The sequence below is a fragment of the Salvelinus sp. IW2-2015 genome, linkage group LG4q.1:29 (assembly GCF_002910315.2).
Source record: "Salvelinus sp. IW2-2015 linkage group LG4q.1:29, ASM291031v2, whole genome shotgun sequence".
In the NCBI taxonomy this organism is placed as follows: domain Eukaryota; kingdom Metazoa; phylum Chordata; class Actinopteri; order Salmoniformes; family Salmonidae; genus Salvelinus; species Salvelinus sp. IW2-2015.
Window position 1 is genome coordinate 20,776,940 of NC_036842.1, and position 71,823 is coordinate 20,848,762.

A 71,823-nucleotide genomic window follows, 5' to 3' on the forward strand; every position below is an offset into this window, starting at 1 on the left:
GATGGAGTGCTGCATCAGATGACCTGGCCTCCACAATCACCCGACCTCAACCAAATTGAGATGGTTTGGGATGAGTTGGACCACAGAGTGAAAGAAAAGCAGCCAACAAGTGCTCAGCATATGTGGGAACTCCTTAAAGACTGTTGGAAAAGCATTCCTCATGAAACTAGTTGAGAGAATGCCAAGAGTTTGCAAAGCTGTCATCAAGTCAAAGAGTGGCTACTTTGAAATATCTCAAATATAAAATATATTTTGATTTGTTTAACACCTTTTTGGTTACTATATGATTCCATATGTGTTATTTCATAGTTTTGATGTCTTCACTATTATTTTACAATGTAGAAAATAGTGAAAATAAAGAAAAACCCTTGAATGAGTATGTGTGTCCAAACGTTTGACTGGTACTGTATATATATTCTGCGCAGCTATGAAAGGAAAGCCCATCTAAACAGGTGCAGTACATCCAAGAGAAAATACCAGTCTGCTGCCTGCTGTCTAAAATCTACTCACCAATACTGTCTACCTGACTAATATATTAAGACTCTTACAGTAAGACATTTACATTTTCTAAAACTGGACTAAGGTGTGAGATTAACATTCTTTAAATTGACAGAAAGACAAAATCCCTAAATGTAGACCTGTAGCAGTTCATGTCACTCTCACACACAAACAGCCATGGCTCAGTGACAAACAAACCAAGAGCCTCTAAAACATATTAAAACGTAAGCCAACACTCACCATTCACTTCTGTATACCAAACACTGTTCATTTATTTTATAAACCCTGTTTACTTCTCTCTCTTTTGGCGTGGCATGGCAGACGCGCCTTGCAATGACTTTTGCTGAAACATTAAAGAGGCGCATTTATTTCCTGACCACAGAAGAGTATTCTCTCCGAATGAGAGAGAGAGAGAAAAGGTGGAGAGCAAAGATAGAGAGATTGAGAGCCAGAGGGTTGGGGTGTGAACAGATGCCATGAATATTCATGTCTACTGCTAACCATGAACCTGAGCTATCGCAATGTACATTCATGTCATGTACGTAAATGTATGTACATGCATGTCACTGTCCATGGACAGACCCTGAAAATATCAGTGAAGATATACAGTAGTATGTTGTTGATCCATACCAAGGACACTATCTGATTTAAACACAGCATTTTGGTAACGATTCATGTGAAGGCTCATTTTAAGCCTCAAGTCTTCAGAATTGCGCTGTCATAAAAAGTAGGTTCATGTGGAAATGGTACAAATACTGGACACCTATTCCCTCCATTTTAAACTTTCACTCCATTTCTCTCTGTCACTCTCTCAATCTTTTCTTCAATAGTCTACTCACGTCACATAACCGACATCCGGGACAATGCTTGGCCACACTTCCTGTTTGGGTGCTCATTTCTCATTTCCTGTCAGGCTGCTGGGCTGGCGCTCCATCTACCAATACCAAAGAGTGGAAGAAAGTTAGAATGATCAATAGACACTATCTTTCTGCACCTCATAGTTCCTCATTGAATTTTTGCGATTGAGATTTTCAGATCATTGAGATTGTACACACGTATTGTACCAACTCTTTTACTCTTACATTGGAGTCTGGACAAAACATTTTACAGTAATCAACTTTCCTTAGGTATAAGATTTGAAGCTATTCAGGAGGTCATGGGTTCCACTTGAAATCTAATTAGAGGAACATTGTTCCCTTGCATGCACAATATAGGCCTATCTATTATTTGGTGTAATAACAACACTAATCTGTGTACTTAGATTTGAATGATGCTGGGGATTAAGTTTTCAGATTTTTAAAGTTGAGGAATAAACGTACATTGATAAAACAGAGATTTCAGTTGTGTCCTTTAAAATTACCAAAATAATTTAGCCAAATTAGGGAATGAAAGTATAAGGAACAGTGACAACAAGACAATGGCAAAGGTTTAGCGCAGCTGATGAACCATTACATGAACTTGTGGATGTCCCAGTAATTATGTGGATCTGTTGGTATCCCCTACCAGTGGACCGTTGTATTAGCATACACTTTGCATGAAACGCTAGTCTAGAGGTGTTGAAGCAGCCCACAGGCTATCAGAGTGAGATGCCAAACTGATTGTAACCACATTGACTCTTAAACAACACAACCAAAGTCGCTACATGACACGTACAAATATGCAGAAATCAAACCACAAACTTGAATGAAACCATATATACCAACAGACTAACATGGTTAAAATACAGTATATTATTCATGTGTGGAAAAACTCTAGATAATAAGCACTACTGTTGTCTGGAAACTAGACATAGCAGAACATGGCTAAGATCATTAAAAACTCAAATACACAGTTAGATCTACAAAGTTAATAATGTCCCTAAAAACTACCAAGGTTTCACAGAGTAACACTTGCCAATTTCATAGTAAACTTGGATATCGACTTACCCTTTCAAGCTTTCTCAAGGGGTATCATATGATCAGTTAGCTAGTAGGGCTTTAAGTCAGTCTGGGTGAAAAAAAACTCATTATTGCCATGTAGATAGACGGCTTACAGCACACGGCGTAATCCCTCCAGTGACTTGTCAATCTGGGTGCTGCAACTCAGACCCACAACAAACAAGTCTTACAGCCTCTCTCAGACAGCACTAGCCTGGGGTGTCACAGAGAGAGGACGCATGCAATTCACAAGTCCTGATCCACTCTTCTGTGACAGATACCTCTCATCTCCAGGCAACAGATCCCAGACTTCCGCCACTCTCTGCTCATCTGCAACACGGATATGCCTGGGAAAGACAGGGGAAGGGGAAGGAGGAGTGGAATGAGAGAGCTAAAAGAGGCAACAAAAAGGAAGAAAAGGCACATTGTGATTGGCAGTCAGAGAAAGCGCACAAAGACACCTGAGAGCATTGGGCCTCTGCCCACAGCCTAAAGGCACCCACACAGGTTAGGGGAGTGTCTGAACTTCATTCCTGAAACTCAGACTGACACAAGGGAGTGAACTGGTAGAGCCTCAGAACACAGCAGGCATTCTTTTAAGCAAATAATTATGTAAGCCATGAGTCCCATTGGACCCTATTCCCCGGGTCTACTTACAGAGGAAGAAGACGCTGTTACAAGACAACATTCCCTCTGTTTTTTCATAAGGATTGTTCCATGTAAACCTCAAAATAACAATAAAGGTAAACAAACACTTTACATGTGTTGACTTCCTAAATGATGTTGTTTTGTAGCACTACATACAGTAGGACACCACATGAAGAGCTAGTTGTTGTGACAAGTAGTATAACTTGGATCTATGCTTCTTGAACATTAGCTACTTGAACAGTAAACACGTGTCAAATCACCAAACAACCCCCTACAAGCTCCCCTCGACAGAATCCACTAAATGTATGTCATATTAATGAATATTAAACGTACATTTACCTGCCAGGAGGCTACTACGCTTGAATAGACGGCAAACACACATGCAATGCGTACTCCTAAACTGCGGAGGCGGTAAAAGGGCACTACGGAAAGAGAACAACAAAACGAAGGAATGGTACGTCACTTTCACGCGACGATTACTGATTTGCTTTGTTCCGTACACGGCAGCAACATCATACACACCCATCTTGTAAGATAGTTTAGAAGGTATTAAAATATGTTTCTCGTTTATTTGTATCCTATTTATTAGTAAACTATGGCCAAGTCAAAAGATTTAAAAGTATTCTTGGAGTCGTCTCTGAATGCGATTTTTAAAGCCACAGTGAGTGACATATTGGAGTCAGTGGACCAGACATTGTCTGAGTACAAGGGTAAATTACAAAGAATTGAAACTGAGAATGAAGATCTAAGACAAAGGTTGCACGATCAAGACAACAAGGATTCGGTAGTTAAGGGTACGTACATAATGCACAGTTGTTTAAAAAAATTATGTACACCTGGTTGCATAATTGCGAGGTAGGCCTAGCTGTCCAAACTTGAGGTACAAGCCGCCCTCAATATGGCCACCGAGCCAAGCTGACCCTCACTCTGTTGCATGTTTTCATGTCATTTTCCAGGCAACCATGGATAACAGTTTACATTTTTTTTACTTAAACTTGTGTTTTGTTTTGCACAGACCCTGGAAGTAACCAGTATGCTGTTCACCTCCCTGACTTGTCAAGGAAGACCTGTTCCAGCCATTCAGCTGTCGGCCAATCCCAGAAGCCAATCAAAACACAGGGTGATGAGCGAAGAAGCTCCAGGAGACAGCAGAAGGACAAAATGCTTCAGAGCAGAGGGTCTGTCTCTTTTACAGATACAGCAGCTCAGCAGGAACCAGAATGCCTCAAAAACATCCCAGACACTGCGGTTTCCACCCTAATTTTCAAAAACATAAAGACAGAACCTGATATGGAGGATGACTACGCCATAGACCTCTCAAAGCCCCCGTCTCCTCTCAACCTGGCTTCTAAGCAAATGAAGACAGAGAGTGCTGAGGTGAATTACATCATTCCTGAAGAGCATGATGAACACCTTCAGTCACCACTGGACACAGATGTGGACTCTAGAGACAGCGACAGTGACGTAAAAGTCACCATAGTGTCTGACAGTCACATGGCCATGGAGATGGGAGACGAGTGCGACCATTTTGTTGAGTCAGAGGGAAGGCTGTGTCACAATGTAACTGGAGAGGCTGAACCAGAAGAAGACCCCTTCCTGACGTACTACCCTGACATGGGATCTGACCCTGCTGGGATGAGTGGGGAGGACATTTTACCCACTTTGAACTCTGCAGAGCCCTCTAAAAACGCACAAGGCTTCTACAACTGCACCCAGTGCGAGAAGACATTTCGTCGAGTGAACTCCCTCAACATCCACCTGAGGACTCATAGTGGCGAGAAGGCCCACTGCTGCAACTACTGCGGCAAACGCTTTGGCCGAGCAGACCTGCTCAAGTCCCACAAACGCACTCACACGGGAGAGAGACCGTTCAGCTGCGACCTCTGTGGTAAGAACTACGGTCACCCGGGCCAGCTCAGGATACACAAGCGTGTTCATACGGGAGAGAGACCGTACTGCTGCCCACACTGTGGGAAACGCTTCAGTGAACACAACCAGCTTAAAGTCCATTTACGAACTCACACAGGAGAGAGGCCATACAGTTGCACTGTGTGCGCCAAAACMTTYAGCAACGCAGGTAACCTGMGRATACAYCARAGAATWCACACTGGKGARAAGCCTTACTGCTGTGTACAGTGTGGCAAGAGGTTCAATGGTATGGGGGACCTGAAAACACATTACAGGATTCATACAGGGGAGAGGCCGTACCATTGTGACCTGTGTGAGAAGACCTTCAGCCAGGCAGGCCACCTCACCATACACAAGCGGATGCACACAGGAGAGAAACCRTACACRTGCTCAGAGTGYGGKAARAGSTTCAGYGTGGCRAGCAGCCTCAAGYTGCACCTGAGGACTCATACMGGGGAGAAAYTSTWCAGYTGCTCTTWCTGTGGGAAGAGCTTCAGTAGGTCTGGCCATCTGAAGAGACACGAGCAGGTCCACACCAAGGAGAAGGTCTACCCCTGTGACCAGTGTGGGAAGACCTACACCGACCAGTCATCCCTCAAAAAGCACCAGAAGACTCATGGAGCTGAGGAGCTGAGGACTGAGGAGCTGAGGACTGAGGAGCTGAGGACTGAGGAGCTGAGGACTCAGGAGAATGAGAGCAGTACCAGTGGGACTGATGTTCCCCATAACCTGGAAATAAAGACTGAAGACTAAGACTGTTATGTCATGTTACTGTATGTGTTACAGTGCACTCTATATGGCTATTTAATGTTGATGTATCAGTACATTGTAGAAACACTATGCTGAATTTCACAAGAGCTCAAGCTTAGATTTCCCCAAGTAGTAGGACAGGAAACTGCTTTGAGTGTATGTAGCCTAAGAGCCATTCTTGCCAGTAATGAAGTATGGTAATGATTGTCATTCGTGTTAGACTTTCTATGTATAAAGCGGTAATGTTATTTTCTAACACTGTACATAGCTTTTAAGGCATATTCTCGATCAACAAAATGTTGATTTTCTTTAAAAGAGTGTCATGCATTTTAGGTTGTGCAAGGTGTAAATAATGATTGGTTGCAATGGCTTTTACCTAGAGACAAACCATTTAATTTAATCTATGAACATGTCACTAATTTTCACAGTTAATGGTTTTAGAAGCCATACTTTTAAGACATGAATGTTATGGTAGAAAATTGGATTATTTTGGTAAGAATGATGCCAAACCTTCGAAATGATTTATTATTCAAAGTGTAATTAATAGGACGATGTATTGTGGTAAATGATACATAAAAAATTGACTTGTTACTGAGGATCTATCCTTAATATGGAATATATTCTGCTGTTAGTCCAAATTAAAATAATTTATCAAAACCAACACAGTTTCTACAGTGTTGTATTTATTAATACAATTTTATTTTTTACCTTTTATCATTCTGACACCAGCATTCAAATCAGTTGGTATACAGACCAAATGCATAATCCTCTAAGACATAATACAGTATGTGTTAATATTTTTTATTACTAATTCATTACACACCTTTGATACAACAGAAATAACATATGAAATGACATCGGCATACAAACACATGTCAACAGAACTGAGTATGCTCAAAATTTTATTGCATTTACTTTCTAGACAGGCTTATTTTCTCAAAGGCATTTCCATCCCCATATATGCAGTATGAAGTAAGTAAAAACAAAGATATAAATGAAGTAAAAAACCATTTTGCCCATATGCTAATTTTGTTTCACCTTAAATCTGAGAATAGTTGTCTACTGGTAGTCTACCTACATCTTGTGTCCTCAACAATACCTTACATTGTCAGTTTTGGACCAAAACTACTTCCCACCATAATAACCAGACTTCTACCAGTACAGTATGTGTGTTGAGGGATCATCCTGAGTTGGCTGTATTTCTGGTACAGCAGCAGCCAGGTTTCTGTGGTAGTATTTTCTCTTTTGAAAGGTAAAGCACAGGTTGGATACTGCTGCTAATGTCCATGAAGCCAAAGGCAATGTAGTGGATGTAGCACTGGAATACATCCGGGGAGAAGTACTGCTGGAAGGGGAACAGAGCCACGGGAGGGAAGTAGTTCAAAACAATGATTGCCAATATGATGAGGACCATTTTAAAGGCTCTCTTCTTGACAGGGTGCATCTCGTCACGGCCTGGCCCAGACTGCCTCAGGGCCCATAGGATGGCGACATTACAGAATACCATGAAGGCGAATGCTGCCAGGATCATGACTGTGAAGACCTTGTCAAAGTTCACGATGTTGCCCACGCACTTGGCGGTGGAGTAAGCCAGCGTGACAATCCACATGACGGCGGCAAGCACGGGCCGGTGGCTGCGGTCCTTGAGCTCTGTGAAGGTGATTGGGTGGAGCACGGCCATGTAGCGGTCCAGGCAGATGCAGGACAGGAAGAGTGGAGAGGAGTCCTTGACGCCGTAGAAGAAGCGCAGCACGTACCAGGTGCTGCTGGTGGTCAGGTAGACGATGTTGGCCAGCTCCAGAGGGGGGATGAGGCAGAAGAAGGTGTCCAGGATGGCCAGTTGCAGAATGAAGATGTCCGAGGTGGTGGAGTCACTCTTGTTCTTGTGCAGGAGCCACAGCACCATGACGTTGGCTGGGATCCCCAAGAACATGTTGATGAACTGCAGCACCAGGTAGAAGAGAAGCACGGCTGGCATGCCGTCACACTGCTCATATACAGTCTTGTCCCCTATGCTGGAGTTTAATGGTCTGTGTGAGATGAAGAGCAAAGACGAGTTGAAGAACACCTCCATGATGACTGGACTAGTGGGAGACTCAGTGGACACAGGACAAGAACTCTATATCTGGACAAACAAATAATACAAACTTGTCAGATTTAGCATAACTTCTTTAACAGCTAGTTGAACACTTTGACATTTCATTGATCATGCTTTGTAATAAAATAACCTTTCCTGTAGCATCTTCATTTCTCTCTTTACCCACTGAAGAACATCAACATGACTTAATATCTGTCTTAAAAAAGAAATAATTTTACCTAATTCCAGGATCTAGTTGTCTGATATTGAATAATTCCCCTTGCCACATGTTTGTAATATGTACCACTGTTTAAACGTAAACTGTGAGTAAATCCCGTTTTAGTTTCTAGGCACGTAATAAAGACTGAGACTTGCCATGACTCCATGCAGTATGTACTCTGTTTCCTAGAAGATATTCCTATGTACGGTAGCTAAAGCCCAGACTCATATACTATTCTAATAATAGTCTACATTCTGGACACCTGAGCTGGAGCTCGACTGATAAGGAGCCTATTGATGGTTTATGAAAATATTTGAATGGACAGAAACTCCCAGTATATACAAAACAAAGAGACAGACTTACTGGTATGTTACATGGCTTTTGGTAATAAAACATTTGAATGGAGAGAACCTCCCAGTCTATGCAAAATAAAGAGACAGACTTACCGGTAGGTTACAGGGCTTTTGGTTTGAAGGAACAGTATGTCTTCAGCTGGTTCAGCTCTGTGTTGCAGTGAATAGTGTCTGCGCTGTGGTGTCTCCACTGTTGCTCATCCTCCTTAGTTCTTCATCTGTGTTCATCTGTGAGTGTGAGTATGGACTGAGCCCTCACCTCAAAATAAGGTGTAGAGAACACCCCCTCACCGATGACCCAACACTACGGGGATCCTGACGATCCAATCACCACATGAAGATAAGGGTGTGGAAACCTGGAAAATGTTTCCCCTGGCATCCATAGCACGCTTGGCCGTTAACTCACTGTACACACATCACTAAGCCATTTGCATGGCTAAAACACTATGTAACAGTACTGTTTTGTCACTTATTAAACAATTATAGTATAATAAATATGGTAATAATAATACATTTAAAGAGAGGTGTGGGTATAATGGTTCCATTGGTTTGTTTGGAGAATGTGTCGTGAGAAGCCATTGCCATTCACACTGATTGGCAATGATGCAACACGCCATTGGAGCCTGACGGAAATTTGGTGGTAAACAACTGATGTAACAATCCAGAAGATCACTTCTGAAATTCAGTGTAACAAAGGGTAATCTGTTACATGGGCATGACATGCATTATTTTGTGATCCGTGAGCCGTGATGACTGTCAGTGGTGTACACAGTACATTGGCAGTGAGGATTTTGTGTGGCTTCATTGGCGAAAAAGGCTCCTTGATGCATAGCCTGCATGTGCTGTTTGGCCTGTTATCTGTACAGATGTATAGAATAGCTCCTAATAGCCTACTCTTAATGTCAGAAACTGATCTCATAAAGAGTTTGTTTGACCTTTCAGATGACCTCTCAAATTACAGACCACAGATTGTTCTTTCTTCATTTTCATACGATTATGGAAGAACCGTAACTTAGAGGAATAAAGACATCTACACAAATGAAGGATGCTTTTTTCAATTATAAATTGGAATTAAATTACACTTCACTATGATGCCACATATTGGTGGTTATCTTTAAAGTATTTGAATAAACTTTTCATACAATGACAGTCAATCAACTCAACTGGATCCAGTCCAGAAGGATTCACCTGATTCCTTTACTAATTTGTATGTCTGATTTGTTTCTGTCTGATTTGTTTGGGTGAATATGGTTATATATGGTATAACTTTGTGTGTTTATCTTGGTTAATGGTTACAACTCGCCACAGCATCTGTCGAAAGACAACCCAGGTTTGTTCATCGTGACTGAATCCAAGGTTGTGTCTACATTAGTTCTATGTTCATACAGGACATATTTTGCTCATATAAGGGAAGACTCTCAGACACGTGCCACTTTCAGCCCGGGGCTCTGAGCTCCACCTGCAGCCACAAGACCGGGTTCTGTTTTTATCAGCAGACAAAAGATCTAACCAAAGTTCATTTAAATGTCCCCACATTCAAATGTCATATACATTTTAATTATTCCATTCTGTTTTTGTTTAATGTAATTTCCTTGTAATTTCAGTTATCAGTTTCAGGAAATGTCTCATTAGATTGACAATTTTGATGAAAATGACAGCAATGAAACTGATAGGTTTAAAGGAGATGCCATTTGGTTGAGTTAAATCCCCTTCTCTTGCAAGTATCTCAGAGAAAAGTGACAACCTGAAATCACATAATTGAAGAACACATAATGCCAGACATTGTTTTCATGCTTCTCCTATCCCACAGACAGTACGTTGTGTAAAAGTCACGACCCCACCATGCAGCAGTCAGTCATGCAGACGACATGATGCCCCTGGGATGCCATTGCCATTCTGTTTAGTTAGTCTCTGAGAGAGAGATGAACAGCAGAGGAAAAGTGCCCTTGGAGTCTCTGACTCAACATGCTTAGTTGTTGCTGCTTTGGGTGCCCTTTTAATTAGTGGGAATTCATGCTTCAAGTGGAATCAGTGGACTCTAAGATAATTGTAATTAATTAGGAATGTTCATGGTTGTTGTTGTGTTTCAAGCTGGTGAAATGTAGTGTAATAAAAAATGTGAATGTCATAAGTTCATTGTTAATTTGCTTATAGTTATTACATATATAATAGATTTTAAACTCATGTCTCTAATGAATAAACCCCGCTGTCTCATCATTTCTAAAACTTTGGAAAGACATTACACCAATTCCAATCAAGTTTTTCCTGAGAATTGTATGCCCAGGACAAACAGAATTATATTCCTTATTAAAATCTCCTCCACTGGATCTGACCTAATAAAATCCAAGGGTACAAAATTAATATTGGATGAATTATGTCATACAGTGAGAACGTAGTAGGGCATTTCCTAATCTGATGGTTATCTGTGAGGCAAGATCCCCCTACTCAACTACAATGGGTGTCATTGATCTGTCAGAGAAGCCACATGTATTTTCTCTCAACAGAGAAGATACAAAGATCTCTATCTGAAAGTTGACTATATAGCTTCTAGCAGTCTGGAAGTGGTGCCTAATATTCTCAATGATGTTCTTATTGATAGACAGATCATTAAGCATGGTAGATCTTCTGGTTAGTTACACTGTGTGTCTGTCCATCCCTCCTGTTACAATAACACACAATCAAAGGTTATTCATCTCAACCTGTCCATCAACTTGGCACTAGTGACTTATATATTTGATGAGAATGAACAAATTGGAAACAAAATCAGTCATCATCTTTCAGTGCTAGTGTATACGTGTGTGGTTATTTAATGGTGCTATTAACAAGCAACAACAGACACAAGGAGTTATACAATAGAAGGGGAACAAAGGGTATCAGATGAGGATGTATCAGTCAGTCTCTCTCTAGACAAACGTTACACAACCAGGCCTCATTCTCTCCACCACGCAGGAGAAACACATGAGCCCTATTACATCTCATCGAATACCTGTTCTCTTCCTCACTAACATACTTTCTCATCCAGACATTTGTGTACCAGCAGTTGTAAGATCCTAGATTTTCCATAGACACCCCGCACTGGCAAACATTGTTTGAGACTACGTTGTTCCCATAATGTAAACATTGCATCGACATGGCTCTTTGATAGATGTTTCCGATTTCTAAATTTAACCCAGGTTCCAACCACAAATCAACAACATGGTTTGGTTGATTTCAAATTGAATTCATGTTTTCTGACAACTCAATCAAATATTAATACAAATGTGTTATCTTTTCCCAGTGTGCTGTCCATATATACATTTGTTTAACCAAAGTAAGTATTCTTTCTATTTTACTTCATTTTCGAAATGTTTGCCGTGCTAGAAAAGAGGTTGGAATATTAATTGAGGAGTAATATGAAAGGTCTAAGCTCCCAACTGTGCCATGTAAAACATGACTTGGAGACACCTGCACCCAACTGCTTTTCAGTCGACATCCTATAAAATCCCCCTGAATAGAGGTGACCGCTTTCTAAATCAAGTAAACTTTGTGCAACAAGAGGCAATATATCAAATCTTCAAAACCCTCTACCACTGATGACCGCCATCTGGATTGACCCTGTAATACAAAGGAATAGAAGAGCGAAGCCAAAGTGATCAGAAGCTGAAACACTACAAGATAAATGATTATAGGACCTTACTGGCACCTTATGGGCAAGTTTATTTTACTGTTAAGTGGAAATAGTTAAATAGAAAGAGGAAAGGATAGCGTGGCATTCACTAACATACAATGTGAAGCAAGATAATCACAAGACCAAAGACATACAATCAAACAGGAGACAGCTAGGCAGTCTGTCACAGCAGAGAGTATTTATATGCAGACATCACAACAGTACCTAATAAGAGTTGCATTGCAAAATCATTACATAGTTGCGCTAAATAGCAATTACTGCCACTAAAAAACATATTCTCAATTAGAAATGTAAGAGGATTTAAGATTGAATGGGCCCAGTTGACTACGTGGTTTATGAGGCCACTGGTTTAGATTCTGGTTTGGTGGGACCATTATGAGCACAGCATTGAAAGAGCAGCAGTACTTATGCTTGTTTTTAACCTCTCAGCGAACCAGGTCTCACAAAGCACATTCTGTTCATCCTGTACTAACATGGCATTACTCATTTTTGACACAAAGGCTCTGAGACACCTCTGTAGGAAGGCAGAGAGGAAGTGGCACTTAAAGCCAGTCTCGCATGAATCATTACAGCACATTACATTACATTTGAAGTCTATCAACCAAGGAGGAGTCGTTTTTTCCCACTAGCCAATCCAACATTACTCTTCTCTGAACCCTGTCCCGTTCCAGTGGTCCCTCTGCCACCAGGGACCAGGGCTCAAACACATTCAATAAATACCCATCCTTCTCATCTTCAAGTCTCTTCTACGTGCAAACTTCTCTCCTACCCTCTCCTCTACTAGGTCTCCTTGGCTTGTAGGACGTGTCACTTTCCTAGTGCTCTCAATACATTCCCTTTAAGGGAAACAAAACGACAGTTACAAGCTGCTATTCTGTTCTACTCCTAAGATGATGGGTAATTAAGCAATAAGGCCCGAGGGGGTGTGGTATATGGCCAATATACCATGGCTAAGGGCTGTTCTTATGCACGACGCAAAGCGGAGTGCCTGGACACAGCCCTTAGCCGTGGTATATTGGCCATATACCACCAACCCCCGAGGTGTCTTATTGCTATTATAAACTGGTTACCAACGTAATTAGCAGTACAAATAAATGTTTTGTCATACCTTTGGTATACGGTCTGATATACCACAGCTGTCAGCCAATCAGCATTCAGGGTTCAAACCACACAGTTTATAATAGACTATATATACTAGTGCTTCACATCATGTGTATTTGGCTCACTTAAGGGTACAAAGAGTGACAAACAGTAAATGAGATACTATACAGTCATGTTGTCCTCCTTAGGGAAAGGGGAATACCTAGTCAGTTGTCCAACAATGTATTCAACTGAAATGTGTCTTCCACATTTAACACAACCCCTCTGAATCAGAAAGGTGCGGGGGGCTGCCTTAATCGACATCCATGTCTTCGGCGCCCAGGGATGGGAAAAGCTCTCTAGAAACCAGTAAGCTCCGCCAGGTCAAGAGAGCCCAGCTTCTCATCATACCAACCATTTCAATTAGGTTTGAGATACACAAGTGGATATATTGGAATACAAGGGGAGAAATATCTACCAAAGTGTGACTGAGATCAAAGTATCTGGAATAAATGTTTCATAAAATAAATACTTTTTGTGGTGTGTGTCCAATGGAATCCCTCCAACTAATGCATTTGTACAGGAGCTGTTGTCATGGTGATTGTCAGGGATCCAGTAGCTCCATGTAGGGGTTTGGGATTTAGTTCATGATGCCCAATCACATAGCTTATACTGTGATGGGAGGGAGGGTGAACGTAAAGTCTGGTCCAATAAGGTAGGATCCTAGTGGATCACAATAGATCCTTGGAGTATTTCGAGGGGGAGTAGAATCCTGGGCAGGTCCCAGTTAGGAATGGTTAGACTATGGTGTTCCAGGCTTTCTGCCCAGTGGGTGAGGTATCAGAGGACGGTGGACTCGGGAGTCCCTCTCCTCTAGGAGGGGTCGGCCCAGATTAGTGTGCAGGCCATTTTAAGTGGAGTTGTCGGTTGGGGAGATCCAGAGGGTGTGGTCAAGTGGGGGGTCAAAGTTCAAGGTGCTTTCATCATGCCAGGAGTGGTGAGTTGAGTCTGATACAGTTGTCTTGTTGTGAGTGGGGGGGGGGCAGATAGAGCTGGAGACCACTACAGTTGTATTATGGTGTCTGTATTCAGATGAAGGTGGAGTCCATGGTGCTGCTGTCATGCGTGCTCCGGGCGCGAGCCTCAAACAGTTGTTTGATCAGAGCAGACTTCTCCTGCTCCAGCTGAGTGATGCGCTCACTCTTATCAGTCACCTCCTGCACCAGGGCGTAGAGAGGGATGGAGGGATGGAGACAGGAGGAGTGGTGGAGGAGGAAATGAGGAGGGGAGACATGGACCAGGGAGAAGAGAGTTTAAACAAGCTTTTATTGTGCATTTAAGGAGTGTACATACAGAGCTTCGATGCAGCAGGTTGAAGAGAAGAGACAGGTAGAGGTTAGACGATCATAGAGGGACAGTGGTGACGGATACATATACAGTATACTGTATATACAGTACATTTAATTGACATCTAACAGTATCTTCAGTTTACCTGGGTGAGAAGGCGGTTCTGGTCCTTAAGTCTCTGAATGGCTTGTGGTGGGGCAGGGGCAGGAGGCTGGGAGCTGGAGGAGGTTGCTGTGGGCTGGGTGCCAGAGAATGGGAAAGACTGCTAAGAGGGAGAGAGAGAAATAAATAAATTATTCACCATTATTTACCATGTTTCAGTAAAGACTCCAGTGTTTAGGGTTGACTATACTCTCTGTCTAAAACATAGAACAAACTTTCAACATATAATTGCCACTGAGAGGATTCCAGTAAGAGTTTTCCTCTTACTGGAACTTGAACTTAGAACTTAGAAATTGAACTTAGAAATTGCACAATTATATGAGACAACCATTCCTCATAGGGCAGTGAGGAGGCTGAGTTACACACAGTCAGGTAATATGTCTTATTTCAAGGTGAATCATCAATATTCACCATTCCAGAGCAGGAAATGAGGTCATTAAGGCAGCGGTTGGCTTCCTGCAGCTTGGGAAGCAGAACATCCATGCGACTTTGTTTCTGGGATTCTGTGAAGAAATCCTGGTGGGAGAGAGAAAGAGAAACAGTAAGATCAGACAGTTTCAGATCATTTATATATTATCCATACCTATTGTACTGAATTATACTGTACATGACCTGGGTCATGTTCATTAGGACATATTCATATTTTTTTTACTCCCTTTTCCCCCCACAATTTAGATCTTGTCTCATCGCTGCAACTCCCCAATGGGCTCAGGAGGCAAATGTTGAGGCGTGAATCCTCTGAAACTTGACCCGCTAAACCACAATTCATAACACCCGCACGCTTAACCCGGAAGCCAGCCACACCAATGTGTCAGAGGAAACACCGTCCAACTGACGACCGAGGTCAGCCTGCAGGCGCCCGGCCCGCCACAAGAAGTCGCTAGAGCACGATGAGCCAAGTAAAGCCCCCCCCGGCTAAACCCTCCCCTAACCCGGACAACGCTGGGCCAATTGTGCGTCATCCTATGGGACTCCCGATCACGGCCGGTTGTGATACAACCTGGGATGGAACCCGGGTCTGTAGTGACGCCTCTAGCACTGTGATGTAGTGCATTAGACCGCTGTGCCACTTCGGAGGCCCTCGGGACATTTTCATTTTTAAAATGAAAATGGACAAGTCCAGGAGGTAGTCACTCCCTGTTTCAGTTTGTTTTCTTCTGTTTGCTGCCTAATGAACAGTCCTTACCGTGCAGTGGTTGCTCTGGCCCACGTGTCTCTGTCTCTCTGTGACATTGTGGATCTGGGTCTGGTACCACTCTCTAGCCCGCTCCACCACGTCCAGACCAGCCAGCAGAGAGTCCTTCTCCTGTTCCAACTCCTTCATCTGCTTCAGCTGGAGCAAGAGGGAGTCAACATCTATCTCACTATGGTCATCAATTTGGGTCACTAACCTGAAGTCATTTGGCGACTCTGTATGCTTGCTGCTTGCTCCTCAAGCTTATACTCATACTGAGTCCCAAAAAAGGGGTCCCTAATTTACAATCATCTCAGGGTAAATGTTGTGTATTAGCTAAGCTTGCATGTCACATTTATGATGGTCAAAAAGCTACATCTCTACATGTTGTCCTGAGACAATGGCCCAGGGCCAATTGTGCCAGAATTGTACCCCAACCTCAAAAGGAAGAGCAATATTCATTGGAGCAATCAGCCCGGCGCCATAGCAACCGTGGATAGACCTAAGAATGGGTAAACAGTAGCCACTCCAACAGGCCGTCCTGTCCCAGTGGCAGGCAGACAGCATTGAGTTCTGCTGACCATCTTATCCTCCAGTGCCACAGCACAGCACAGGCCCCATTCTTGGCATTCAGCCACCTGATGTGTCATCCACTCTCTCTATACACTATCACTGTTGGGAAAACCATGTCTGTACAAAGGCCTATTTTCCAATGACATAAACCAACCAGTATTGTCAAAGTGTGCTGATACTGTTGTTGTTATCTGATCTGGACTATAACCAGCCAGGATAAACCTCTTGTGGCATCACTGCATACTAAACACATTTCCCCTTTCAGGTCTGGCCCTGCTGGGTTGAATGGGACCTGCAAACAGAGGACAGAGGAGAGGAGAAAGAGAGATGAAAGAGAGAGAGAGCAGAGAAAGACAGAGAGGGGTGGGGGGTTTGTGGCTGGAATTAAGCGTGACCCAGTGTCAGGCTGTGTGTTTGTGTGGTGGGCCACAGGCAGGGCAGCTCTGTAGAGAGAGGGGGAAGGTGCAAGGGGAATGATAGAAAAGTTAGAGAGGGGAGAGGGGGTACATGTCCCAGCTGGCTGACAAGGCTAACATCACCAGTATTAAAATGACAAAGCATACAACACCAACAATGGCATGACACTGATGATGTTGTCTTATCTAAAATCACAAAGTACAATATCATGTTTATTTTGAATTTTTTATTTAACCTATATTTAACTAGGCAAGTCAGTTTTGAACAAATTCTTATTTACTATGACGGCCTACCAGGGAAGAGTGGGTTAACTGCCTTATTCAAGGACAGAACGACAGATTTTTACCTTGTCAGTTCGGGGATTCAATCCAGCAACCTTTTGGGTACTGACCCAACGCTCTAACTACTAGGCTACCTGCCGCCCCAGAGTTTCCTGCAGTTATATGTTCTGGTGCCACTCAGGCAGTTAAATGATTGATTGGGGACCTCTATGTAGTTGAATGTGATTGCTTTTATTAAATATGTTTATTTTAATTGTGTGCTGAATTATATTGTTTCATTCACATATATATGTATGTTTTATTATTATGTTTTTATTGGAATGTATACAGGGCTCTCTTGTAAAATATATGTTTAATCTCAATGTGACTCCCTGTTTAAATAAAGGTTAAAAAAATAAAACTCAGCAGATTGTTCCACAAAAATCTGTGGAGACTGAAAGGATCTCTAGTGTTATCCATTCCTGAGAATGGGTTTGGTAACTTATGATTCTAAACTTAATTAATGAAGTTACATATAAAGGGAGTTTCTGGAAGATTGCTTTGTAAATAAATTAACAAGTATGCAGCTCTCTTCTTACAGACAGAGGTCCATCCCACATTTTTATACAGACTACAATGATGAGTCCTAAAATTGTCCCCTGTGATAAAACGGATTGCGGGGGTTGCCACATGCATATAAACAATATCACCAAAATCCAATACAGGTAGAAGCGTTGTCTGAACAATCTTTCTCCTATTTTCAATACTGAGGCTTGATTTATTTCTATATAATGTGCATGCGGCTAGTCTACACAGCAGCTCCAAACAGTACAAACTAACATACAACTGCTAGGGCTAAAGCAACAACATGACAACTAGGGGTTTACAGGTTATCAACAAGACACAACCTGATACAAACCCACACTAACACTGTCTATTGGCACTGTTCACTAGCTTCAACAACTCATTAACCACAGACACACAACAGAACTGTCAAACATTCAGCTAGTTGACAACTTGTTATCTCTCTCTGACTCTGCTCATAACTCCATAGTTAAATATTGACACAGCTTGACACACATCTGGAGCGGGTAGTAGACATATATACATGGAAACTCCTCAATGGCCAAACAAGACTTTCCTCCAGTCTAAATATCCTTCCTTCTCTTCCTCTCTCCTGTAATGGTTCTCACTCACCCAAAGGAAAAAGTGCAGCGCCTTGCTGCTGTACAGACTGCTGCTGAGAGGGATGAAGACAGTGGTGTAGGCTGCCCAAACGGCTGTCCAGGCTGGGCCGGGTGGACCAAGCGAGTCCCCTGCTTCCAGGCCCCTGGGTCCGACCCGGCTCATTACCATGTGGACAGGCAATCAGAGGGGGGAGAAGGGGGGAGGGGGAGCAGCTCCCTCTACAACTCAACACAGAGAAAGAGTGGAAGGAGAGAGAAAAAGACAGAGAGAGGGAGAGAAAGCGAGAGCTAGGGCTTCAGAGAAAGAGAGGCCTGGGGGATAGAGAAAGAGAGAGGAGAAGAGAGAGAGGAGAGAGAGAGAGGAGAAGGAATAGAGAAGGAATAGAGAGAGAGAGAGGAGAGGAAGAGAGAGAGAGAGAGAGAGAAGAGAGAGAGAGAGAAGAGGAGAGAGAGAGGAGGAGAGAGAGAGAGAGATAGAAGAGAGAGAGAGAGAGACGAGAGAGAGAGAGAGAGAGAGAGCAGAGAAGGAGAGAGAGAGAGAGAGAGAGAGAGAGAGAGGAGAGACGAAGAGAGAGAGAGAGAGAGAGGAGGCATGGGGGGGGGGCAGGAGATTGGGAGGGCAACAGTAGAAGAGGGGTTGGACTGAAGAAAAAAAGGGAGGAAAGTAGGAAGGCGAAGGGTGGAATGGTGGGTGTTGGCCACAGAAACAAGTGCCAGAGAGCAGTAGAATTGCACAGAGCAGAAAGGGCCTGTTTTATCCCATGGAACTGTTCCCAGCTCCACCCTCTAGATAAAAATTACCCCTAACGATCGACCACCATCAACTGAACATCACTAGCGGTGAGAACATGGTTGCTTTGAGCGCTCTCTTAAATTGTGCATAGGCAACAGTGTGTGTGTGTGTGTGTGTGTGTGTGTGTGTGTGTGTGTGTGGTGTGTGTGTGTGTGTGTTGTGTGTAGTGTGTGTGTGTTGTGTGTGTGTGGTGTCTGGTGTGTTGTGTGTGTGTGTGTGTGTGTGTGTGTGTGTGTGTGCGTGCGTGCGTGTGCGTGTGTGCGTGTGTACGTACCATTCCCGTAACCCACTCCATTGGTGATGGGTGTGGCGTCTCTGCTCATCCGGCTCCGCCCATGGGCGTCTGGAGGCAGTGATCCCGTGGCTGATTCATTTCTGGGACCTGGCAAACCACAGCCTCCCACATATACCTGGACCCGAGAGAGAGGGCAGGAAGGGGTTGGTCACCAACTGACTTCCAGATCTTGTCTGGAACACAGGTATCAACTGTCTGGTTAGTACATTGTACAGTGAGCTGCAAAACTATAGGGACAGTGAAAATGTTGTTGTTTTGGGCTCTGTACTCCAGCACTTTGATACAATGACTATGAGGTTAAGTGCAGACTGTCCACTTTAATTATGTGTATTTTTCATCCACATATGGGTGATGTTAGACATTACACACTTTTGTAACAATATACCCCCCATTTTAGGGGACAAAAAGTATTGAGACAAAAATGCCATTTATATGTGTATTAAAGTAGTAAAAGTTAAACATTTAGTCTCATATTCATAGCACACCAATGACTACATCAAGTTTGTGACTTTGCTGGCTTTTGTGGGGGGGGGGGGGGGGGGGGGGGGGGGGGGGGGGGGGGGGGGGGGGGGGGGGGGCGGGGGTGGGGAGGGGTATGGGAGCTTTTTGGGGGGGCATTTCAATATTGCGGATAGATTGTTGCTTCCATCAATGTAATTGTCTGCATCATTCCATCTCCACATATATTATACAGTGGGGAGAACAGTATATTGATCACTGCGATTTTGCAGGTTTTCCTACTTCAGCATGCGTAGGGTTGTTTTGTATCATAGGTCCCTTCAACTCGTGTGAGACGGAATCTAAAAAAATCCAGGAAATCCACATTGTATGATTTTAAGTAATTAATTTGCATTTATTGCATGAAATAAGTATTGCATCACTACCAACACAGTAAAGAATTCCGGCTCTCACAGCCTGTTAGTTTTTTCTTTAAGACAGCCCTCCTTTCTCCACTCATTACCTGTATTACACTGCACCTGTTTGAACTCGTATACCTGTATAAAAGGACACCGTGTCCAACAGCTCAAGGTCAACAGACTCCAACTCCTCCACAATGGCCAAAGACAGGAGAGCTGCTGCTAAGACCATCAGGCATAGAAATTGTAGACCTGCACAGGCTGGATGGAGGCTAACATGGACAATAGGCAAGCAGTTAGTTGAGAAGGCAACAACTGGTTGGCCAAATTATTAGAAATAGTTCAAAGATCGACGTTCAATTACGCCACTCGGTCGGGCTCCATCAGAAATCTCAACTCGAATAGACCACATCAATCGATCAATTGAGGAAGGTGAGGGATCAGCCCAGAACTACACGGCAGCGACTGGTCATGACCTGAAGAGAGGGCGGGACCACAGTCTCAAAGAAAACACATTAGTAACACACTACGCCGTCATGGATTAAAATCCTGCAGCGCACGCAAGGTCCCCTGCTCAAAGCCGTGCATGTCCAGGCCGCGTTGAAGTTTGCCAATGACCATCTGGATGATCCAGAGGAGGAATGGGAGAAGGTCATGTGGTCTGATGAGACAAAAATAGAGGCTTTTGGTCTAAACGCCACTCACCGTGTTGGAGGAAGAAGGATGAGTACAAACCCGGAACACACCGTCCCAACCATGAAGCAGAAGAAGTGGTGAAACATCATTCTTTGGGATGCTTTTTCTGCAAAGGGAACAGGACGACTGTACCAGTATTGGGTGAGAGGATGGGGTCGGCCATGTATCGCGAGATCTTGCCAACAACTCCTTCCCTCAGTAAGAGCATTGAAGATGGGTTCTGGGCTGGGTCTTCCAGCATGACAACGACCCGGAAAACACAACGCACAGGCGGCAACTAAAGGGAGTGGCTCCGTAAGAAGCTCTCAAGCTCCTGGAGTGTGGCGCATGCCAGTCTCAGACCTGAACCCAGATAGAAAATCTTTGGAGGGAGCTGAAACCGTATTGCCGCGACAGCGACAGCGCCTGAAACTGAAGATTTGGAGAAGGTCTGTTATGGAGGATGGGCCAAATCCCCTGCTGCAGTGTGTGCATAACCGTGGTCAAGAAAACTAGAGGAACGTATGATCTCTGTAATTGCAAAAAAGGTTTTCTGTATTCGGCCCCTTAAAATTTAAGTTCTGCTTTTCTGATGTATCAAATATCTTATGTCAAGCAATAAATGCAAATTAATTACTTAAAAATCATACATATGTGATTTTCTGGATTTTTGTTTTAGATTCCGTTCTCTCACAGTTGAAGTGTACCTATGATAAAAATTACAGACCTCTACATGCTTTGTAGGTAGGAAAACCTCCAAATCGGCAGTGTTCAAATACTTGTTCTCCCTACTGTACATACATATACATACAGTTGAAGTCGGGAAGTTTACATACACTTAGGTTGGAGTCATTAACTCGTTTTTCAACCACTCCACAAATTTCTTGTTAACAAACTTTAAGTTATGGCATGTCAGTTAGGACATCTACTTTGTGCATGACACAAGTAATTTTTTCCTACAATTTGTTTACAGACAGATTATTCCACTTGATTACTCACTGTATCACAATTCCAGTGGGCCAGAGTTTACATACACTAAAGTTGACTGTGCCTTTAACAGCTGGAAAATTCCGAAATTTATTTAATGGCTCAAGCTTCTGATTAGGCTATTGACATAATTTGAGTCAATTGGAGGAGTACCTGTTGATGTATTTCAAGGCCTACCTTCAACTCAGTGCCTCTTTGTTGACATCATGGGAAATCAAAATAAATCAGCCAAGCTCAGAGAAAATAAATTGTAGACCTCCACAAGTCTGGTTCATCACTGGGCCTGAGGTCACCGCATACATCGTACAACAATAGTACGCAAGTATAAAACACCATGGACCATGCAGCGTCATGGCCGCTCAGGGTAGAAACACGTTCTGTCTCCTAAGATGAATGTACTTTTGGTGCAAAAAGCGCAGATCAATCCCAGAACAACAGCAAAGGACCTTGTGAAGCGCTGGGGAAACGGGTACAAAAATATCTATATCCACAGTAAAACGAGTCCTATATCGACATAACCTGAAAGGCCGCTCAGCAAGGAAGAAGCACTGCTCACAAAACCGCCATAAAAAGCAAGACTACGGTTTGCAACTGCACATGGGGACAAAGATTGTACTTTTTGGAGAAATGTCCTCTGGTCTGATGAAACAAAATAGAACTGTTTGGCCAAAATAACCATCATTATGTTTGGAGGGAAAATGGGGAAGGGCAGCATCATGTTGTGGGGGTGGCTTTGCTGCAGGAGGGACTGTGAACATCACAAATAGATAGCATCATCAGGAGGTAGGAAAATTATTGTGGTTATATTGAAGCAACATCTGAAGACATCAGTCAGGAAGTTAAAGCTTGGTCACAAATGGGTCTTCCAAATGGACAATGACCCCAAGCATACTTCCAAGTTGTGGCAAACAATGCCTTAAGGACAACAAAGTCAAGGTATTGAAGTGGCCATCACAAAGCCTGACCTAATCCTATAGAAATGTGTGGGCAGAACTGAAAAAACGTGTGCGAGCAAGGAGGCTACAAACCTGACTCAGTTACACCAGCTCTGTCAGGAGGAATGGGCCAAAATTCACCCAACTTATGTAGGAAGCTTGTGGAAGGCTACCCGAAATATTTGACCCAAGTTAAACAATTTAAAGGTAACGCTACACAATACTAATTGGAGTGCATGTAAACTTCTGACCCACTGGGATGTGATGAAGAAATAAAGCTGAAATAAATCATTCTTCAACTATTATTGAAATTTCAACATTCTTAAAATAAAGTGGTGATCTAACTGACTAAGACAGGGGAATTCTTGCAAGGATTAGATGTCAGGAATTGTGAAAAACTGGTTTACATGTTATTTGGCTAAGGTGTATGTAAACTTCCGATTTCAGCTTTTGTTTTTGAATATACCTCCTTTATTATTTCCCAACCTACACCCCTCCCAATTGGATGTAAACTAATAAACAATAACACTTAGGCTTCTACTTCCAGCTTATACATACTATATACCACTTCTAACTTAGATCTATAAATCTATTATTACCAATAGTTATATTTTGTTTGGTTTTTAACGTCCTGACCTTCCTCTATTTCTGATGTCCATCCAGTTTGATTTCTATTTGCCATATATTTGTAACTGTGCTATTTCACAAAAGTTCTGAACCTATATACAATTTACAGACCCCGTATGTTTTACATTTGTTATCTTGTTGTTAATAGTCCTACCCTTCAGCTCCATTCAACCCCTCCCAGCTATCTCTTAACACCATCAATATTGGATTTCTATTTTACATACATTTTTCAACTGTGCTGTGATGTTTCACAAAAGTACTGAACCTTTCTATTCTCATAGTTTCTACAGATTGTAAATTAAAGATAAACATTTTTGCTAAAATAATTATTATTTTAATGATCCATTGACTATGAGTTTTCAAATCACCCAGTATTGCTATCTGCAGCGTTAGCTGTAGGTAAATGTTGCAATTCTTCAGCCATTCCTGGACCTGTGACCAAAAACAAGCTACATATGGACAGTACCAAAATAAATGATCTAATGACTCTGCCACAGCAAAATCTGCAGAGCTGGGAAGATTGTATCCCCCATATATATATAACATTCTATTGGTTGCAAGAATTTTGTATAATAATTTAAATAGAAAAATTCTACGTTTTGAATCCGGCGTCGTTTTGCATGTCAATTCATAGACCATGTGCCATGGAATCGGTACTGTCACGCCCTGACCTTAGTTATCTATGTTTTCTGTATTATTTTGGTTAGGTCAGGGTGTGACGAGGGTGGGTATGCATGTTTTTGTATTGTCTAGGGTTTTTGTATGTCTAGGGGTGTTTGTAAGTCTAGGGGTGTTTGTAAGTCTAGGCATATTGTAGGTCTATGGTGGCTTGAATTGGTTCCCAATCAGAGGCAGCTGTTTATCGTTGTCTCTGATTGGGGATCCTATTTAAGTTGCCATTTTCCCTTTTGGTTTCGTGGGTTCTTGTCTATGTTTCAGCACTCGTTTGGTATAGCTTCACGGTCGTTTTTGTTACTTTGTTACTTTGTTACTTTGTTACTTTGTTACTTTGTTACTTTGTTACTTTGTTACTTTGTTACTTTGTTACTTTGTTACTTTGTTACTTTGTTCAGTGTTCTTCCTTCATTAAAAGAAGAATGTATTCATAACACGCTGCGCCTTGGTCTCCTCAATACAACGAACATGACAGAAGAACCCACCACAAAAGGACCAAGCAGCGTGGCCAGGAGGAGAAGGGATCCTGGGCACGGGAGAGAAGGGAGTTTAGGACATAGTGGACATGGGAGGAGATCATGGCAGGCGACAAAAGCCTGCCATGGAAACAGTTACGGCAGAGACGGGAGCACAAGAGGCAACCCCCCCCAACAAATTGGGGGAGGCACACGGGTTGGCGAGCGGGGCGAGAGGAGTTGGTCACGGTTCCAGTGCCATGTTTTCCGGTTTTACGCACCGTGCCTTCAGTGCAAGCCTTCAGTGCAAAGTCACAGCCCGGTGCGTGCAGTACATCCTCTCCGTACCTGCCGCGTAAAGAGGGGTATCCAGCCAGGAAGGGTGGTGCCGGCTCAGCGCTCCTGGTCTCCAGTGCGCCTCCTCGGACAGGGATATCCTGCCCAGTGCGTCCTGTGTCTGCGCCTCGAACGTCCCGGGTTAAAGTGGTGATTCAGCCAGGAGGGTTTGTGCTAGCTCTAAGCTCCAGATCTCCAGTGTGCTTTCACAGGCCAGTGCGTCCTGTGCTGGTGCCCCGCACTTGCTGGATTGAAGTGGGTATCCAGCCAGGACGGGTTGTACCTGCTCCACGAACCAGGCCTCCAGTGTGTCTCTCCAGCCCGGTGAGTCCTGTGCCTGCTCCACGCACCAGGCCTGCAGTGTGTCTCCCCAGTTCAGAGCCTCCAGCGACGGTCCCCAGTCCGGAGCCTCCAGCGACAGTCCCCAGTCCGGGGCATGCAGCGACGGTCCCCAGTCCGGGGCCTGCAGCGACGGTCCCCAGTCCGGAGCCTCCGGCGATGATCGGTGGTCTGGTTCCTCTGGCGATGATCTGCGGCCCGGTTCCTCCAGTGAAGGTCTATGCACCAGGGCTGCCACCAAAGCGGAGGGATCTGCGGGCGGAGTGTGGTCTACGTCCCGCACCGGAGCCGCCGCCGTAAGGGATGCCCACCCGGACCCTCCCCTTTAGAGTCAGGTTTTGCGGCCGGAGTCCGCACCTTTGGGGGGGATACTGTCACGCCCTGGCCATAGAGAGGTTTTTATTCTCTATTTTGGGTTAGGCCAAGGTGTGACTTGGGTGGGCATTCTAGTTTCTTTATTTCTATGTTTTCTATTTCTTTGTTTTTGGCCGAGTGTGGTTCCCAATCAGAGGCAGCTGTCTATCGTTGTCTCTGATTGGGAATCATACTTAGGCAGTCCTTTTTCTCTCTTTCATTTGTGGGTTCTTAATTTTGCACTGGTTGTTATTTTGCCCTGCAGAACGTCACGTTCGTATTTTGTTTAGTTGTTGTCGGTGTTCAGTTAATAAATAAATAGAATGAACACGTACCACGCTGCGCTTATGTCCACTTCTTCCCATGACGATCGTGACAGGTACATCGAAAATCTGTTCCCAACTATTTTGCAATTTATATGGCACAGCTGCCAATTTTTTGTTCCTTAAATGAAACTGGTATATATTTTTATTTATCACAGTTTTCTTTAACCAATTTTGGTCTTTAACGCAGGGCCGACAGACAAGTTCCTTACTTTTCCCCCCTTCTACCTGCCTCCTCCATTTTTTGTGGTAATGCTGCAACTAGTTGGTTGTAATTTTGGATAGAACATATGTCTATGGAAATGTTGCTTGTTTTGTTTGTGTTTCAGATTATTTTGTGCCCAATAGAAATTAATGGTAAATGTATTGTGCCATTTTGGATTCACTTTTATTGTAAATAAGAATAGAATATGTTTCTAAACACTTCTACATTCATGTGGATGCTACCATAATTACTGATAATCCTGAATGAATCATGAATAATGATGAGTGACAAAGTTACAGATGCACAAATATCATACCCCTCCAAATAATTCTAACCTCCCCTGTTATTGTAATGGTGAGAGGTTAGCATGTCTTGGGGGTATGATACTTGTGCATCTAACTTTCTCACTCGTCATTATTCACGATTCATTCAAATTACAGCTGACAGTCTGCACTTTAACTTCATAGTCACTGTATCATTTCAAACCCAAAGTGCGGGAGTACAGAGCCAAAACAACAAGAAAAATGTGTCACTGTCCCAATACTGTTGGAACTCTGTATATGCTTCTGGGTACCCATCACATCAAATGAAAACATAACCATTTGCTGTAAGGAATAACATCATCTTTAGGTACATGTTAGTGTTTGGCTATCTTTGCTCTTATATAATGTTAGTATCAAATACATAGAGCTAGGTGGGCATGAAAGCCAGAGACGAGAGAAGTTCTGACCCACTCTGTTGTGTTCAGTGGATGAAGGTTTTTATCTACGGTGGCAAGAACAAGTATGTGAACCCTTTGGATATACCTGGATTTCTGCATAAATTGGTCATAGAATTTGATCTGATCTTCATCTAGGTCACAACAATAGACAAACACAGTCTGCTTAAACTAATAACACACAAACAATTATACGTTTTCATGTCTTTACTGAACACACCATGTAAACATTCACAATGCAGGGTGGAAAAAGTATGTGAACCCTTGGATTTAATAACTGGTTGACCCTCCTTTGGCAGCAATAACCTTAACCAAATGTTTTCTGTAGTTTCGGATCAGACCTGCAGAACGGTCAGGAGGAATTTTGGACCATTCCAATTTACAAAACTGTTTCAGTTCAGCAATATTCTTGGGATGTCTGGCGTGAACCACTCTCTTGAGGTCTTGCCACAGCATCTCAATCAGGTTGAGGTCAGGACTCTGACTGGGCCACTCCAGGAGGCGTATTTTCTTCTGTTGAAGCCATTCTGTTGTTGATTTACGTCTGTGTTTTGGGTCGTTGTCCTGTTGCATCACCCAACTTCTGTTGAGCTTCAATTGGCGGACAGATAGCCTAACATTCTCCTTCAAAATGTAATGGCGCCAGAAAGGATGGCTACCGTTTCATGGGCTCTTAACCAACCATACTATTTTGTTTGTTTTTTCAAATTTTTTGTAACTTATTTTGTACATAATGTTGCTGCTACCATCTTTTATGACTGAAAAGAGCCTCTGGAAATCAGAACAGCGATTACTCACCTTGAACTGGACGAAGAATTTCTCTTTAATGAGTCGGATGAGAGGGATTTACTCTATGCATATTTGTAAACAAAAGCTGGTGCACGATATCTAAGCAAGTCTCAAGGTTTTGCTCGCCTGTGGTAGTGTGGTCTACGGCTTGTCATGAGATACTCTATCTACCTAGAAAGTTTCATCTGTATTTTTCGTAGCTTTCTACATACCACCACAGACCGATGCTGGCACTAAGACCCTACTCAATGAGCTGTATACCGCCATAAGCAAACAGGAAAATGCTCATCCAGAGGCGGCGCTCCTAGCGGATTAATACAGGGAAACTTAAATCTGTTTTACCTCATTTCTATCAGCATGTTAAATGTGCAACCAGAGGGGAAAAACACTATAAACCACATTTACTCCACACACAGAGACGTGTACAAAGCTCTCCCTCGCCCTCCATTTGGCAAATCTGACCATAATTCTATCCTCCTAATTGCTGCTTACAAGAAAAAATGAATGCAGGAAGCATCAGTGACTCGGTCAATAAAAAAGTGGTCAGATGAAGCAGATGCAAAGATACAGGACTGTTTTCCTAGCACAGACTGGAATTTGTTCCGGGATTATTCTGATGGCATTGAGGAGTACACCACATCAGTCACTGGTTTCATCTATAAGTGCATCGATGACAACGTCCCTACAGTGACCATACATACCCCAACCAGAAGCCATGGATTACAGGCAACATTCGCACTGAGCAAAAGGGTAAAGCTGCCACTTTCAAGGAGCGGGACTCTAACCCGGAAGCTTATAAGAAATCCTGCTATGCCCTCCGACGAACCATCAAACAGGCAAAGCTTCAACACAGGACTAAGATTGAATCGTACTACACCGCCTCCGACACTCATCGGATGTGGCAGGGCTTGCAAACCATTACAGACTACAAAGGGAAGCACAGCTGAGAGCTGCCCAGTGACACGAGCCTACCAGACGAGCTAAATAACTTCTATGCTCGCTTCGAGGCAAGTAACACTGAAACATGCATGAGAGCATCAGCTGTTCCGGATGACTGTGTGATCGCCGCAGCGAGCGTGATGTGAGTAAGACCTTTAAAGAGGTCAACATTCACAAGGCCGCAGGGCCAGACGGATCACCAGGACGTGTACACTGAGCATGCGATGACCAACTGGCAAGTGTCTTCACTGACATTTTCAACCTCTCCCTGTCTGAGTCTGTAATACCAACATGTTTCAAGCAGACCACCATAGTCCCTGTGTCCAAAAACACTAAGGTAACCTGCCTATATGACTACCGACCCGTAGCACACACGTCTGTAGCCATGAAGTGCTTTGAAAGGCTGGTCATGGCTCACATCAACACCATTATCCCAGAAACTCTAGACCCACTCCAATTTGGATACCGCCGCAACCGATCCACAGATGATGTAATCTCTATTACACTCCACACTGCCCTTTCACACCAGGACAAAAGGAACATCTATGTGAGAATGATATTCATTGACTACAGCTCAGCGTTCAACACCATAGTGCCCTCAAAGCTCATCACTAAGCTAAGGACCCTGGGACTAAACACCTCCCTCTGCAACTGGATCCTGGACTTCCTGCATGCTCAGTCCCCTCCTGTACTCTCTGTTCACTCATGACGGCATGGCTAGGCACAACTCCAACACCATCATTAAGTTTCTCGATGACATAACAGTGGTTGGCCTGATCACCAACAGCGACGAGACAGCCTATATGGAGGAGGTCAGAAATCTGGCAGTGTGGTGCCAGGACAACAACCTCTCCCTCAATGTGATCAAGAATAAGGAGATGATTGTGGACTACAGGAAAAGGAGGACATAGCACGCCCCCCATTCTCATCGAAGGGGCTGTAGTGGAGCAGGTTGAGAGCTTGAAGTTCCTTGGTGTCCACATCACCAACAAACTAACATGGCCCAAGCACACCAAGACAGGGCAAGACAAAACCTATTCCCCCTCAGGAGACTGTAAAGATTTGGCATGGGTCCTCAGATCCTCAAAAGGTTCTACAGCTGCACCATCGAGAGCATCCTGACTGGTTGCATCACTGCCTGGTATGGCAACTGTTCAGCCTCCGACCGCAAGGCACTACAGAGGGTAGTGCGTACGGCCCAGTACATCACTGGGGCCAAGCTTCCTGCCATCCAGGACCTCTATATTAGGCGGTGTCAGAGGAAGGACCAACATTTTTTCAAAGACTCCAGCCACCCTAGTCATAGACTGTTCTCTATGCTACCGCACGGCATGCGGTACCGGAGTGCCAAGTCTAGGTCCAAGAAGCTCCTAAACAGCTTCAACCCCCAAACCATAAGACTCCTGAACATCCAATCAAATGGCTACCCAGACCATTTGCACCCCCACCCCCCTCTTTTATGCTGCTGCTACTCTCTGTTATTATCTATGCATAAGTCACTTTAATAACTCTACGCACATATATATATTATGTCAATTACCTCGACTAACCGGTGCCCCCGCACATTGACTCTATACCGGTGCCCCCTGTATATAGCCTCGCTATTGTTATTTTACTGCTGCTCCTCAATTATTTTCTACTTCTTAAAACTGTATTGATGATTAAGGGCTAAGGGCTTGTGAGAAAGCATTTTACTGTAACGTCTACACCTGTTGTATTCGGCGCATGTGACAAATACAATTACATTTTAGTTGATTAGAAATGTCTTGATAAACTTGGGAATTCATTTTTCCGTCAATGATGGCAAGCTGTCAAGGCCCTAAGGCAGGAAAGCAGCCCCAAACCATGATGCTCCCTCCACCATACTTCACAGTTGGGATGAGGTGTTGATGTTGGTGTGCTGTGCCTTTTTTTCCCACACATAGTGTTGTGTTCCTTCCAAACAACTCAACTTTCATCTGTCCACAAAATATTCTGCCGTAGTGCTGTGGAACATAGCAACATCCAGGTGCACTTCTGCAAACTTCAGACGTGCAGCAATGTTTTTTTTTTGGACAGCAGTGGCTTCTTCCGTGGTGTCCTCCCATGAATACCATTCTTGTTTAGTGTTTTACGTATCGTAGACTCGCCAACAGAGATGTTAGCATGTTCCAGAGACTTCTGTAAGTCTTTAGCTGACACCCAAGAATGCTTCTTAACCTCATTGAGCATTCTGCGCTGTACTCTGCAGTCATCTTTGCAGGACGGCCACTACTAGGGAGAGTAGCAACAGTGCTGAACTTTCTCCATTTCTATACAATTTGTCTTAACGTGGACTGATGAACATCAAGGCTTTTAGAGATACCTTTGTAACCTTTTCCAGCTTTATGTACTTCTACACCTGCATTGCTTGCTGTTTGGGGTTTTAGGCTGGGTTTCTGTACAGCACTTTGAGATATCAGTTGATGTAAGAAGGGCTTTATAAATAAATTGTATTTGATTATGCAAGTCAACAATTCTTAATCTTAGGTCTTCTGAGATCTCTTTGGTTCGAAGCATGGTTCACATCAGGCAAATTTGAGTTTGAATAGCAAACTCAAATTTTGATGGTTTTTTGGGCTAAGGCAGCTCTAACCACCATCTCCAACCTCGTCTCATTGATTGGACTCCAGGTTAGCTGACTCCTGACTCCAATTAGATTTTGGAGAAGTCATTAGCCTAGGGGTTCACATACCTTTTCCACCCTACACTGTGAATGTTTAAATTATGTATTCAATATAGAGAAGAAAAATACAATAATTTGTGTGTTATTAGTTTAAGCACACTATGTTTGTCTATTGTTGTGACTTAGATGAAGATCAGATCAAATTTGATGACCAATTTATGCAGAAATCTAGGTAATTCCAAAGGGTTCACATACTTTTTCTTGCCACTGTATGATAGAACTGAACTGTGTCTCCCAGCCTAGAATCACCAGAGATAACATCAGACTAACACATTATCACCACAAACCCACCCCAAATCTTGTGAGTGTGTGTGTGTGTGTCTCACTGACAACGATGAGACAGTCTATAGTGAAGAGGTCAGAGACAGGATAACAACCTCTCCCTCAACGTGATCAAGACAAAGGAGATGATCGTGGACTACAGGTAAAGGAGGACTGAGCACGCCCCTATTCTCATCAACGGGGCTGTAGTGGAGCAGGTTGAGAGCTTCAAGTTCCTTGGTGTCCACATCACCAACGAACTATCATGGTCCAAACACACCAAGACAGTCGTGAAGAGGGCACGACAACTCCTATTCCCCCTCAAGAGACTGAAAAGATTTGGCATGGGTCCTCAGATCCTCAAAAAGTTCTACAGCTGCACCATTGAGAGCATCCTGACTGGTTGCATCACCAACTGGTATGGCAACTGCTCGGCCTCCGACCGCAAGGCACTACAGAGGGTAGTGCGTACGGCCCAGTACATCACTGGGGCCAAGCTTTCTGCCATCCAGGAACTCTATACCAGGCAGTGTTAGAGAAACCCCATTAAAATTTGCCAAAGTCTCCAGCAAGCGGTACCGGATCGCCAAGTCTAGGTCCAAAAGGCTTCTTAACAGCTTCTACCCCCTAAGACTCCTGAACAGCTAATCAAATGGCTACCCGGACTATTTGCATTGTCGTCCCATATTTGCATTACGCTGCTGCTACTCTCTGTTTAATATCTATGCATAGTTACTTTACCTCTACCTACATGTACATATTACCTCAATTACCTCGATTAACCTGTGCCACCGCTCATTGACTCTGTACCGGTACCCCTGTATATAGCCCCGCTACTGATATTTTATTGTTGCTCTTTAATTATTTGTTATTTTTCTTCTTTTTATTTATTTTTTACTTCAGTTTATTTTAGTAAATACTTTCTTAACATTTATTTTTCTTAACTGCATTGTTGTTTAAGGGCTTGTAAATAAGCATTTCACTGTAAGGTCTACACCTATTGTATTCGGCACATGTGACAAATACAATTTGATTTGATTTTGTGTGAGAGACATCCTGCAGTGCCTATGGTGGCCACACGAGGATGCTAACCTCCCTGCTAACCAATATCAACTGAGAGATGAGGTTTCACTCTGGTTGTATTGAATGTGGACAAATTACAAGCCTGAGGGGGGAGATGAGAAGAAAATGCAAGTTCAGGTGATAGTAGATAACAGAGCAGAACAAACATGATACTCTTCCATGTTGTATCATGACTCCCAGAAATCCTGTTAATCAGTAACTGGATATAATTCCTTGAGGGCAGAAGTATGTGGGGTTCAGAGTGGCCAAATATGTTAGGGGAAATATGTAAAGCCCCTAGTTTAGTGTTTCTAGATAGTCTTCAAGTTGGACTCTGGCACCCAAAGAGGATATTGTTTACCGGTGTATGTAAGCCTCATTTGCACACCTTATAACAGCATTGCTGATTGAAATGGTTTCCCCTGTCGATGTGCCATTTCCCATTTGGTCTAAACACATAAACACAACAGGTACATGTACTGTTTTCCATTCCAGCAGCAAGAAATTGTGATGAAAACTATTTTGATTGTACAGCAGAGGAGAGGTTAGGTTGAGGGAGCATGTGAGAAAGAGCCAGTCAGTGAGAGAGAGTATAGAGAAGAGAAAGAGCGAGACAGTGAGAGAGACAGCAAGAAAGATAGTTAGTTAGTATTGAAATCATCATATCAGGGTCAGAATCTGCCCAACAGAGCATGAATGCTGCTCAGCTGAAGATAAGATGGTGACCCACGGGGGAACCTGTAGGCTTATTCGATCACACTCAACTGATCTAGACTCAGCTCATTTTATTTGCACTCATTATAGAGTCTCTTTAACGCTTGGATAGAAGGCTAACAATAGTTTTACAAATACTGTAGCATTGTCTATTATTAACTCAGTGTTGATGGAAATATTGACATTATCACATATGGCACTGACTATGCCTGTGCTACATTTCTAACTCTGTTGTGCTGTGAATGAATAACATTCCAGGCAGTTGAGGGATGTCTTTATAGCAGTTTCTATTGCTCCATCCATCCACAGGTGATGTCATGTTGTCTTGAGCTGTAACGGCTGACAAAGAATGTCCCTCCTGTACTCTGCGCCTCCCCTGTTGTGTGTGTGTGTGTGTGTGTGTGTGTGTGTCTGGCTCCAGAGCCAGTTTTTCCTGAGGTGAGTTGTTCCTCACACCTCACAGCTAATCTGCAGTCAGACGGGTCAGGAAGGCAAGCTCTGACAGGCTCTCTCTCTCTCTCTGTCCAACCTCTTCCACACAGCCTCCTCCGCCTGTCTGGCTGCCTACAGCTCACTGCTCAGATACACAGAGATAGAACAGCAGGATCTGCAGTCATGAAAAATGTTACATCTTTCCTAATGTTTAGAGCATCGTATAGCATGGATGTCATTTCACCCACACAGTGATGCTGTCCAGAAGCTGCCTTTAAAAGTGTGTGAATTATTTTCCAGTGCTCCAGAGGAGTGATAATTGTTATTATGCCTTTAATTCAGCATAACCTTGGCAGGACACTAAAGCATTGGGGTCAGTAGCTCTGTAAACCATAGCCCACAATCCAGCACCACCGCTGGCCCATTACCCTGCTCCAATACCACATCAGCCTCTTCACTGAGTACCACAGGGGCAGCCGTGACCTCTATCCATGGTTTTGGACATCCCCCAAGAAGAGACTGCATCCCAAATGTCACTCTATTCCCTATATAGTGCACTATGTAGAGAATAGGGTGCCAGAGAGAGAGGGAGTGCAGGGTAATGGCCGCTTCTTCAGGGGTGGGCAGGATTTCACAGCTGCCGTGCCTCAATTACCCTGCGTGTGGTAATCTCCGCTAATCCAGCGGGTTTGCTGGGGGAGTTAACATCACCATTCACCACACTTTCCAATCCCATGTACAGGCTCCTCTAGAGTGGCTCTGTGGCACTGACGTAAGTCGCTAGCCAGGGCCTCCATGCTGCTTCTTCACGGACATAGACATGTCACAGTTATAGCTTCAGACATTCCCAGTTATACAGACAGACAGGCTTGGATTTAGCAAGGCCATTAGAGAGAGAGAGAGAGCGTGCGTGTGTGAGAAAGCGCGCGTGTGTGTGTGTGTGAGCGTGCTTGCGTGATGCATGTGACAAAGCAGGATTTTCTCCATGGCTTTCCCGACCTCGGTGAACACAGGCCAGTCTAATGAGGGCACCAGGAAAGGACCAGGAAAGGTTGGGCTGATGATCCCGTTAGCAGCAGTCCAGACCCCAGTCTAAACTCTGGCTAAGCATCCTGAGGAATTTGAGACATGATCTGTGACTCACGCTGGACAAGTTGGAGACCAATTACTCAATTACACACTCTTCACTGGAGCGGAGAGATTTAAAAGGCATACCAGGGCTTTGAAATAATGGTGGTTAGTTAGCTGAGCTCACCCATTAGTAAAATACCAGCGAGTGTGGAAGGATTGACCCCTAGCTGTGGCCCCTAGCTGTGGGCTCTGGTTCTCTGTTCTAATGTGGCAATTTGGCAGTGGTTCCAATGGTTCCAGGGCTAGAAAATGTACAGCAGCGGTGTGAATGGTCTTATCATCTTCACATAGAGGGAGAGAACAAACAGCTAAATTATTGAAGAGCGCTGTCCATAAACACTGACACTAGCAGTATGTGTGTAGTGTAGGGTTAGGTTTGGTGTTAGCATGTGTGTAGGTCAGGTCAAATTAGAAGTTACAAGGCTGTGATGACAAGCTCAGATTAGGCACCTTCACACTAAAAGAAAGGATGTGATCAAAAGATCCGTTGCTGGGAATCAGTTAGCTGACTCAAAATGGAGCCTATTGCACAGTACTTCTCCTGCACTGTAAAAAGTAGGACGGTACAGTTCTTCATCTGAAGTGCTTTTTCTGATTGGTATGACCCAAAATCACGCTTTGGTTCTTTCAACCTATTATATTAGTCTGAAATCAAATAACGACTTTGACAGATCAATGTGATTTTTTTTTTTGAATGAAAGATTCTAAATTGTTTTCAACACGTCATGCACATTCACATTGCATAGCGGTGCGTGCAATGTAGTGGCAGCAGCCTATCAGAAGAGTTGTAGGCGTGGCCTATTGGGTCTGTGGCTTTCAGTTTGTTATTTTTGGCCACCTGTGAGAGTGAATGTCATTCCAGGTAATGTGTTCTGTTTTTATTATTTTATTATTATATGTTGACTGCCAGCACTGAATTTTAATAAATGGAAAATCCACTCAAAAACTAACTTTTGGTTTCTTTTTCATTAGTCCACTGTTGATACAGTCCCAAAATGTTTTGCATGTCAGCAGTCAAGATTTTAAGATATTGGACTTTCAAGAAGCAAAGTGTCATCATCATCATGATGATGCAAAATGAGTGGTTATGAGTAGACTAATGAGATGGTCACCATTGGATTACATTATTTTAACCAGTTAATTTGAAAGTCTTATGCAAAGAAAGTGTCATTATTTCATGTTATGGAACCAACTTAATATCTTGATTAACAATAAATTGATGTAACTGCTTGTAACCCAATTGAAGAAATGTAGATGGGTAATTCCAAAGTGAAAAATCAACTAAAATGTGTTATTTATATACTGTAATCATTTTCATTTATGATATTTTTTAGTAAGTTGAGTATTTAAAGAAACAGGTTGCAACTTGAAACATACAGTAGGTTTGTTAATAATCAAATATAACAGTTGGCATTGAGTCATATATTTGGTTTCAACAAATGTAGTTTTTTTCAATTGAGAAAACCTAACTCATGTAATTGTAACCAGTTGACACAATTTTTTTTAAATTCAAATAGTCACTTTTTACAGTGTGTTCACTCCACTGTGCAATGCATGATGGAATTGGTATGGAGCTGATGCGGCAGGTAACCTAACGGTTAAGAGAATTGTGACTATAACTGAAAAGTTGTTTCTTATATATATTTAAGTAAGGACATGTAATCCCTAAACAGCCTGACAAGATCAACAAATCAAAAACAAACTGTATAACCACAAACTGCCTGGAACTTATATGGATGACTAAGGCAGGAATGAGACTGCAGCAGGTTGGCATTTATTGTCATGAATCTTGCCTTGGAGGCAGCTCTGCATAGTGGTCACTAGCTGGCACAGCCACAGTCATAAAATCTGATTTTAAACCTAACACTAACCTTAACCTTAACCACACTGCTAACCTTATGCCTAACCTTAACCTTAAATTACGACCAAAAAGGAAATGTTTGTTTTCATGAATTGTTACAATATGTGACTCGTTTCAATAATCAAGGCGTATTTGGGGCGGCAGGTAGCCTAGTGGTTAGAGTATTGCGCCAGTACCCGAAAGGTTGCTGGATCAAATCCCCGAGCTGACAAGGTGAAAATCTGTCATTCTGCCCCTGAACAAGGCAGTTAACCCAGTGTTCGTAGGCCGTCCTTGTAAATAAGAATTTGTTCTTAACTGACTTGCCTAGTTAAATAAAGGTTAAATAAAAAAAATTCAGAAGTCACTACTTCACAGGAGAGGCATTTTAATTTTAATTTTATCAAAATGCATTTTTTTTTACAGAAATGCCTTCTGAAACATGCAAACTTTCATGTGCCTTAATAACAAACGTGTATGCCATCTGTAAATATGAATACAATTTTTAGATTATGAGCCTAGTTGGTTTAGCCACGGAAAAAGACAGGAATCTTTCCACTAGCCAGGGCGGCGCACAATTGGCCCAGCATCGTCCGGGTTTGCCCGGAGTAGGCCGTCATTGTAAATAAGAATTTGTTCTTAACTGACTTGCCAAGTTAAATAAAGGTTCAATTAAATAAAAAAGACTGTTAGTTAGCTAGCAAACATTAGCTTTCTGGCTCGCTAGCTAACATTACGTGTATGATCTGTGTAGTAATATTATTTGTATCTCAGAAAGCTAACATTGACCCTAGTTGGTTAGTTTTAGCTAGCTGCAGATTCATACTCTAGCATTTCATGCATTGTGGCTAGCTATGACAATCCATTTGTACTGTAGCTATGGGCTGGGATTATGGTTCATTGTTTAGCTAGCTAGCTGGCTACATGTCTAAACAAAAGACTCTACTTCGCAAGAGAATGATTACATGACCCATCAAGTTAGCCAGGTATGTCTGGGGGTGGTTACGGACATCTATTGTATATCATGAACATGTGTACTGTACATGTCTAGACAACAGTGACCCATCCACTTTTCTAGATGTGGTTGGGGGTGGTTATAGAATTTCTTTCACATGACCCATCAATTTAGACAAGTGTCTGGGTAAGCATCATCTAATAAGCTAATTATAAAATATAAATAAAATATTTTTATCTGGACACTTTCAAAGTCAGATTAGGATATAGGCCAAGTACCTGATGAAGTGTATTTTTACCTGAAGTTTTGAAAGAGATGGGTGGGGCTAAGGCTTAAGGGTGTGTGAACGATGCTGAATAGGTGTAGACAAAGACGAGCTCTCCAGTAGGTGTACCAAAATATTCAAGGGACATTTTCTCAAAAGTGGGGTTACAAGTTTATCAACTTTCAAAGCAGAATTACTTTCTCATTGTTTCTCAACTGCAGTGTATGATATACCATTTTGTAGCTCTGAATCTCTACTTTTATCCAATGTAAAAAAACAAAAGCAATTTCAAATGTTACTAGTCTACATAAGACCGAATGGAGGCGGTGGATCACACATAGCCAATATTGACTTTGCAGCTGGCCCATCTAGAGGAAATCACTCAGTTCTGCCTCCAGGGCAAGATTCATGACAATAAATGTCAACCTGCGAGACTGCATGCATCAAGAGCTCAGAAGGCAGCTGACACTTAGTCCAGTGGTGGGAAAAGTACCCAATTGTCCTACTTGTGTAAAATTAAAGATACATTAATACAAAATTACTCAAGTAAAAGTGAAAGTCACCCAGTATAATACTACTTGAATAAAAGTCTAAAAGTACTTGGTTTTAAAAATACTTAAGTATCAAAATTAAAAGTAAAAGTATAAATAATGTCAAATTCCTTATATTAAGCAAACCAGACCGCACCATTTTAGTGTTTTTAAAATTTACAGATAGCCAGGGGCACACTCCAACACAGAGATAATTTACAAACGAAGCATTTGTGTTTAGTGTGCCCAGAGGATCAGAGGCAGTAGGGATGACCAGGGATGTTCTCTTGATAATTGTGTGATTTGGGCCATTTTCCTGTCTTGCTAAGCATTCAAAATGTAATGACTACTTTTGGTGTCAGGGAAAATGTATGGAGTAAAAAGTACATTATTTTCTTAAGAAATGTAGTAAAGTAAAAGTAGTCAAAAATATAAATTGTAAAGTACAGATACCCCAAAAAGCAACTTAAGTAGATACTTTAATGTATTTTTACTTAAGTACTTTACACCACTGATTTAGTTTGATGCTAAACATTTTGTAACCTGGAACTTAAAACCTGTTGAGCTGCAGAGGTTTAGTGAGAGGATGTCTGTGTGTCTGGTATAGCGATGATAAATGCTCGTGTGTGTGTTTCATACTCTATGTCCACAGCTGGGTCAATGAGACTGAGGCAGCAGAATAGTCCTGACCGGTTTACAACCCACTTGATCGTATTACTGAGTGACGATCAATGAGCTTTACATCCTTGAGTCTTTCGTGATCGCTTACCCTACTGAGAAACAAAATACACCCATGGAGAGAGACAGCGAGAGAGAGAGAGAGATGGATGACTGGTCCTGATCTTAGATAATTAATCTCTCCTGCAGACCCACTCAATACTCATTCAGATATTTATTTAATTTATCACAATGTGAAATCAATCAAGAGTGACATTCAAACTTACTTGGTTTTTGGAGGCTTGGTGACTCGAGCGCAAGGGACTCTATGGACCTCACCCGACTCTGCTGTGGATGCGCTTGCTTCACCATTCGAGCCGAATCTGCTCGATACGAACCGCTTTCGAGCACAATGGGAATCCGTTCCAAACTTCTGCCTGATCTCTCATAACCCGCATTGGTGTACCGCATGGGGCCACCTGCGGCAGAGGTGACTGGGTATCCAGTGTTCCCCTCCTCATGTCTGGACCGACTCTGAAGTGAGGACGCGCGGTGGTGATGCGTATTGTTGGTCCCGTTGCTCGAATCCAGTGGAATAACTTTGTTTTCAATCCGAGTTCCGACAGAGCAGGCAGAGAGCGGGGCTGGTTTTTGCGCTGGCAGATGGTGCTGATTAGAGTGCGGGTGTTCCGTGTGCACGGCAGACTGGCCCTTCATTTGGTTGTTGTTGTCCGGGTTCAGCATGGAGTATCGCAACCCCGCCACGAAGCGCTCAAATGTCAGGCAACCATGCGGTGGGGCCACCCGCCTCAGGCACTCCAGCACCCCGCCGGGCAAATCATGAGTATCTGCCCCTTGCCATCGACTCTCAATCTCCGATATGTGCACATACCCTCTCTTCCCGTCATCAAGGATGTCAAAGAGTGTCCTCAAACTTTGTAAAAATGCTTTGGGTAACCCATCTGTTGAATATTCCGTGTCTTTAGGCTGCATTTTACCGCTTCTGCTTGTCTTGCCTTCTCTTCTTGTGCCAATCCTACCGTAAATTGTCGATGACCAATTCAATTTGCAGCTCCGATCAGTCACTATCAGAGCCATTCATTTGTCAATCGTTGAACTGAATAATGGCAAACTCAAACCTCACCAAGATATATCTTATAACGTGGTTATAAAGTCTTATTACTTTGCGCGTGATACAACAAATATTCGTTTGTAATAAGTAGCCTAGCCTACTATATTTATTCAAAACTGAATAGAAATTCTACCAACTTCTCTTTATGTCTTCCATTGACGAAACACTGCTTCCCCTCTCCGCATTTGCAGCTCCAGGATACTTTTTTTCAACTGGACAGTCCTTCAAACGTCTGCGCAGATTTGTCTAGGGACGCAGCCATTGGTCATCGTCAGAATTGCCGTGCGTTTATTGGTAGGAGCTTGTGGAAGGCAGAAGTTTGAGTTGTGCTTTTGTTATTCATAGAGCCGGACGTTATTCGCCCAAGGATTCATACCCTGCCCACTTTATGAGTGAGGCAATATGTGTGTTTACCCTACATGTGGGTCTAATTGTTAAAAAAAAGAGAGGCAGTCTTTACCCAAGATGTTTACAGTAATGTTTATACGTAGTAATAGGCGTACGATACATTGTAGCCTACGAGTGATACATTGTAGATTAGAGCATTGTATTACCGCTATATTCCATAAATGAAAGTGTTTTAACTGACTAAGCCACTTATATTTCAGAATGTTTAACATATCGGGCTTTGTAAGCTTTATATGACCAAACATATCATAAAATATCTTTAGAAAAAAGGTTCTTATAACTAACACAAGTCACAGCAATCTCCTCTTTCCTCCATGTAGATACATCATTAGAGAAGTCACTTCCATTTCATCCTCAAGCCTCGCTTGCTCAGACTTGAATTCTTCTCTCATCCCTTGAGGACAACTTTTAATTTGATGTAATTTAAGTTTCACTCTGTCACAGGGAATGCTGCAACTTATATAGGGTACATTTCTGATGTATCCCTGTTTCTACTCTCTCCTCTCACTGTAAACCAACCAACACAGTACTAGTCATTATTGATAACATATTGATTTTGTGAACAGAATCACTGAATGCCTGAGGGTGAGATCAAATTGATTGTCATAGTAAAGGATTTGACAATTGCATACAGTAGAAAGTCCTACACACAGTGGCTTTGGTCATTACTGGAGGGAATTATCCTAACAGTAAACCCTCTTTGGCTACTCCACCGGGGTCAGCTAGTGCACGCTCCTATGTAGTAGCATAGCTAGAGAAAAAGATGGTGTGTGTGCGTGCGTGTGCATGCTCATGTGTGTGTGCACGTGGCAGAGAGAGATAGGCTGCACTGCCAATGTGAGTGGTGTTCTTTTACTGATCGGCAGGTTCACAGAGTCAGACAATTTAATCCTCAATTCTCTACCAGCCTCCCTCCCCTCCTTCTTTTCCTTTCACTCTGTCTCTCTCTCCCTGTCACGCACAAACACCGCCACAGTCACACAAACACATAAGCCTGCGCGCGCGCGCGCGCGCGCACGCACGCACACACACACACACACACACACACACACACACACACACACACACACACACACACACACACACACACACACACACACACACACACACACACACACACACACACACACACACACACACACACACACACACACACACACACACACACACACACACACACACTACAGTGCCCACAGTTCATGAGTGGAAGCTAAACCATGAGTGCACTGAGGGAATTATCCCTGACCCTGCTATTGTTTATCTTACTTATTAGAACCATAGGTTTACCCTCACCCCACTGGCCAACTCACACGCACACACATTATATCTTTTTTTTAACTTGTGCTCTGTATCTCTGTCTCTCCCTTCAGCAATATCACTGTGCATGTGGCAAACCATTTGAGAGCTGGGTCACCGCATTATTTTCGGGAAGTGCTTCAAATCTTAGGCTTTTATCCAAAGTTGAGTCACAATGGAAGACAAAGTGGAAGTACATTTAAGCGATGGAGGCTAAAGGAGGGAACAGATAGTGCCAAGTCTTTCTCTCATTTAGCCTTCAGATTAGACTGTGAATGTCTATTCGCAAATAATAAACCCAATCCAATCCTCATCTATGACAAGGATTGCCTAGTGGTTAGAGCGTTGGGCCAGTAACCCGAAAGGTTGCTGGATCAAATCCCTGAGCTGACAAGGTAAAAATCTGTCATTCTGCCCCTGAGCAAGGCAGTTAACCCACTGTTCCCTGGGTGCTTAAGATGTGGAGGTCGATTAAGGCAGCCCCCCGCACCTCTCTGATTCAGAGGGGTTGGGTTAAATGCGGAAGACACATTTCAGTTGAAGGCATTCAGTTGTACAACTGACTAGGTATCCCCCATTTCCAAGCCTTCATTCTGTTCCTGCTTTTCTGGAGTTTCTGGAGCCTAGTATTGTTAAGAGGGTTTATTTAAGCACTTTTCTGGGTGCCTAAGGTAATGGACTTTGGTCACCTAGTTTCTCCGGATAGTTGTGTAAAAAGACTCTATTGTTTCACTGGCCTCCATTAAGTGAGAAAAACACATATTTGCACAAATTTGAAAAGGAAACTAGTTCAGTTATGCAAATGGTGCCACGGTAGGGTTTTAGATACAATACAATCGCATTGTGTTCTATTTACACCCATACTGATTTTTACCACCCATGAAGCTGATCCTGTGTTTTTTATAACAATAATGATGCAAAGGACTGATATCTTAGCCAAATCCTTCAGACTCCTATAAATACATGCAGTATGTATTTATAGATTGTAATGCATGTCTTGCTCTAGTCTAAGCCATCTATCGAATTCATTATGTGACAGGGGGCTTATGGAAGAATGTTTCCTTGTTCTTGGAAGCATTGTTAATCACTGTAAATACCAAACTACATAGTAATGACACACTGTGCCTCTAGTATGTATGAAGACAGAAATATCAGACCAATTCCAATATGCCTGTTAGCATTAGTTCAGGTATGATTTTTAATGGCCTTGAGAAAAGGAGCTTGAACCATACTACATCTTCATGTTTTACCCAGCATCAGTATATTTAGAATCCTTACAAACTCTACTCTAGAGAAGGCTAGTAACAGTGACTAAAGTTCGGGGCAGGGTACTGGGCGAAGGCCATCTAGTGAAACTATTTAACATTCTGATGGCATGGAGATAGAGAATGTTTGTCTCGCAGTCCCAGCTTTGATTCACCTGTACTGTCTCCGCCTTCTAGATGGTAGCGGGGTGAACAGGCTGTGGCTCGGGTGGCTGAGATCCTTGACGATCTTCAAATCAAATAGAATTTTATTGGTCACATACACGTGTTTAGCAGATGTTATTGCGGGTGTAGCAAAGTGCTTGTAAAAGTGTATACCTATAGGAAGGGAGGAGCAAAATGGTGTCGTGGCCACTACTACACCAGATCAAGCTTGGTGTTATAATTTTTGGATTATCAGCTAATGCATTGTGTGGGACGTACACATTGTCTTGAATGTCCTGAAAAGTCAGTCAGAGTCAATAGAATGAGTTAAGCTGGTCATTTGGGACATGAGAAGATTAAGACACACATAAGACTATAGGCCGTTACTGCAATGAGACCGGACAGGAGGTAGAATACACTGACTTGAAGTGTCAAATAGTCACAGTTTCACGCTCTCATGCCTCTTCTTCAACCAAATGAGCAAATTCGCACGAGAGATGTGAGTGGCTTTACATATATATACGTGAGCCAGCTAGTGGTGGCATGTCTAAATAATGGTGACCAAAGCCCCCTCTCCAGACTCACAGCATTTACTATATATATATACTGTAAGTGACAAAAGCAAACATGATCTATTTAATGGATGTTTCAGAGGTAAATCCTGTACGTCGTTAACACTAATGCTTATCACTAACAGGAAATCAACACATTGTGCTAATCTGTTTTAGCCTATTCATTTTAAACTGCTTCAGTTCAATGAACATTATGTCATGTATCATTACAGACATCTTCACATTAGCGTACCCTCGTCTGTGTGGACTTCTCTTCCCTCCGGTCATCACTTCTTTGCCATCTCTCATCAACGCAAATTCCATTGACTTTAAATTGAACAGAATTAGGCAAATCATGCAAAGTACTCACAAATGTGTTAATAAAAAAAATCCACTAAGGATTAAAAGCTATAATCATAAAATATCCTAGATAAATTGATGTAGTATTAGCCTACATAAAGTGTGAGACACATTCACCAAGTGGATGAATACAGACAGTACAGTCCTTACAATGCAATTCTAGAAGACCTTTGTCAAATAGTTTCGCATCCTGTAAGGCATCCTGCTCATACCCTCTGTTGACTCAAAGTAAAGTTGAGGAGTTGCTAAATAAAGTCAATTCTGAATGAAAGAGAAACAAAGCATTATACCTAGTGATATACTGTATGTTATGCTGCTAGTATAACCTGTCCCAAACTGTGTTAAATGCGCAGGAATTCTACAAAACCTCAATGATCCATACTAACCACTAGTGGCAATTTAGGAAACTATTGGTTCGTTTCAGCCGTACAGCATGCCAACCAAGGCATAAAAAATAATACAGGATCATGAGCTTAAAATTTGAATCCCAATTTTTTTTTTTTTGTGGAACTCTGTCAAAATGCAACAACATTTGCCCTCGTATCCTGCTCCAGGGATTTTTCTGCCATTGTAATCCTTGGGCGGTCCGCCTAAGCTTTTTTTTCGGGTCACCTAAGTGCAAACAGTGTAAAAAAAATAAAACTAAGTGTAAACTTAAACGACTAAAACCAGATATAAAGTATGTAGAAAAGATAATGGACCTATACATTTTAAAATAATATAATCTCTGAGAACTAACAATCACCAAAATAAAAACTAGACTGCAGGGAGAAAGGAAAATTCCCAAAACAATTTAGCAGTATTCATTTTTCTTATTGTTTGAGCAAAAGAAACTAGCTTTAAAACTGCAAAGAAAATCCTCAGCTCCATGGCAGAATATGTAGAATTGTGGGAAATTAGCATTAAACCTCTTAAGGATTAGCCCATTTTTCAATTTTCATCTAAAATGACATACCCAAATCTAACTGCCTGTAGCTCAGGCCCTGAAGCAAGGATGTGCATATTATTGGTACCATTTGAAAGGAAACACTTTGAAGTTTATGGAAATGTGAAAGGAATGTAGTAGAATATAACACTATAGATCTGGTAAAAGATAATACATAATCTTTGAAATGCAAGAGAAAGGCCATAATGTATTATTCCAGCCCAGTTGCAATTTAGATTTTGGCCACTAGATGGCATCAGTGTATGTGCCACATTTTAGATGAACCATTGAATGAGCCATTGAATTTCTGTTCAAAATTTTGAATCTAGACTGCCCAAATGTGCCTAATTTGTTTATTAATAACTTTTTATGTTCAAAATTGTGCACTCTCCTCAAACAATAGCATGGTATTTTCACTGTAATAGCTACTGAAAATTGGACAGTGCAGTTAGATTAACAAGAATTTAAGCTTTCTGACAATATCAGATATGTCTATGTCCTGGGAAATGTTCTTGTTACTTACAACCTCATGCTAATCGATTTAGCCTACGTTAGCTCTACCATCCCGTGGAAGGGACACCAATCCCGAAGAAGTTTTAAACTGCAACATTTTCTCTCAGATGCATGACAAAAGGCGCCCGGCTCGCCACAAGGAGTCACTAGAGAGTGATGAGCCAAGTAAAGCCCGCCCTGGCTAAACCCTCCCCTAACACAGACGACGCTAGGCCAATTGTGCGCCGCCCTGTGACACAGCCTGGGATTGAACCCGGGTCTGTAGCGATGCACTGCCTTAGACCGCTGCGCCACTCAGGAAGCCCTAGATAAATAGCTTTAGGCTCTCATCTCCAAGATGGGAGCCTCTAAAATGTGTTAGAAAATGTAGCCACGCTCTTTGCCACACCCCCTACCAAACCCCCTTTTTAATCCAGAAAAAACCCTGCGCTCCAAATCCAAATCTCACAGCCTATTGGTCTGGAAATCTGACCCTTACTCATGTGTCAACAGTGGTTTACCTTTGAGGAGATAAAAGCTTAATGATATACATGATTTCTATTGCATTAAACCCAGTAAATCAAATCAATTTTTATTTGTCACATGAGCAGAATACAACATGTGAAGTATTTACAGGATGTGATCAAATGGACATTGTTTATTCAACCCTCAAGCCCCAAGGACCACTCTATAACATATAATAATGTTTTTCCCTTACCTTTTCCATATATTAAATAAACTATGCACTATACAGGACTCATCTGAACACAAGTCAGGGTGGCCCAATCTGACAAAATGCCATGATCAACTAAAACCCTTACACGGTTTTCTGATCTATATAAAGGGTTCAATCACTAAACCCGCGTGAAACTAAGTCCAGCATGGCAGAACATTGTCCAATGGTGACACAGTTGAACCATAATACATAAATAAATGTGTTTATTGATAGGGTTGAGATGTGAAGCAGAGGACTGGGGTTGCCTGTACATGAGTATGTCCTGTGGTCATTCCATCACATCTCCATATGGGGTCTTCTTCGGCCCAGCTGGTTCCTCAGGGGCAGGCTCTGCTACTGCAATACAGACAAACACAGAGCGATGTCAGAGACCTGAGAGCTGAATAAACCGCTGACCTAATGTCTACCCCTCTTATTTTGTGTCCGTCTTCACAACCAGCATTGAGATTTACTCCACGTAGTATAGAATGGCATAGAGTAGAGTAGAACCACTGCTATACTCACTGTGTGGTGTTCTGTCTGGTACTTTCCCTGTCTCTATTAGCATCCATAGGTCAGTGCACTTCATTGTCTCCCAGCGTGTCACTGCATAGCTGCCCACTGACGAAGCCGCTGAAGCGGAGTAGAGGGGGCAATGAAAGGAACAAGGTGAGACAAAGCATTAGACATGATTGACGTTTAGACAATCATTCTAAACTCTATATTACTGAAAGTTATAGCTAAACATCACATTCTGTAATTTGAGAACACAGGCACACTCTCACCTGTTGAAATCAGCAGGTTCCACTGCAAAGGATATGGAAGCCTCTTCTGAATAACTTTTTGTATGAGAAATAATCCACTTGTCCCTACAATAGAGAGTACAGGAAATGTTAGGGTACGTGAAAGAGGCTCCACGATGCATTTATGCATAAATAAATAGTTATTATATGAAGTGAAAACAAAGCATTGGGAGAGTGTCTGTCACTCACCCAATATAAAGGTCCCTGTCCCTTTCATGAAGGCATGAGACTGACAGGCAGCATACTGCTGTAAACCCTGAGAGAGAAGAAAGATCGCAAATGGGTTGAATACAAAATGCAATCATCATTTGAGAGATTATTTGATGTTCAATATGTGTCCCAGGTTAGGTAGCTCTGGTAAGAAATCTGAGAACACAACTAGCAAGGAAGAACAAGGAAGGCTGTAAAACCTAGCAAATGTATATAATCGTGTTTAAAACGTGAAAACACAAAGCAAGTGTAATCTACAACTGAGCTATAGGAACCATTTAGCAGTGTCTTGCGTAAAATGTTGAAGCAGTAGAAAGAGAAAGGACCAACCGGATGTTTTGCTGCAAGCGCATCGTCCACTTTTGTGAGTCCAAGGTTGACCATTTCGTAAATAAACACTTTAATTAAGTTGACGTATTTATTATACCACTACAATATCCAACATATACAAGCCGATGTGTACATAACTGTTATGAAACTTTCAACTTCCGCATAGAGTAAAACAAATCCCGAAGAGTATAATTTTATGAAGGTTTCTGTGATACTAAATGACTCACGACGCCTCGTGGTGTGGGGGCATCAGTGCAGCTCTTAACTAATGACTGTTGAGAGGCATAAAGTGTGCATTACTGTATTCACTTTTATGGGTAGATAAATCGTTTTGCTTAGTGGTATTGGTATAGTTTATTTTCTGCTGTGTAAACATTTGTAATTTCTATATTATGCAAAAGTTTAAGATTTAGCATACAAAAAAAATTCAAAGGCCGGTAATCAAAACTACAATAGAACATGCTTGTCACAGTCTTGATTATTTTCTTCTCTGAACATGTAAGATTTTTTAGTGTGATCCAATGCTTTACTCTACTGGTCATAGTCAGCTTTTATTTAGGCAAGTCAGTTAAGAATAAGTTCTTAATTACAATGATGGCCTACCAAAAGGCCTCCTGCGGGGACAGGGGCTGGGATTAAAAATAAAATAATAGGACAAAACACACATCACGACAAGAGAGACAACACAACGCTACATAAAAGAGAAACCAAAGACCGCAACATAGCAAGGCAGCAACACATGACAAAACAGCATAGCAGCAACACAACATGACAGCAGCACAAAACGGTACAAACATTATTGGGCAAAGACAACAGCACAAAGGGCAAGAAGGTAGAGACAATAATACATCATGCAAAGCAGCCATAACTGTCAGTAAGAGTGTCCATGATTGAGTCTTTGAATGAAGAGATTGAGATAAAACTGTCCAGTTTAAGTGATTGTTGCAGCTCATTCCAGTCTCTAGCTGCAGCGAACTGAAAAGACAAGCGACCCGGGGATGTGTGTGCTTTGGGGATCTTTAACAGAATGTGACTGGCAGAACGGGTGTTGTATGTGGAGGATGAGGGCTGCAGTAGATATCTCAGATAGAGTGGAGTGAGGCCTAAGAGGGTTTTATAAATAAGCATCAACCAGTGGGTCTTGCGACGGGTATACAGAGATGACCAGTTTACAGAGGAGTATAGAGTGCAGTGATGTGTCCTATAAGGAGCATTGGTGGCAAATCTGATGGCCGAATGGTAATGAACAGCTAGCCGCTCGAGAGCACCCTTACCCGCCGATCTATAAATTATGTCTCCGTAATCTAGCATGGGTGGGATGGTCATTTTAAACCGGTTTAGTTTGGCAGCTGGGGTGAAAGAGGAGCGATTACGATAGAGGAAACCAAATCTAGATTGAACTTTAGCCTGTAGCTTTGATATGTGCTGAGAGAAGGACAGTGTTACCATCTGACCATACTCCCAAGTACTTGTATGAGGTGACTAGCTCAATCTCTAAACCCTCAGAGGTAGTAATCACACCTGTGGGGAGATTCTTCTTACCAAACCACATTACCTTTGTTTTGGAGGTGTTCAGAACAAGGCGAAAGGCAGAAAAAGCTTGTTGGACACTAAGAAAGCTTTGTTGTAGAGCGTTTAACACAAAATCCGGGGAGGGGCCAGCTGAGTATGACTATCAACTGCATATACATGGATGAGAGAAGTTCCTACTGCCTAAGCTATGTTGTTGATGTAAATTGAGAAGAGTGTGGGGCCTAGGATTGAGCCTTGGGGTATTCCCTTGGTGACAGGCAGTGGCTGAGACAGCAGATGTTCTGACTTTATACACTGCACTCTTTGAGAGAGGTAGTTAGCCAACCAGGCCAAAGAGCCCTAAGAGACACCAATACCCCTTAGCTGGCCCACAAGAATTGAATGGTCTATCATATCAAAAGCTTTGGCCAAGTCAATAAAAATAGCAGCACAACATTCCTTAATATCAAGGGCAATGGTAACATAATTGAGGACCTTTAAGGTTACAGTGTCACAGTCCATAACCTGAGCGGAAACCAGATTGCATACCCGAGAGAATACGTTAGACATTAAGAAATCCAGTCAAGCCTCCCGGGTGGCGCAGTGGTCTAAGGCACTACATCGCAGTGCTAGCTGTGCCGCCAGAGATTCTGGGCTTGTGCCCAGGCTCTGTCGCAGCCGGCCGCGACCAGGAGGCCCATGGGGTGGCGCACAATTGGCCCAGCGTTGTCCGGGTTAGGGAGGGTTTGGCCGGCAGGGATATCCTTGTCTTATCGCGCACTAGCGACTCCTGTGACGGGCCGGGCGCAGGGCACACCGCAGGTGTACGGTGTTTCCTCTGACACATTGGTGCAGCTGGCTTCAGGGTTGGATGTGCACTGTGTCAAGAAGCAGTGTGGCTTGGTTGGGTTGTTTTTCGGAGGACGCATGGCTCTCGACCTTCGCCTCTCCCGAGTCCGTATGGGAGTTGCAGCGATGAGACAAGACTGTAACTACTACCAATTGGATACCACGAAAAAGGGGTAAAAAAATAAGAAAAAAAGAAAGCCAGTCAGTTGATTCGACAAGTTTTTCCAGCACTTTTGATAAAAAGGGCAAAATAGAAATAGGCCTATAGCAGTTAGGATCAGCTTGATCTCCCCCTTTAAATAAAGAATGAACCGTGGCTGCCTTCCAAGCAATGGGAACCTTCCCAGAGAGGAGAGACAGGTTAAAATGTTTGTAGATAGGCTTGGCGATGATAGGGGCAGCAACCTTAATTAAGAAGAAAGGGTCTAAACCATCTGACCCAGATGTTTTTTTGGGGTCAAGTTTTAAGAAGCTCCTTTAGCACCTCGGACTCAGTGACCGCCTGTGTTGCAGTATTTCCGTGCCCCCTTATTGTTCTCTTTTGCTTGATCTTCGGCTAGCAAGGTATGTTGTCCTTGGCTCCGAAATTGTTTAATATAAAACCGTCATAATGTTACACAATGTACTGTTATGCTACCATAAGTTTGTTACAATGTGGATAATATAAAGATTTATGTTAACAAGTTTCACAAGCTCGCTAACTAGGGTATCTATTGTAACTTGTGAGTACTTGGGACAGTGTTTGAGTGAGTGTCCATGTGCTTGCGCAGGTGCCTGAGAGCTAGGACTGCGCCAAGGGTTAACATAATGTGTGTTGTCTCTTCCTGTGCAGGTATGTCTTATTTTGTCCGAATTATGTTCTGTATCATTTTACTTGTATGGTATTGTATGGTGTGCTGTTGTGCACTGAATGTGTGCACGCAGCACATGTTATTTCCTTTTGACGCTCTCTTTTGTCTGACCTTCGGCTAGCAAGGTGCCTGAGAGCTAGGACTGCGCAAGGGTTAACATAATGTGCGTTGTCTCTTAGTGTACAGGGCAAATAAAAATAATTCAACTAGCAGACTGTCAGTTGTGTCAGCTCCACCGGAGCTGTGGAGGAGATGCGCGATCTGCGCGTGCGCGCTTGTTGATGGTTTGCTATAAGTGAATGTATACTGTAAATAGTGAAGGTGAATGTAGCATATTCACTAGATAAGGGTATTGGTGTTTATTTGCATGTTTTGAGGGAATTTGTTTATTGCATTTTTTTTTGTATTTGTATGCAGTAAATTATATTGTATTTTAGTGCTCTATTGAGCCATGGAAAACTCTCAAGTCCATAAGATGAGTTATGCTGGCGATTTTAGTGTGGGTAGAGGGAGGGGTGTCCTTGCATTTACACCATTTGTACAGTCAGCTCCTGGGAGTAGAGTGTTTGCTAGTCCTGAGTTTACAAGCACTGGGAGGGGTAGGCTGTTTACTCCACCTGACCAGGGTATCCCACCTCTGTCTCTTGATGTACCATCATCCCCAGTCCTCAAGAATAATGGGACACCTCCGAGTCAGCTTAGTGACCTTATTAAGCAGATTGGTTCAGAGATAGGAGAATCTATCAGAGCGAGTTTACTGTAGCCTGGGGCTTCAAGTCTTTCTCCTGCCCATTCCCCTCACCAACCCCAGCAGTTCCCCTGCCTGAGCAATGTGGGTCAACTTTTATTGATGCGTCCAAGCTGAATCTGGTTGTGAAGTCAGATGTTAGTGCTCCACCTTTCTTTAGGGGTGATGGCTCAGATGAGTACTCTGTACTGGAGTGGGAGGAGCTAATGGGAGTCTACCTAGAGCAGAGGGGTTACACTGGGTCTGAGAATTTGGGGGAGGTGATGTCTAGGCTCATGGGGAGGGCACGGGATGTGACCAAAGTCTGGATGCGTAACAACCCTGTTGTCACAGATGTTAAGGCAGTGTTCAGTGTTCTCAAGCAACACTTTGGGGATACTGTCTGCTCAGGTATGCCATTAGCTGATTTCTATTCAATGAAACCATATGCTAATGAGGGTCCACTAGATTTCTGGATTAGGCTTAACAAAGCTGCAGAGGCAGCTGAACAGTACCTTGTAAGTGAGGGTAGAACCTTGCCCAATCAGTGCTCAGAGTTGGCAGTCATGTTTGTACGCAACTGTCCTGATAAAGAGTTGGCCCAAGTGTTCAAATGCAAATCGCTTTGTGACTGGACTGCCAGTGAGCTACAGGATCGTTTGGATGAACTGTTAAGGGAGCGTGAAGCATGTAGAACATGCCGTGAACCAGAACAGGCCCCATCTGTATCTGAGGGTGGGACATTAGCGAATGTTTTGAGTATGTTAGAGAAGGCTCTTCTCAGCAATACTCAGTCTGTGAACAGAGGGCCCCGTAAACAGTGCCCAAATGTGAGCGCGAGTGCGCTGTCTGTGGAAGCACTAATCACTGGACCAAAGCTCACTGTCAGATGCACCAGCTGTGTTTCAAGTGCTTCTCTCCTGGCCGCATGAGCTTTGACTGTAGTGAGACTGGGAAGCGAAAGAGCCCTGGATGTGGACAGACTGGCAGGTCTGGAAAACTAGAAAGCCTCCATCCTGAGGGCAATGTGGGGCAGTCTAATTTTTCCTCCACTGATGATGATATCCAATCTGTTTATTCTTATTTTTGTGAGTCAGTACCCAAGAACAACACAGTAATTTTTCAGAACACAATGAGAATTACTCAGAATGACAGTTTGTTTTACACCACCATGCTRGTACAGKATAAAGTTGAGCTGAAGGGGATGTTAGATAGTGGGTCCATGRCTACTACTCTGYGCRCAGATATTGTACCTCGGTTGAGGGAGGCAGGAGTGGTAGAGGGGAACTTTCTAGCTCCTTCAGACATCATCCTGGTGGGTTGTAGTGGGACGCAAACTAGCCCAGTGGGCATGTGTGACTTAAAACTACAGCTTTATGGCTTCAGTTATGTAGTCCCAGTGCTTATTGTAGATGGGCAGGTTGATGAACTCATTGTGGGCACTAACGTGTTGAAGTCTCTGATTAGACAGTTCAAATCAAATGACAGCTACTGGCGGGTGGTGGGTACGCCAGGTCCTTCTGGCCAGTGTGATGACAGACAGTTCCTGCGTCTCCTATCAAATCTGGATAGATGGAGAGGAGACTCCATCCCAGATAAAGTGGGCACCATTAAGTTGAAGAGAGCAGTAACGCTCCAGCTCCATCCAATTTGTAAGTCGCTCTGGATAAGAGCGTCTGCTAAATGACTTAAATGTAAATGTAAACCCATGAGTGAGCATCTGGTGTGGGGCCGCCTACCCCCAAAGACAAAACTCTCTGTGGGCAGTACTGTTGTTGTCGAGCCCAGCACGTCTCGTTGTGTGAATCGACACATACTAGTAGGGAGAGTAGTTATGCCTCTGTGGGGGGATGGATGGCTCCCTGTGAAGATTGTGAATCCAACAACTTCGCCAGTTACCCTGAGATGAAATGCTAAAGTGGCAGATGTGTACCCTTGCATTGCATTGCATTGGAGGATTTTGATGATGTCAAGCAGCAAGCAGCTTACCAGAACGTGGCAAAAGTACAATGTGACAGCTCACATGGCAGTCTTACAGCTAAGAGTTCAGTTGGTGGCAGTGTAGTTAATGGCAACAGTAYACTGAGCAATCTTGGACTTCAAGGCCTGTCTGTTGAGGAGTGTCCAGTTTCACAGTTCTGGAAAGACAAACTTGTCGGTTTAATTGAGAAGTATGACACCGTGTTCTCTAGACATAGCCTGGATTGTGGAGAGGCAAAAGTTCTGCCATCGCATACGGCTGACTGATGACCGCCCATTTCGATTACCTTATCGTAGGCTTTCTCCAGCTCATTACCAAAACCTCAGGGAAACACTGGATGATATGGAGGAAAAGGAAATCGTCTGAAAATCCAGCAGCGAGTATGCCTCACCATTGGTGCTGGTATGGAAAAAGAATGGGGACTTGCGTCTATGTACTGACTTTAGGTGGTTAAACGCCCGCACAGTAAAGGATGCTCATCCCCTGCCTCATCAGRCTGATGTACTGGYTGCGCTGGGWGGTAATGCCTTCTTCAGCACAATGGACTTGACATCAGGGTACTACAATGTGCCACTGCATGAAGAGGATAAGAAATACACTGCCTTTTCCTCTCCTTTAGGTCTGCACGAGTACAATCGTTTACCTCAAGGCCTTTGCAACAGCCCAGCTACTTTTATGAGAATGATGCTGACCATCTTTGGGGACCAAAACTTTCTAAGTCTCCTTTGCTATTTGGATGATCTGATGGTTTTTGCTAAGACGGAGGAARAGAGWYTGCAGASACTTGAGATGGTTTTTCAGCGGTTKCAGGAGCACAATCTTAAACTGTCTCCRTCTAAGTGCAAGTTTTTGAGGAGGTCTGTTAAGTTTTTGRGCCACATCATTTCTCAGGAGGGCGTAGCCACTGACCCTGCTAAGGTTCAAACCATTTTAAATGTGACTGAGAGTGAGATGATGGAAGCTGATGGTGTCACTCCGTCTCCTAGCAAAATCCGTTCTTTCCTTGGTATGGTAGTATACTATCAACACTACATTGAGAATTGTTCCATGGTTGCTAGGCCATTGTTTCAGCTGACTACAGGTCAGAAGAAGCCTAGGAGAGGCAAGGGCAGAAAGAGGCCTGGTCCCTCTCGCAGGCTCACTGCTGCAGACTGGACTGCCGAATGTCAACTCGCTTTTGAAGCTTTGAAAGCAGCACTAGTTGACCAGGCACTGGTGGCTCATCCAGATTTTTCTCAGCCATTTTTACTTTCTGTTGATGCATCTACTAGTGGTTTGGGAGCTGTACTATCCCAAGTGCAAGATGGGAAGGCCATAGCCAGGCCAATAGCTTTTGCTTGTAAATCTCTTAATCATGCACAATCCAAGTATCCTGCTCACCAGCTGGAATTTCTAGCCATGAAATGGGCCATTCATGATAAGTTCAGCCATTGGCTGCGAGGGCATAAGTTTACTGTGTGGACCGACAACAATCCACTCAAATATATTCTTACAAAGCCAAGACTTRATGCATGCGAGCAGAGATGGGTTGCAAAGCTGGCACCCTTTGATTTTGATATCCAGTACATACCRGGGCCCAAGAATRTCGTTGCTGATGCTTTGAGCAGAGAGCCATTTGTCCGCTCCAAAGTTCTGCACCGACTGACAAGAATTCCATATGATGTCCTGCTGGAGGAAGCCAGAGGTCTTCGASTGGATGATGTACAAGACATGTTCCGTCTCTCCTGTGAGCAGCCCRAGGCTGGCTGTRGAACGTCTATGGCTCCTGGGAGTGAGTTGAGTAGAGCTGGWGACGATGTCAGTGGGTTGGTTTCCTRTGAAGAGGTGTCTGCTGTCCTCCATGCCCATYGCCGATGGGATGATGGTGCCACAGTGAGGGCCGTTTCACATGTGCAGCACCTTGAGAAGTTGATGTCCATGGGTCAGAGCCCTTTACCTGTCCTTACACACAARGAGCTGTATGATAACCAGTCACTGGATCCTATCATCAGCAGAGTCATGTTCTTTGTAGATAGAGGCCGGCGCCCATCTAGGAGAGAGCGAGTCTTTGAAGCTAAAGAAACAGTTTATACTCTAAGACAGTGGGGAAAACTCACCACGYGGTTAGGGATTCTGTATCGTGTCTCRAAACACCCAGTGAGTAAGAAGAAAATATTCCAGTATGTCGTACCTGTGTCTTTGAAAGGCCTTGTGTTGAAGGGAGTTCATGATGATGCTGGTCATCAGGGTCAGCAGCGCACATTGTGGCTCACGAGACAGCGGTTTTACTGGGAATCTATGGAGAAGGATGTCAAGGAATACGCGGCCCACTGTAAGAGATGTGTGTTGAGTGAAGCACCAGAGCCTGAAGCAAGAGCTCCACTTGTCTCCATTGTGACAACGGCACCTTTAGAACTTGTGTGTATTGATTTCTGGACTGCAGAAGATTCAAACAACAACTCTATTGATGTGTTAGTAGTGACTGATCACTTTACTAAGCTGGCCTGTGCGTATCCATGTCCAAACCAGTCTGCTAAGACTGTTGCTCGTGTTCTCTGGAATAATTTCTTCTGCATTTATGGGTTYGCTGATTGCATCCATTCTGACAGGGGTGCTAACTTTGAGAGTTTACTTATTGCAGAATTACTTCAGTTATCTGGTGTTGAAAAGTCCCACACCACACCTTATCATCCCATRGGTAACGGTCAAGCAGAACGTCTGAATCGCACACTGGGTGGGATGATTAGAGCTCTGCCAGCTAGGTCTAAGGCTAAATGGCCTCAGATGTTGAACACATTGACATTCTCCTATAACTGCACTGTTCATGAGACTACTGGGTTTCCACCCTTCTTCTTGATGTTCGGACGCACCCCTAGGTTGCCGGTAGATGTTATGTTTGAAAGTGTGCTGTTGGATGGGGACACAGTAGATGTGGATAAGTATGTCCAGTCTCTGGGTGAGGATCTGAGAGARGCCATGACATTGGCCCAGCAGCATGCCAGTAAGCAACAAAAGAGACAAGCCGAGGTCTACAACAGACRGTCTAAGGGTCACTCGGTGCAGAAGGGAGACAGAGTTCTACTTGCTAACAAGGGGGAGAGGGGCAAGAAGAAACTGGCTGATCGCTGGGAGAGTGTGGTGTACATAGTGGTTGCGAAGAACAGCTCACTGAACACATATTGTAACCAACACCCTACCACTGGACGCATCAAAACTGTGCATAGGAACCTGATTATGCCAGTCAACTTTCTGCCTTTGCCTTCGTGGGAGGAACCCGAGGGTCACGGATCTCTATCGAGTGGTGACATGATCTCTGAGATGTCTGCAGAGTCCAGCCAAATGGATGGGAGTGACGCCAGGATTGTCCACTGGGTAGCAGGCCTTCCTGAGTCTTCTGGGAGGATACTCCAAGAGGATGGTGAAGTCCCAGCTGATGAAAGTGAGGTGGAACAACTCTATGAAGTCCTCTTAAGTGAGGTGTGCTCAGCAGAAGTGGACCAGAGAGATATCCCCGAAGCCTACAAGAGTTCTGATTGCGAAACTCCATTCAATGTGGATGATGCTGTGACAGATGATGTTACCTTGGTTGAAGATGCTTCGTCAGTGTGGTCTGTGACAATCTACCAGGATTCTGAACAGTCGTCTGACACTACTAGTGTTGAGTCGGTAACTGAAAGTGTGCTGGCTCCGGATATAAGGATCTGTAGTACTCCCCATCCTGAGGTCAGACCTCTGAGCAGGGTTAGTGCTGTCTGTGACATTCCTGCTAGGTTTTTGGGTGAGGGTGTTCGGACTAGACTAGGTAGACTTATTAAACCAGTGGATAGGTTAATCCAAACTATGTCTACACAGGAAATGAAACAGTTCTTGGTTTCTCAGTGACGGTAGGATATTGCCTACCTTTTCTTTTATATATATATATATATATATATGTAGTAATCTAAGCGTGTCTTAGAAGGATTTGTGGGTTTGTCTAATATATTTGACAATTCATGTAACTTTGTGTGTAGTCCATCGGCATAAAATGTATATGGCATTTTTCGTATACGGTTGAATAAGGGATTAGCTACCCCTTATTTTTCCTAATCCTTCGCGGGATAGCTTTTCAGCTGATCGACCATTTGTGGGTCTAGAATTAAGGGACTACACTGGGTTACTCTGTCGCCCTGTGGGTGTGAAATGTTTTTTTTGTCTTTCTTTGCTTTGTTACCTTCGAGGTAATGTGTTTTRTTTTGTGCCTATAATCTAGTGTAAAACAGTGGGGGTGAATGTAGCAGTGTGATGTTGTTCCCCTAGATTACGCACCAAGTTGCACACAAGGACCAATTCAAATAGGCCAGGTCAAGAGGGGATGTTAATAATTTGATAATAATAATAATAATAATAATTCAGTGTATTTTTTTATTTAATTACAGCTGCATAGCTAATGTTTTTTCTTTGGTGTACAAACACTTTTTCATATCAATATTGTACATACATGTGATTGTAAAAGTTTTGTATATTTTGGTTTGGCCCATCGCGGGTTATCTGTATTTCCGTGCCCCCTTATTGTTCTCTTTTGCCTGATCTTCGGCTAGCAAGGTATGTTGTCCTTGGCTCCAAAATTGTTTAATATAAAACCGTCATAATGTTACACAATGTACTGTTATGCTACCATAAGTTTGTTACAATGTGGATAATATAAAGATTTATGTTAACAAGTTTCACAAGCTCGCTAACTAGGGTATCTATTGTAACTTGTGAGTACTTGGGACAGTGTTTGAGTGAGTGTCCATGTGCTTGCGCAGGTGCCTGAGAGCTAGGACTGCGCCAAGGGTTAACATAATGTGTGTTGTGTCTTCGTGTGCAGGGCAAATAAAAATAATTCAACTAGCAGACTGTCAGTGTTATGCTGATTAATGCGGACCCAAAAGCGACTTAAAGAAACAGAGTCTTTATTCCAGGCAAAAACACGACAGGGCGGAACAAGGACGCCAGGACAGCAAACATCAAACAAGAATCCGACAAGGACAGGAGCGGAAACAGAGGAGAAATAGGGGACAGGTGTGAAAGAGTAAATGAGGTCGTTAGGAGAATGAGAAACAGCTGGGAGCAGGAACGGAACGATAGAGAGAGAGAGCGGAGAGGGGAGAGGGAGGAAGGAGAGAGAGAGAGAGAAGAGGGAAAGAACCTAATAAGACCAGCAGAGGGAAGCACAGGGACAAGACATGAAAATAAATGACAAAAACATGACAGTACCCCCACTCACCGAGCGCCTCCTGGCGCACTCGAGGAGGAACCCTGGCGGCAACGGAGGAAATCATCAATCAACGAACGGTCCAGCACGTCCCGAGATGGAACCCAACTCCTCTCCTCAGGACCGTAACCCTCCAATCCACTAAGTACTGGTGACCACGTCCCGAGAACGCATATCCATGATCTTCCGTACCTTGTAAATAGGTGCGCCCTCGACAAGGACGGGGGGGGGGAGGGAAGACGAACGGGGGCGCGAAGAAAAGGCTTGACACAGGAGAACATGGAAGACAGGGTGGACGCGACGAAGATGTCGCGGAAGAAGCAGTCGCACAGCGACAGGATTGACGACCTGAGAGACACGGAACGGACCAATGAACCGCGGAGTCAACTTGCGAGAAGCTGTCGTAAGGGGGAGGTTGCGAGTGGAAAGCCACACTCTCTGACCGCGACAATACCTAGGACTCCTTTTATCCTACGTTTATTGGCGGCTCTCACAGTCTGCCGCCTGTAACGGCAAAGTGCAGACCTGACCCTCCTCCAGGTGCGCTCACAACGTTGGACAAAAGCCTGAGCGGAGGGAACGCTGGACTCGGCGAGCTGGGACAGAAACAGAGGAGGCTGGTACCCAAGACTACTCTGAACGGAGATAGCCCGGTAGCAGACGAAGGAAGCGAGTTATGAGCGTACTCAGCCCAGGGAGCTGTTCTGCCCAAGACGCAGGGTTTCGAAACGAAAGGCTGCGTAATATGCGACCAATCGACTGATTGGCCCTTTCTGCTTGACCGTTAGATTGGGGATGAAACCCGGAAGAGAGACTAACGGAAGCACCGATCAAACGACAGAACTCCCTCCAAAACTGTGACGTGAATTGCGGACCTCTGTCTGAAACGGCGTCTAACGGGAGGCCATGAATTCTGAACACATTCTCAATGATGATCTGTGCCGTCTCCTTTGCGGAAGGAAGCTTAGCGAGGGGAATGAAATTGGCCGCTTAGAGAACCTATCGATAACCGTAAGAATCACAGTCTTCCCCGAGACGAAGGCAGACCGGTAATAAAGTCTAAGGCGATGTGAGACCATGGTCGAGAAGGAATGGAAGCGGTCTGAGACGACCGGCAGGAGGAGAGTTACCTGACTTAGTCTGCGCGCAGTCCGAACAAGCAGCCAGCAAACGGCGCGTGTCACGCTCCTGAGTAGGCCACCAAAACCGCTGGCGAATAGACGCAAGCGTACCCCGAACGCCGGGTGGCCAGCTAACTTGGCAGAGTGAGCCCACTGAAGAACAGCCAGACGAGTAGAGACAGGAACGAACAGAAGATTACTAGGACAAGCGCGCGGCGACGCAGTGTGGGTGAGTGCTTGCTTTACCTGTCTCTCAATTCCCCAGACAGTCAACCCGACAACACGCCTTCAGGGAGAATCCCCTCGGGGTCGGTAGAAGCCACAGAAGAACTAAAGAGACGAGATAAGGCATCAGGCTTGGTGTTCTTATTTCCCGGGCGATAGGAAATCACGAACTCGAAACGAGCGAAAAACAACGCCCAACGAGCTTGACGTGCATAAGTCGTTTGGCCGAACGGATGTACTCAAGGTTCTTATGGTCAGTCCAAACGACAAAAGGGACGGTCGCCCCCTCCAACCACTGTCGCCATTCGCCTATGGCTAAGCGGATGGCGAGCAGTTCGCGGTTACCCACATCATAGTTGCGTTCCGATGGCGACAGGCGATGAGAAAGTAAGCGCAAGGATGGACCTTATCGTCAGAATGGAAGCGCTGGGACAGAATGGCTCCCACGCCCACCTCTGAAGCGTCAACCTCGACAATGAATTGTTTAGTGACGTCAGGAAGTAACAAGGATAGGGGCGGATGTAAAACGCTTCTTGAGGAGATCAAAAAGCTCCCTGGGCGGAACCGGACCACTTAAAGCAAGACTTGACAGAAGTCAGAGCTGTGAGAGGGCAGCCACTTGACCGAAATTACGAATGAAACGCCGATAGAAATTAGCGAAACCGAGAAAGCGCTGCAACTCGACACGTGACTTAGGAAGGGGCCAATCGCTGACAGCCTGGACCTTAGCGGGATCCATCTGAATGCCTTCAGCGGAAATAACAGAACCGAGAAATGTGACAGAGGAGACATGAAAGGCGCACTTCTCAGCCTTCACGTAGAGCAATTCTCTAAAAGGCGCTGGAGTACACGTCGAACGTGCTGAACATGAATCTCGAGAGACGGTGAAAAAATCAGGATATCGTCAAGGTAAACGAAAACAAAGATGTTCAGCATGTCTCTCAGTACATCATTAACTAATGCCTGAAAGACAGCTGGAGCATTTGCGAGACGAACGGCAAAACCCGGTATTCAAAATGCCCTAACGGAGTGTTAAACGCTGTCTTCCACTCGTCCCCCCCTCTGATGCGTACGAGATGTAAGCGTTACGAAGGTCCAACTTAGTAAAGAACCTGGCTCCCTGCAAAATCTCGAAGGCTGACGACATAAGGGGAAGCGGATAACGATTCTTAACCGTTATGTCATTCAGCCTCGATAATCCACGCAGGGCGCAGAGTACCGTCCTTCTTCTTAACAAAGAAAAACCCCGCTCCGGCGGGAGAGGAAGAAGGCACCACGGTACCGGCGTCGAGAGAAACAGACAGATAATCCTCGAGAGCCTTACGTTCGGGAGCCGACAGAGAGTATAGTCTACCCCGAGGGGAGTGGTCCCCGGAAGGAGATCAATACAACAATCATACGACCGGTGAGGAGGAAGGGAGTTGGCTCTGGACCGACTGAAGACCGTGCGCAGATCATGATATTCCTCCGGCACTCCTGTCAAATCACCAGGTTCCTCCTGAGTAGAGGGACAGAAGAAACAGGAGGGATAGCAGACATTAAACACTTCACATGACAAGAAACGTTCCAGGATAGGATAGAATTACTAGTCCAATTAATAGAAGGATTATGACATACTAGCCAGGGATGACCCAAAACACAGGTGTAAAGGTGAACGAAAATCAAAAATGAAATAGTCTCACTGTGATTACCAGATACTGTGAGGGTTAAAGGTAGTGTCTCACATCTGATACTGGGAAGAGGACTACCATCTAAGGCGAACATGGGCGTGGATTTCTCTAACTGTCTGAGAGGAATGTCATGTTTCCGAGCCCATGCTTCGTCCATAAAACACCCTCAGCCCCAGAGTCTATCAAGGCACTGCAGGAAGCAGCCGAACCGGTCCAGCGTAGATGGACCGACAAGGTAGTACAGGATCTTGATGGAGAGACTTGAGTAGTAGCGCTCACCAGTAGCCCTCCGCTTACTGATGAGCTCTGGCCTTTTACTGGACATGACATGACAAAATGTCCAGCAGAACCGCAATAGAGGCAAAGGCGGTTGGTGATTCTCCGTTCCCTCTCCTTAGTCGAGATGCGAATACCTCCAGTGCATGGGCTCAGTCTCTGAGCCGGGGGAGGAGATGGTTGAGATGCGGAGAGGGGAAACACCGTTAACGCGAGCTCTCCTCCACGAGCTCGGTGACGAAGATCTACCCGTCGTTCTATACGGATGGCGAGTGCAATCAAAGAGTCCACGCTGGAAGGAACCTCCCGGGAGAGAATCTCATCCTTAACCTCAGCGTGGAGTCCCTCCAGAAAACAAGCGAGCAACGCCGGCTCGTTCCAGTCACTGGAGGCAGCAAGAGTGCGAAACTCTATAGAGTAATCCGTTATGGATCGATCACCTTGACATAGGGAAGCCAGGACCCTGGAAGCCTCCTTCCCAAAAACTGAACGATCAAAAACCCGTATCATCTCCTCTTTAAAGTTCAGATAATCGATAGAACACTCAGCCCTTGCCTCCCAGATGGCTGTGCCCACTCCCGAGCCCGACCAGTAAGGAGTGATATGACGTAAGCGATCCGAGCTCTCTCTCTTGAGTACGTGTTGGGCTGGAGAGAGAACACAATATCACACTGGGTGAGAAAGGAGCGACACTCAGTGGGCTGCCCAGAGTAACAAGGTGGGTTATTAACCCTAGGTTCCGGAGACTTGGAAGCACAGGAAGTCTCTGGTGGCACGAGACGAAGACTCTGAAACTGTCCAGAGAGATCGGAGACCTGAGCGGCCAGGGTTTCAAACGGCATGACGAGCAGCAAACAATTCCTGCTGTGTCTGCCGAGCATTGCTCCCTGGAATCTACGACGGCAGTGTTGAGAGAATCCATAGTCGCTGGGTCCATCTTGGTCGGATTTCTTCTGTTATGCTGATTAATGCGGACCCAAAAGCGACTTAAAGAAACAGAGTCTTTATTCCAGGCAAAAACACGACAGGCGGAACAAGGACGCAGGACAGCAAACATCAAACAAGAATCCGACAAGGACAGGAGCGGAAAACAGAGGGAGAAATAGGGACTCTAATCAGAGGGCAAAATAGGGGACAGGTGTGAAAGAGTAAATGAGGTCGTTAGGAGAATGAGAAACAGCTGGGAGCAGGAACGGAACGATAGAGAGAGAGAGCGGGAGAGGGAGAGAGGGAGGGGAGAGAGAGAGGAGAAAGAGGGAAAGACCCTGAATAAAGACCAGCAGAGGGAAGCACAGGGACAAGACATGAAAATAAATGACAAAACATGACAGTCAGTTGTAGCAGCGTCCTAATTAAAAGTACATAACGCAGAATGAACCACGCTACACCAGCAGGGAGAAACTTTGTAGCGGGGCAGGGGGAAAAGAGGGAGAAGCATCGGGGATAGTCACATTAGAAGGGGTGGGAGATGAGGAAATGTTGAATGGGCAAGGAGGCATGGCAGAGTCAAATAGGAATCCTGACTTAATGAAGTGGTGATTAAAGAGCTCAGCCATGTGCTTCTTGTCAGTAACAACCACATCATCAACATTAAGGGAAATGGGCAGCTGTGAGGAAGAGGGTTCATTCTCCAGGTCTTTAACCCTTTTCCAAAACTTCTTGGGGTTAGACCCACAGAGAGAGAACTGCTCCTTAAAGTAACTAACTTTGGCCTTCCAGATCGCCTGAGTGCACTTATTTCTCATTTGTCTAAACGAGAGCCAGTCAGCCGGAGTATGTGTGTAACTCCGCAAGATCACGGTCGAACCAGGGGCTGAACCTGTTTTTAATTCTCATTTTCTTTCTTTGTTAACAATACCACTAAAATATACAAAAAGGTCCAAGCGTCTTCGACAGGGGAATCAAGCTGATTCTATACCATTTTACAGAGGACAGTTCATGAAGGCTTGCTCATTAAAGTTTTTTAAGCACGCGTCTATGACAAATCAGGAAAGCTCGTTTCACTGAGTAGCCATTATGAACAGGCTGTAAAACAGTGATCACTAAGGTCATTACAGAAAACACCAGACTGATACCCATCAGGATTATTTGTGAGGATAACGTAGAGGAGAGTAGCCTTTTCTGCGTGTTTGGAGTCATACCTTGTAGGATTGGTAATAATCTGAGAAAGATTTATGGAGTCCCATTGCTTTAGGACTTGGTCAGGTGGTTTAAGCGGCGGGGGTACCTGTACCAGACAGAGGGAGACAGGCCAAGACAGAAGGTGAACAGATCGCCAGGTGGAATTCAAGCAGCAGTGCAGCAGGCAACGGGAGTAGGTGTCACACCCACTTGGGAGAAGCTTTTATTTCTGGAGGCAGACTTCTTGTAGAAAATGCCAGTGGATGGTCTCTGAACAGCAGGAAGGGGCTTCAAAGGCCTCTGGATTTGGGTGGGGCAGGCTGCGAAAGACTCCTGCACTTGTTGGGCACAAAGGCCTCAACACCTCTCACTTCACATCCCAGTGCTAATTGAAGTTGCATCTGGTCTGTCCTAGCAAGCCTGGCAGCCTTAACTCAGCATTCAGTCCCCAAAAAGTTTGGTCAAGTTTGTTGTCAGAGAATGGCTTCCTCTGATTTCGCTCTGTACTCTTGGTGCTGTTATAAGCCTGGTCCTACAACAGAAATCGACACAGAGAGGGTTATTGTTATAGGAAGGGATTTCAAAGCATAATACACGACACGACGATGAGACAGCCTACATGGAGGTCAGAAACCCGGCAATGTGGTACCAGGATAACCTCTCCCTCAACGTCACTAAGACAATGGAACTGATCGTGGCATGGACTCTACAAGGTGTTGAAAGCATTCCACAGGGATGCCGGCCCATGTTGACTCCAAAGCTTCCCACAGTTGTCCTTCGGGTGGTAGACCATTCTTGATACACAGGAAACTGTTGAGCGTGAAACACCCAGCAGCATTGCAGTTCTTGACACTAACCAGTGTGCCTGGCACCTACTACCATACCCAGTTCAAAGGCATTTAAATATTTTGTCTTTCCCATTCACCCTCTCAATGGCACAAATACACAATCCATGTCTCAATTGACTCAAGTCTTAAAAAATCCTTCTTTAACCCGTCTTCTCCCCTTCATCTTCACACTCCCTAAGTCCAGAACAGACTCCGGGAAACACACAGTACTACATGGAACTCTATTCCACACTAAGTTACTCATGCAAGCAGTAAAATCAGATTGAAAAAAAAAACACCTTATGGAACAGCAAACTGTGAGGAGACACATGCTAGCTAGCACATGCACTCCACACATAATGGTATTGTTGTATGGTGGTATTGTGCATTTTGTGTTGTGGATAAGTAGTGGTGTAGTAATGTTATATGATCTGTTTTATTTGTAATTTTTTTGTGTGATGTGCCTTAATGTGTTGGACCCCTGGACCCCAGGAAGAGTAGCCGCTGCCTTGGCAACAGCTAATTGGGATCCCGAATAAAATACATGGATTAAAGTGGATTTAACAAGTGACATCAATAAGGTATCATAGATTTCACCTGGACAGTCATGGAAAGAGCAGGTGTTCTTAATATGTTGTACACTCTATGTACACATCTTCCTCCTCATACCCCTGCACGTCGACTCGGTACTGGTACCCTGTGTATATAGTAGAGTTATTGTTAATCATTGGGAATTTATTTATTGCGTTATTATTTTTCTATTATTTCTCTCCATTGTTGGGAAGGGCCCATAAGTAAGAATCACTGTTAGTCTATACCTGTTTTTTATAAAAACGTGACAAATAAAATTAGATATGATATATGTAACATGCTCTGATACTCACCAACAGTGCATTCAGAAAGTATTCAGACCCCTTGACTTTTTCCACGTGTTGTTACATTACAGCCTTATTCAAAATGTGATTAAATTGCCCCCCCCCCCCCATCAATCTACACACAATACCCCATATTAACAAAGCAAAAACAGGTTTATTTGTGCAAATGTATAAAAAAAATTAAACAGAAATATCACATTTACATAAGTATTCAGACCCTTTACTCAGTACTTTGTTGAAGCACCTTTGGCAGCGATTACAGCTTCAAGTCTTATTTGGTATGACGCTACAAGCTTGGCACACCTGTATTTGGGGAGTTTCTCCCATTCTTCTCTGTGGATCCTCTCAAACTCTGTCAGGTTGGATGGAAAGCGTTGCTGCACTACTATTTTCAAGTCTCCAGAGATGTTCGATCGGGTTCAAGTCCGGGCTCATTTACTCAAGGACATTCAGAGACTTGTCCCAAAGCCATTCCTGCATTGTCTTGGCTGTGTGCTTAGGGTCATTGTCCTGTTTGACTTCTCGTCCTGTCGGTCCTCTTGGTGATGGGCAGGCTCTAACAGCGCCCTTTGGAAGTGATGGCCGTTACAGTACAGGTATGTTGGTGGTATGTTGTGTTGGTGGCCTCGGCTGTACGGACCTTCACCGCCACACAGGGGCCAACCTCTTCCCCAGGCCCCACTGCACACACTCAGCTGGTACAAGGTTCCTGGGGACAGACCACACACTATAGCCCTAGCAAAGAGAAATGTACAAAAGACATTTGGTGTTATGGTAAATGTTTAAGGCTGCTGTTAGTAAAATCTGCATTGACTGGAGTAGCATAATTTACCCCAGCTCTATTAGCGCTTGACCACGATACAGTTGATACACCTTGGGCTTTAGCTTACCCGCCAGTGAAACCCAACTCCGTCGCACATGAGATGCTGTGGATCCAATCACACGCAGCTCCTGTGGAGGACCAGGCCTTGTCCCTCCATCCTCTGATTCTATGGCCAATAGCACAGGGTCACTGCAGGTGCCCCCATCAGAGGTAGAGTGGAGCAGTCTGAGTGAGAGTTCATGTCCATGTTTGAGGATAAAGACAGACAAGGTCACAGGACTTAGGGTTCCAAGATAGAAAACAGTCTCTGTCCAGAAGGCTGAGGACCGAAAAAGAGTATCAGGCAACGGCTTACACAATGATACCTTTTGATATTGGTTGACTATTTCCAATTCTACATTGAATGACACAATGTTGCTTGTCCATGTAACAATTTTTATTTTTTCATTTATGTTTCCTCTAAAAATATTATGAGCCTTGGAGTGGGTCTATTTGGTTTAAAGGTCCCTATAATAAAACTCCTTTTTATTTAGCAGTCAGCTGACCTGTATGTGATCTCTAGCCCATTCTCAAGGAAACACTTCTCCTAGGACACAGTGCAGGCCCCCAATGGGAGGAGTCTAGTTGTCATGGGCAATGGCTTGGAAAACAGCTACAGGTTCCTAAGACATGAGTTCACTTCCTCCCTGAGCTCCTGGCCAATGGAGGGAGAGCTGGAGAGAGACTGGAGGGGAGTCAGAATGGGATTGAGACCACAGGAGGTTGGTAGTATCTTAATTGGGGAGGATGGGCTCGTGGTAATGGATGGAGCAGAATGGTATGAAATACATCAAACATTGTTTCCATGTGTTTGATGCCATTCGCTCCGTTCCAGCCATTATTATGAGCCGTCCTCCCCTCAGCAGCCTCCCTTGATTGAGACATAAATGCAAGTAACAACAAAATGTACATTTCATTGGTTGAGGTGTTGTTTATCCCTATTGAAAAGAGTATGCTATTGTCATTTTAATGTATTTATACCACCAATAATTGATAACTAATGGATATTGATATATAATCAAACTTATAGTAATATGATCAATACAGTAATAGACATCCTATTGATATTAGCCTATTTTTCAAGCTATGTAATAACTGACCAACCAAGCATACATGGCATTCCAGGTTTGTTGGAATAACTTCAACAGAGATGTTCCAGAGAGTACTGTAATGAGCCAATTTTCAGTTGCTACTCGAGAAACCTGTGCTCTCACGTGTAACATTCCAGCTGTTCGTGACAATACTTTCACTGCCCTGTGAGAGAGGATAGAAAGGGTGAGGGGCTGTGCTTCAGCCAGGTATCTATCTGGCTACACTATGATAGATTGTGAAATATTTTCCATGTTCTCTAATGGTACAGTGACAGCGAGATGAATGCTTCTTGATGACAGAATGAGCCAGGCCCTAGGGTGTCAGACGGAGTGACGTACATACATGGCAGCGAACCAGGAACTGTCCTGGTTTTCTGTTTGTAAGCGGTAAAGAAGGAAATCAAGCAGACTGGGGAAGGAGGGGCTACCCAGCACCAGATCGTGTCCATCTTCTGTTACTAGGCAACTCAATGCAAAACAGGCCGTCTGTCCCGCCTCTGGCTCAGCCACCTCACTCATCAGGGCTTGTAGACGGTGAACCTGAAAAGATTAACAAAACAATACCCCTTTGAATAACAGAGCTTGTTGTGGATCCAAATTTAAGATAACCTGTCAGTGTCAATATTTGATGAAACAATCTGAGGTAGTGAAGCAATAACACAATTCCTACTGGCATGGCATTCTGGGATCAATAGCGCAGTATCGTGGCAGCGCTGTGTTTTGCCACACAAGACCTTATCCCCCCGTGTCCTTGCCTCTGTCCGATGTGGCTTTGTGCCAGGTGGCTTAAGGTGCTGGGGACTGAGGGGTGGCGTAACAAGCCTTGGCAGGCCACCTTACACAGGGACAGCCTGGCCAGGATCAGGGCAGCAGAGTTGACTGTTCTCCCATCCTTGGTCCAGCAGGGTCAACAGGCTGGTCAAGACCTGCCCAAACACAGCCTGGTCTCTCTGTAGCCACCCACGCCCAGCCGAGCTCTCAACCTGAGAGAGAGGGATGATTCAAGACAGAGGGTTACTGGTAAGGCTGCCACACCCACACACCAAAGAGGCTAAGGCACCAGCAGCATTCATCACAATGTCTGGTTAAGAGTTGCCCTAGAGTCCCAACAAGGCCATTGCTGCACTTTGGAGCCATGGCCTGCAGCTGCTGCACAACCTCTTTCCACCAGGACTCCTAAAAGATAGGCTGCAGTACTGCAAAGCCTGAATTAGCAAACAATAACCCCCGGTCAGGAGCTGTCACATTGTAAAGCCTGACATTAATATGCTTTAGAGATTATGTATGTGCATCTCAGAACCATGGTTATACAAATTACAAACAGTAGCAGTAAACATGATTATTTTCAGTAGTCACATTAAACTCAGGCGTAGTCAAGGGAAGCCAGCTTCCAGCCTCCATATCACTTATTGGTGTGACATGGGTCAGGACAGGCCATCAGTTGTCATGTGTGGTATTATTTCAGGACTTTAGTGCCTTTTGTGGTTAATGTAACCTTTATTTAAAAAGGCAAGTCAGTTAAGAACAAATTCTTATTTACATTGACGGCCTACCCCAGCCAACGCTGGGCCAATTGTGCGCCGCCCTATGGGACTCCCAATCACAGCCGTATGTGATACAGCCTGGATTCAAACCAGGGACTGTAGTGACGCCGCTTGCAGTGAGATGCAGTGCCTTAGACCGCTGCGCCACTCGGGAGCCCTATAAAAAGGGAGTCTAAGTTTAATGATTTGGATATGATTGCCTGTGTAGCGTTCCAACAAGATGCAGTCTGTCTTACAATAATACCCATTTAATTCTATTAACATAAGCTTTAAATACTCACTGGGTCGGTGCTGAGTGAGAGTTGTGGCTCAGATACAGACGTTTGAAATCCATAAAGGCTGTCCATTAAGTCCAGTTAAATATCCACTGTGCTCAGGTGTGCAAAAATATTGTTTTGTTGAAAGCATTGCAATCTGTCCGTTAGTGCTACGATAACACCATTCGAGCCTCTGGGCAAATTGTACCGCAACTAAGATAGACTTGTGACATTTTCTAGTAGCAGTCGCAGTGTTTTTCCAGAAAGAAATGTTTATCCTTTAACCGCTTTTTCACATAGGCCCTAATTCAATAGTGAGGGTTTCTCACTTCTCTACCTGGGTTGGGTTCGATTGGGGAAGGAGAGGGAGGGGATAAACATCACAGGCTCCTTATGCTCCTATCTCTTGTCCCAGAGAGCTGCACAGTACCAGACCAGCCCACTGATCACCATGTTGACGTTGAGTAAAGGTTATTCATCCCATTTTACTTAGACACACATGAAACTGTCCAGGCTCGTTTATTTGTACATTTGCATACTGTCCCCTTTTTACTCTAGTTTATTCACACCTGCAAATAGATTTAGGCAATAGCCTACATTTTCAAGAGGTAACGATCTGATTTTACAAGCTCCACAATAAATTCCCTGCTATCATTTTCTGAGCCTAACCCTTATATGCAGCACCTTCAAATTGCCCCTTTGTAAAACTATTATAGTATGCTAAATGAAAGATTGACCGTTTCGTAAATATAGTGCATTTGGAAAGTATTGAGTCCCCTTGATTTTTCCCACATTTTGATGCATAACAGCCTTATTCTAAAATTGATTAAATATAATCTGTCAGGTTGTATGGGGAGCGTCGCTGCACTGCTATTTTCAGGTCTCTCCAGAGATGTTTGATCAGGTTCAAGTCCGGGCCACTCAAGGACATTCAGACTTGTCCTGAAACCACTCCTGCGTTGCCTTGGCTGTGTGCCTAGGGACCGTCGCCCCAATCTGAGGTCCTGCACACTCTTTAGCAGGTTTTCATCAAGGATCTCTCTGTACTTTGCTTGATTGATCTTTCTCGCGATCCTGACTAATATCCCAGTCCCTGCCGCTGAAAAACTGTTGCACCACCATGCTTCACCGTAGAGGTGGTGCCAGGTTTCCTCCAGATGTAGCGCTTGGAGTTCAGGCCAAAGAGTTCAATCTTGGTTTCATCAGACCAGATAATCTTGTTTCTCATGGTCAGAGTCCTTTAGGTGCCTTTTGGCAAACACCAAGCAGGCTGTCATGTGCCTTTTACTGAGGATTGGCTTCCATCTGGCCACTCTACCATAAAGGCCTTATTGGTGGAGTGCTGCATAGATGGTTGTCCTTCTGGAAGGTTCTCCCATCTCCACAGAAGAACTCTGGAGCTGACAGAGTGACCATCGTGTTCTTGGTCACCTCCATGACCAAGGCTCTTCTCCCCCGATTGCTCAGTTTAGGAAGAGTCTTGGTGGTGCCAAACTTCTTCCATTTAAGAATGATGGAGGCCAGTGTGTTCTTGGGGACCTTCAATGCTGCAGACATTTTTTGATACCCTTCCCCAAATCTGTGCCTCGACACAATCCTGTCTCGGCGCTCTATGGACAATTCCTTCGACCTCATGACTTGGTTTTTGCTCTGACATGCATGGTCAACTGTGGGACCTTACATAGACAGTTGTGTTCCTTTCCAAATAATGTCCAATCAATTGAATTTACCACAGGTGGACTCCAATCAAGTTGTAGAAACGTCAAGGATGATCGATGGAAACAGGATGCACCTGAGCTCAATTTCAAGTCTCATAGCAAAGGGTCTGAATACTTATGTAAATAAGGTATTTCTGTTTTTATTTTTAATACATTTGCAAACATTTCTAAAAACCTGTCATTATGGGGTATTGTGTGTAGATTGATGAGGAGCAAAAATATTTAATACATTTTAGAATAAGGCTGTAGCGTAACAAAATGTGGAAAAAGTCAAGGGGTCTGAATACTTTCCGAAAGCACTGTATCTAAATGAACCAACATCATAAATCATAGGTATGTGAAAAACAGACATTTTTGTGGTGTCATACCAAGAGGGTCCC

The 71,823-nt window shown here is 43.9% G+C and overlaps 5 protein-coding genes across 8 annotated transcripts in view; 1 reads left to right on the forward strand and 4 right to left on the reverse strand.

Annotated features, from left to right (window-relative positions):
- Positions 1-3,438, reverse strand: part of LOC111961622 (uncharacterized) — a 5,297-nt gene extending 1,859 nt beyond the window's left edge. For 2 of the 4 annotated variants that reach the window (XM_023984034.3, XM_023984032.3), the window contains exons 1-3: positions 3,402-3,438; positions 2,424-2,805; positions 1,338-1,432 (exon numbers count right to left, since the gene is read on the reverse strand). The gene's annotated coding sequence lies outside the window, so the exon portion shown is untranslated. Of the gene's footprint in view, positions 1-738; positions 1,002-1,337; positions 1,433-2,423; positions 2,806-3,401 lie in introns of those variants that run through there. The other 2 variants (XM_023984035.2, XM_023984033.2) reach the window with 2 other exon arrangements.
- A 101-nt stretch (positions 3,439-3,539) lies between these two features.
- LOC111961620 (zinc finger and SCAN domain-containing protein 2-like) lies at positions 3,540-6,381 on the forward strand. Its single transcript, XM_023984031.1, has 2 exons — positions 3,540-3,856; positions 4,078-6,381. Exons 1-2 carry the CDS (start codon positions 3,658-3,660, stop codon positions 5,721-5,723), a joined length of 1,845 nt encoding a protein of 614 aa, XP_023839799.1. The 5' UTR covers positions 3,540-3,657; the 3' UTR covers positions 5,724-6,381.
- A 181-nt stretch (positions 6,382-6,562) lies between these two features.
- On the reverse strand, positions 6,563-7,821 carry LOC139026967 (proteinase-activated receptor 3-like). Its single transcript, XM_070442190.1, has one exon. The coding sequence runs from the start codon at positions 7,792-7,794 to the stop codon at positions 6,901-6,903; it is 894 nt and encodes a 297-aa protein (XP_070298291.1). The 5' UTR covers positions 7,795-7,821; the 3' UTR covers positions 6,563-6,900.
- A 3,319-nt stretch (positions 7,822-11,140) lies between these two features.
- Positions 11,141-40,509, reverse strand: LOC111961624 (suppressor APC domain-containing protein 2). Its single transcript, XM_070442239.1, has 7 exons — positions 39,378-40,509; positions 33,481-33,489; positions 19,305-19,427; positions 15,813-15,982; positions 15,038-15,142; positions 14,610-14,726; positions 11,141-14,334 (listed from the first exon to the last, which is right to left on the reverse strand). Exons 1-7 carry the CDS (start codon positions 40,186-40,188, stop codon positions 14,206-14,208), a joined length of 1,464 nt encoding a protein of 487 aa, XP_070298340.1. The 5' UTR covers positions 40,189-40,509; the 3' UTR covers positions 11,141-14,205.
- Positions 40,510-46,239: 5,730 nt separating this feature from the next.
- Positions 46,240-47,886, reverse strand: tmem141 (transmembrane protein 141). The gene is made up of 5 exons (XM_023983216.2): positions 47,722-47,886; positions 47,371-47,437; positions 47,164-47,247; positions 46,904-47,011; positions 46,240-46,735 (listed from the first exon to the last, which is right to left on the reverse strand). Exons 1-5 carry the CDS (start codon positions 47,773-47,775, stop codon positions 46,668-46,670), a joined length of 381 nt encoding a protein of 126 aa, XP_023838984.1. The 5' UTR covers positions 47,776-47,886; the 3' UTR covers positions 46,240-46,667.
- Between the last annotated feature and the right edge of the window lie 23,937 nt (positions 47,887-71,823).

Bases quoted from the DNA above. Each gene is read 5' to 3' on its own strand.
- LOC139026967 (XM_070442190.1), bottom strand. From the start codon at position 7,794: ATGGAGGTGTTCTTCAACTCGTCTTTGCTCTTCATCTCACACAGACCA.
- tmem141 (XM_023983216.2), bottom strand. From the start codon at position 47,775: ATGGTCAACCTTGGACTCACAAAAGTGGACGATGCGCTTGCAGCAAAA. The intron at 47,248-47,370 runs GTGAGTGACAGA...TCTCTATTGTAG, and splicing joins GACAGGGACCTTTATATTGG to GGACAAGTGGATTATTTCTC. The intron at 46,736-46,903 runs GTGAGTATAGCA...TCTGTATTGCAG, and splicing joins ACCAGACAGAACACCACACA to TAGCAGAGCCTGCCCCTGAG.
- LOC111961624 (XM_070442239.1), bottom strand. From the start codon at position 40,188: ATGGCTCTGATAGTGACTGATCGGAGCTGCAAATTGAATTGGTCATCG. The intron at 15,983-19,304 runs GTACGTACACAC...ATAGTGAGATAG, and splicing joins TGGAGTGGGTTACGGGAATG to ATGTTGACTCCCTCTTGCTC. The intron at 14,335-14,609 runs GTAAACTGAAGA...GCCCTGGTGCAG, and splicing joins AGAACCGCCTTCTCACCCAG to GAGGTGACTGATAAGAGTGA.